This window comes from Aricia agestis, chromosome Z (assembly GCF_905147365.1).
Source record: "Aricia agestis chromosome Z, ilAriAges1.1, whole genome shotgun sequence".
In the NCBI taxonomy this organism is placed as follows: Eukaryota; Metazoa; Arthropoda; class Insecta; order Lepidoptera; family Lycaenidae; genus Aricia; species Aricia agestis.
This window is the reverse complement of record NC_056428.1, coordinates 21,450,117-21,522,205: the sequence shown is the minus strand read 5'-3', so window position 1 is coordinate 21,522,205 and position 72,089 is coordinate 21,450,117. Positions and strand designations below refer to the sequence as shown.

General features: G+C 35.3%; 4 protein-coding genes and 1 non-coding gene across 12 annotated transcripts in view; 2 read left to right on the top strand and 3 right to left on the bottom strand.

Moving 5' to 3' along the window:
* Positions 1-5,019: 5,019 nt before the first annotated feature.
* On the bottom strand, positions 5,020-8,504 carry LOC121738900 (glycine-rich cell wall structural protein-like). 4 transcript variants are annotated; one of them, XM_042131168.1, is made up of 4 exons: positions 8,318-8,504; positions 7,040-7,098; positions 5,880-6,388; positions 5,020-5,771 (listed from the first exon to the last, which is right to left on the bottom strand). In XM_042131168.1, the coding sequence occupies exons 1-4, from the start codon at positions 8,402-8,404 to the stop codon at positions 5,038-5,040; spliced, it is 1,389 nt and encodes a 462-aa protein (XP_041987102.1). In that variant the 5' UTR covers positions 8,405-8,504; the 3' UTR covers positions 5,020-5,037. The 4 variants fall into 4 exon arrangements, with proteins under 4 accessions (XP_041987102.1, XP_041987103.1, XP_041987100.1 ...); XM_042131169.1 differs by having other exon boundaries at positions 5,020-5,762; positions 5,907-6,388; XM_042131166.1 differs by having other exon boundaries at positions 5,020-6,388.
* Positions 8,505-17,411: 8,907 nt separating this feature from the next.
* LOC121739096 (protein disulfide-isomerase A5) lies at positions 17,412-54,963 on the bottom strand. The gene is made up of 13 exons (XM_042131419.1): positions 54,861-54,963; positions 54,509-54,750; positions 53,784-53,988; positions 51,599-51,727; positions 49,264-49,364; positions 46,868-47,013; positions 45,214-45,344; positions 44,684-44,845; positions 40,976-41,117; positions 38,994-39,196; positions 36,129-36,300; positions 34,199-34,505; positions 17,412-17,607 (listed from the first exon to the last, which is right to left on the bottom strand). Exons 1-12 carry the CDS (start codon positions 54,882-54,884, stop codon positions 34,249-34,251), a joined length of 1,914 nt encoding a protein of 637 aa, XP_041987353.1. The 5' UTR covers positions 54,885-54,963; the 3' UTR covers positions 17,412-17,607; positions 34,199-34,248.
* Positions 43,308-43,391, top strand: Trnal-cag. The gene has a single exon. It is a non-coding gene; the product is annotated as a tRNA-Leu (tRNA).
* Positions 54,964-64,310: 9,347 nt separating the features above from the next.
* Positions 64,311-67,463, bottom strand: LOC121738800 (geminin-like). 3 transcript variants are annotated; one of them, XM_042131048.1, is made up of 5 exons: positions 67,301-67,463; positions 67,091-67,194; positions 65,394-65,519; positions 65,107-65,233; positions 64,311-64,609 (listed from the first exon to the last, which is right to left on the bottom strand). In XM_042131048.1, the coding sequence occupies exons 2-5, from the start codon at positions 67,192-67,194 to the stop codon at positions 64,544-64,546; spliced, it is 423 nt and encodes a 140-aa protein (XP_041986982.1). In that variant the 5' UTR covers positions 67,301-67,463; the 3' UTR covers positions 64,311-64,543. The 3 variants fall into 3 exon arrangements, with proteins under 3 accessions (XP_041986982.1, XP_041986980.1, XP_041986981.1); XM_042131046.1 differs by having other exon boundaries at positions 64,312-64,609; positions 65,394-65,522; XM_042131047.1 differs by having other exon boundaries at positions 64,312-64,609; positions 65,394-65,522; positions 67,091-67,200; positions 67,306-67,463.
* Positions 67,464-70,667: 3,204 nt separating this feature from the next.
* The window catches only part of LOC121738358 (triosephosphate isomerase), a 3,925-nt gene continuing 2,503 nt past the window's right edge, over positions 70,668-72,089 (top strand). Inside the window, exons 1-4 of one of the 3 annotated variants that reach the window (XM_042130345.1) lie at positions 70,668-70,750; positions 70,900-71,025; positions 71,274-71,385; positions 71,648-71,757. In XM_042130345.1, coding sequence (XP_041986279.1) covers positions 70,915-71,025; positions 71,274-71,385; positions 71,648-71,757 — 333 coding nt within the window. In that variant the 5' untranslated portion in view covers positions 70,668-70,750; positions 70,900-70,914. Of the gene's footprint in view, positions 70,751-70,893; positions 71,026-71,273; positions 71,386-71,647; positions 71,758-72,089 lie in introns of all 3 variants that reach the window. The other 2 variants (XM_042130347.1, XM_042130346.1) reach the window with 2 other exon arrangements.

Sequence of the window (72,089 nt, the reverse complement as noted above, 5' to 3'; positions counted from 1 at the left end):
TCCTTCCCCGGGACTTAAAGAATTTCCACACCCAGCAAAATCGGTTCAGCTGTTTGGGCGTGAAGATGTAACAGACAGACAGACAGACACACTTTCGCATTTATAATATTATTAAGTATGGATGATCTTTTGCTAACACAAGAGTTCTTATCGTAGTTCTATGACAAATTTTTTCCCTGACTCCTTTTTAGGGTTCCGTACCCAAACGGTAAAAACGGGACCCTATTACTAAGACTTCGTTGTCTGTCCGTCTGTCTGTCACCAGGCTGTATCTCAAGAACCGCTGTAATATAATATCTTTTTATTTTATTTTAATATTAATTATTAATAATAATATTAAAATAAAATAAAAATTTAAGGGGTGTTTCCATATAAAAAAAAACACAATTTTTGGCTTATTTTTGCATCGATAACAGTACGGAACCCTTCGTGCGCGAGTCCAACTCGCACATGGCCGATTATTATTTTATGAAAACAGGGCATTTTGAAAGTTGTCGTATTTAAACTGTTTGTCTGTGTACATTTAGCATCACAGTTTCTAAAGAAATGATCACAATTTTTCAACCTTTCGACGATCGCTTTCGTCTAAAATGTTCGTCTCCCGCTTACTATTTCGTTCCTCGAATTAGGTACCTACTACCACTAATACACAGAATAGATAATAGTACACTACTACTACTGACTTGATTCTACCACTGCATTTTATAATATTTGTAAACGATAAACTTTCTTTCCTTTGCAAATATAACATTACGATAAAACGCAGCGGGTAATCTTATTGGAAAAGTCACCTAATCGACAAAGAAGTGGTCTTGTATCTAGCCATGAATAGAGCTATACCTACCCTGCGTCATTATGTATATTAGTAATATGTCAATTCATTGCCCTAAGTCTACTTTAAGGCTTTACAATGTAATCACAGCACTTAATTGGTTACGAACGGACCTGTTTTCCTCGTACTTTCACGATGTACCAATTACATACAGCGTTTGCATAATGCCACCGGAAAAGCTGTTAAATTGATCTATAGATTCTATGGAATTTCCGTTTTGTTTATTTGAATTTTTAAATTGAGAGTATTAGGAATACGAGTGTATTGATTCAAAATATTTGTATAAGCTCCCTGTTCATGACAATATAGTAATATTCATCACCATGATAAATAATGAAGGCATGAGTGGAAGATGCAGGTGATTAACAGTAAAGTATTGTCGTTTTTTGCAGAAGTGGAGGCTTTTGGGCCTGGAAAATGATTTGTAATTAAAAACAATTGGATTGTATGTGTAGCCAGATATATTACCCAGACGATGAAGTAGGTAAGTAAGTTACAAGGTTTGTTAAAATTATCAGGGAGAAAATGAGTTATTGTCCTTATGTTATAAAATGTTAGCTATCTGGTTCTTCCACTCACGTCTTTGATTGTGAAGCTTTAATATGTAATATACACATTCAATGATGGACAATCACAGACGAATCCTCTAGTCTCTAGTCTCTACACGTCTGAAATCGCTTATTGGTCCATCATAGGCTAACGTAGAGACTAGAGAGACTTTATACAGTGTTTAAGAAATTGATAAAATTGTTTTACGCTTAGTTCACTATAATGATGAGTAAGTTCCAAAATAAAACCCAGTATACTGGCCAGTGCTCAAGACGACTAGAATCGAGGCCATGCTATTCATTCGTTTATCGTACAGTACGTCAATGCATTTACGTATATCTTGTGCTGAATTTATATTTTTATGAGAGTAAGCCACTTTATTTCCGCCGCCCCATTTACGTAATCTGTAGGGACTAGGACCTCTATGGAAGCTGCCGCCACTCTAGGACACTGCCCCCAGAGGCAGTAGCCTATAAGGCTGCGTCCCCATCAGACACGGCGCGGCGCGGCGCCGGCACCGTGTTACTGCACGACGCCGCCACCGTGATACGGTACGGTGCCGCACCGTGTCACGGTGGCGGCGTCGTGCCGTAACACGGTGCCAGCGCCGCGCCGTGTCTGATGGGGACGCAGCCTAACGATTAACGGCCTATTTATAAATCTGGGGCTGCGTATACGACATTATTGACATATTTCTGTCATTAACACAAGTAGGACATGCAGGTATACCAATAGGAGACATTGTTCTTATCATTACAATACATGACGTCATGAACACTGGCCAGTACACTGACTATATTTTGGAACGCAATATGATTTCGCCACAATCATAATTTAAACAGGAACAGTCACATTAAACACGTATTATACAACAAAGTAACAAAAGTAAAATTAATTACAGCTCTCGTCAACGTTCATAATACCAAAATCGTAGTTACGTCACACCATTATTCACATACTCCAAAATATGTCAGTATGTCTGTTTATGTAATATAAATTATTTTTTATTGGGTAATTGTTTTTAAATTATACAATATTTTTCGGTAATTACGCTTATATAACGAGGTCAAGGCAAAGAAAATTCTTTAAAATTATGTTTTAAGAGTTTGGCTAAAAGGTTTTGGCTTCGAAAGTCGGCTTCTTATCCTCACATTACAGCACAATATGAGGATAATTCGACTCATTTGCTGAGTACCCACAATCAAATCAATATCGTATAGCAACCGTACATTATTATTAATAATAAAAGAGCACGAAATATGGTTTTACAATTATGTAGAGCCATATTTCTTGCTCTTCTACATTATTAACTCTCTATAGAGAGTGTAACAAAACTAAGTGATAATACTTTAGGGTGTGTATATCATATGTAATAATAATATAATAATAATAATACAAAATTCCCATACAAAAGTGAAAAAAAAATTTGGTCATTCAGCGCTCTTAATACTTTCATAGTGAACAACTCTACAAGGAACACATACACACCCTAAAGTATTATCACTTAGTTTTGTTACACTGTATAGGTGTTACGGGGCTTTCTACCGCGGATATGAAGGACTCGCTACGACCGAAAAGATGGTCGGAGGAAATAAAGGGTCCTACACTCATTAAAAAATATAAATTCGGCACTGCGCCAGCACCTTGCCTTTACTCTGAATAGGAGCAATAGCTTTTGACATTTGGCGCGGTCGCATGCGACCGCTTGGGGAGGAGGTCTACCACTAGTCTAGCCTAAGTATACTAGAACTATTAAAGTATTTAATTAACGGCTTTTAAATTATATAAGAAATTAGAAAGGACTGCACTGACGTGGATTAAGAGCAACCCTGGTTATTATATACTTAGTGTTACTTTTCTTGTTAAATTCTAAGAGAGAGAGACGACATTTAACCTAATTATAAACTGAACGCCTACTTAGGTGGGCCGCTTCGTTTTATGAATTGTTGTGAAAACTTAATTCAGTGCTGAGTGTGAATTTTTCTTACTTCTACAGCAAGCACGATAACATTTGTATAGTGTCGAATTGTCATTGTTTTCTGTACAAATTATAGTTTCGTTACGGTAAGAAGTTGCTATAACTCACGCAAGAGTATCTTCACACAAAGCCTCGAGGCCTCGCAAAGTATGCGTAAAAACGAGACCCTATTTCCAAGACTTCGTTGTCCGTCCATCTGTCCGCCTGTATGTCCGTTTGTAAGTCTCCAGGCTGTATTTATAAAGACCGCTGTAGCTAGACTTCTGAAATTTTCACAGATTTTTCTGATGCCGCTATAACAACAAATACTAGAAACAAAATCATATTAATATTTAAGCGCTCCTATACCTTTTTTGCACGATATCAATAATGGCAACAGGTGAGCTCTCACAAAATCCTTAGATATGTGTAGGTATCTACTTTATTAATAAAAACATAATTTTTGACCTTTTTGCTTAATTACGATAGTCGGTACCGCACTCTTTTTGCGCGAGTCCAACTCGCACTTTACCGGTTTTATTAAATTACTCATTTGAGCAATTCGAAATTCGAAGACACAGCGGCAAGCAAGTCAATTGAATGTGTATCTTTAGTGTAAATAAAGTTCACTTTAGAACGACTCATTTAAAATTCATCGCTTCGTCTCGTTGAATTGTAAAAACCTGCGTCAGTTCCCAGCCTATCCAACATTAAATCTAGCTAAGAATGCTGCCCATAGATCCTGTTTCATAAGGACTTCCTGTGTCTAGTTATGAAGAAAGTTGCAGCTTACAGTCGTCCACTGTAGTTTTCCGTGAGTTCCGACTTCCGTCAATACAAAAACAATTCCACTTGATTCTAATGCGAAGTTCAAAGTACTCAGTCATAAGGCTCGGTTTATACTTTATAAGCACGAACGAGCGGTTTGGCCGCTACACTGGGTGCTATCGCAAACAATTGAAGACGTGAGAGGAAGAACACAATAAGTAACATATTTTTGTAACATACGGAAATTTTTTCCGTTATAATTTGAACAAACCTTGTAACATAATATCTACTTCATCACCTGGCTAATATATCTGGCTACACATAAAATGCACAGTATTTTTTTTAATTTGAATCATTTTCCGGCCCTAAAGCCACCATTTATACAAAAAACCCGGCAATTTTTTATTGTCAGTAATAATTATCGTTACATACAGTAACGATTTATTTAGGCGTCAGCTTGTCAGCTTCTAGCTTGCGGTGTAGCGGCCAAACCGTTCATTCGCGGTGACACCTCTATTTAGTGGTAAACTCATAAAAGTAATTGCACTGCAAATATATTATAACAGTAGCGTAATGCTCAGACCGCACCTGTGTGTATGGTCTTATTATGGTATCGTCTCATAGCACGAAGCTTCGTACAATAGACGCATGTGCGGCCGTAGCGTAACAGAAATGGTTTTTGAATGGTGGATGGATATGATTGGATATGAATTGTTTTGCTCTTTAATCTGAAATACTATATTAAAATATGTGCGATGCATTAAGCAGTCTAATATGAAGATGTTCTGCTGTATGTTATTATATTGTATGTACCAATGTCACTCTGTGGGAAATAAAAGGAAACCGAAAATTAAATAAAACGTTTACTTTATCAACAACAACAATAACTTAAGTATATTTACAACAACTATAGCTAATACTGGACTTTAGTTTATTTTCTCTTATGGTAAGGTCCACCCCCGTGGCCCGCGCTTATGGCGTTCGTGTAGCTGTCCCCGAAACCACCATGGCCCCCATGGCCCCCATGGCCGCCGTGGCCCCCACCGTGACCGAGATCTGATAGTCCATGGCCGTGTCCACCGGTAGCACCGAAACCTACGCTATAGCTATCGTGCCCTGATCCGTGGCCCCCAAAACCACCACTGTGGCCCACCGAGTAACTGTCGTGTCCATGGCCCCCGCTGTAGCTATCGTGGCCGCCGAATCCACCTAAACCGATGGAATTATCGTGGCCCGAGTGTCCAACGCTGTAACTGTCCACGCCCGAATAGCTGCCGTGGCCATGGCTGTCATGGCCGCCGAAACCGCCGTGGCCCCCAAGATCCAATCCGTGGCCACCGTGGCCCCCGCCGATTCCATGATCTCCGTGGCCCCCACCGATTCCGTGACCCCCGTGACCCCCGAAGCTGCCAAGGCCGGTGAATCCGCCATGTCCGTGATCATGATCGCCCCCGTGCCCTCCCAGGCCGTATCCACCTCCTAATTCAATGGCGTGGTCTCCGTGACCGCCTCCGTGGCCTCCCAGGTCGTGGCCTCCGAATCCACCATGGCCTCCTAGATCACCGCCGTGGCTTCCGTAACCTCCTCCATGGCCTCCTAGATCGTGACCACTGAATCCACCTCCATGACCACCGAGATCATGGCCACCGAATCCGCCTCCGTGGCCTCCTAAGTCATGGCCGCCGAATCCGCTGCCGTGGCCTCCTAAGTCGTGGCCGCTGAATCCACCGCCGTGGCCGCCTAAGTCGTGGCCGCCGAATCCACCGCCGTGACCTCCTAAGTCGTGGCCGCCGATACCGCCTCCATGACCACCGATATCGTGGCCATCAAAACCGCCCCCGTGGCCACCGATATCGTGGCCACCGAAACCACCCCCGTGGCCACCTAGATCATGTCCGCCACCGTAGCCGCCCAAATCTCCGCCATGGCCTCCGTGGCCTCCGAGATCTCCGTGGCCAAAACCACCGCCGTAACCGCCGTCGTGTCCTCCGAAGCCGCCTCCGTGGCCACCGTCGTAACCGCCGAAACTGCCTCCGTGTCCTCCGAGATCGTGGCCCCCGTGACCCCCGCCGAAACTACCGCCGTAGCCTCCGTGGCCCCCATCTCCCTTCAGGTGGTCCGCGAATCCGCCGTGTAAGTGGTCAGCTAGGGCCCCGCCGTGGCCCCCGTGGCCCCCACCGTGGCCCCCGCCATAGCCGCCGTGGTCGTCATGGTGCTCGTGAACGTGGACTACTTCTTTTGAGCCGTGATGTTGTTCGGGTATGTGGACCCTTATGTGAACGCTGCAACAAAATACGACTATGAGTTTTTTGTACACGTCATCATGTAAAGTTATTTCGCATTGTATGGTTATGACAAAATTGTGGACAAATGTTGAAGCATGATTGTTACGTTGAATCAGAAGGCTCTGCAAGATGCGGAATCGCAAGTTTCAGATTAAAGTATGATTAATTGAAATAAAAAATATTTATATGCATTGATGATTACTGGAGACATTATATGCAAAAACCGATGAAGTCATGATAAAATTCGCCGAGCAAAAAACAAATAGCAATGAATTCATGTGAAAACAACAACAATAGTCGCCGAGCTTAGTGAAAACTAAGGGTACATACACAATGGATTTTCACAATTAACCGCTGTGAAGACGTGAGAACATAGAAATCCAAATTACGAGTTTTTGCGGTGGCGCATCTTGCCGCATCTAATCGTTAGATCCGACTTTGCCCAAAATTACCTCACATATTTGTAATTGTATAAATTCATGTTAGTGAAAGCGCTTGTTAGGATTTCGGTGAAATTAATGAAAGGGTGGTAACTTATATTAATGTTTAGTTAAAATGCAAATTACTTTGTTGTTTATAATTATAGTAGAGTAATTTCATTAATTGTTTTTTCGAGTTATTATAAAATGCAAAATTAAAAATACTAACTGTTCACTTGCAAATGTTGCGGTGCTGAGTCCAATGCCAGCTACCAGTAAGCAGCTTAACTGAAAGACAAACACACATTTTATCCGATTAATAAAATATATTATCTCTAGAAGAATATTACGCTCATTCTCCAATAGTCTCAAGTATGAGAAATAAGCGTAAAATAAATAAAGATGACAATAAGTATTACAATTATCCTGATCTACAATGAAACAAATTATAACAATATCCTGCCAATTTTTAGTAAAAGAAGGACATTTCTATAATTTTAATATTGTAACAATTTTAATCTTACAAAATATCTGAAGTATATTAATATTTTAATTCCAAGAACCAATTTCATTACACCGGATGGCATCTAAAGAGTCTCGGATATCCGTATGCATTGGAATATCGGAATATCCGGATTTAATACCGTATAATCCAGGATAATAATCTGATGCAGCCTCGGTTGCACAATTTAATCTCGGAAGAAAACGAAAGCGGTCACTTATGAATGTCTGGTTCATGACTTGATTATGTAATGGTACTTGAGGTACTCTCCGTTCATAGTTATATTACCTCCGAAATGTACGATAGTGATCTTTATGTTGTTGGATGCAAGATTTTCTCAAAGGTAAAAATAATGAGCTCCGTATAGAATTTCTCAAAGGCGTTACCTACGCCATTATTTTAAATTGAAGACTTGGGATCGTAAAAAGGCTATTTTATAGGAGGCTTCATAATATAATTTTTGTAATAACATCGATAACATTTTAAAGTTTACTTTGCTGGTCCCATTTTGATGATTCGCATAGATTTAGGAAAATGATATTTTTAGTAGGTATCGTTCGAAAGTATTTATTAGCATTTATGTGTGCTAATAAATACTTTCGAACGATAACTTTTAAAATGTATAATATACTAGATGTCACCCGCAACTCGCAGAGGAACCGTACATTTTTCCGGAATAAAAAGTAACTTATGTCCTTGCCCGGGACTGTAAGTATCAAATTTCAGCAAAATTGGTTCAGCGGTTTGGGCGTAAAGAGGTAACAGACAGACACACTTTTGCATTTATAATATTAGTAATATATAGTAGCAAAACCAGCGGTATTAAAATTTATCTGTAAATATTAAATTATATCTAGAAATATTGAATAAATTAAGTTTATTTTTTTTTCTAAAAAACAACCTCTACTGGCACAAACCAATTTTTTTTTTTTAATAACAAGTGAACTCACGGTAAAATAGTAAGCCATATTGTATGCTCCCACCGCACTGTCAAATGGCACTCACTTGTTGTCTTGTCTCGGCGGTGGCCCGCTTATATACGAGCGAACGTACCCCTTCCCTATCATATTGATAAGATTGTATTTGATACATGTAAACAAATCCAACTCTTTGATGGTTGAATCATACTTTGGGGAAAACCTTTCTTCGTTGGTTCAGTGTACCACTTTTCGTTGGCTATGTTTAAAAGAAATACACTGGTTTTTCGACTAAGTCAATTTTTGCTAAAAATTCTTTAGCGCGCCTTTGCTACCAGTTTAAGAAAAAGTTATATTGATTTGGTTGAGTTCATCTTGAGGTCAAGTCTTCAATTAATAGATTTATTATAATACGTATAAGGTCCAGTAACTTGTAGACGATAATTGTTTACGTTTAAAATAAATTACCTATGAACTGAATGAAGTCGAGATTTACTAATCTTGTAAAAAAGTTAAAAGTTTTGGTGCATCATTTACTATCGCATTCTGAGATATTTATTCATTACTTAATTTAAATTTAATAAGAGATTGGCATGAAATGTTTGGAGCAAGTATCATATGACAATCCTCATTAAATTGGAGTTAGGTTATAAGTACTAACTAATTATCTGTGAGTAATAATATACTTATTATTGATTCTTTTAACCCATCTATTCCCAAGCGGCACCCGGCTGTCGCATAACAATTGAAAATCTACTGTGTCTGCGATTCCCACGATCGAGGTATGCTAGACTGTATATTAAGCTTTTTTTGCAAGAAAACGCTCTATGCGTGTCCCAGGTCTTAGTTAAAGCTGAAGCAACCCGGGGATATGTGTGACTGACCGACGAGAAGCCAGCTGACCCACTAAAACTGACTGTGGTTTGCCATCAGCCGTTGAAAGGAGAGTGTCCCGGATGCGACTACAAGTCACCCTTCACGAGCGGTCAGCCTGCCTCTGGGATCGAACTTCCACCAAAATAAGGGTAAGCACATCGGTAGGCACTCGTATACATATAAATAAGCTAATTTAGAAAATAACCATTCCTCATGACTCATGAGTCATGAAATAGATTACGTATAATTTGCCATTAAATATCTCTTAGTTTGTTTTCAAAAGTTGGTGCGCACACAATCAATCCATAGATTTTTCAGTTCTTAAGGGTGTAGAGAAGCGGAGAAGCGCAATATTGATGATGAATATTGAGCGCGATATTGGACTATATATCGCTGGGTGATGCTTACGATATCGATGGCAAGCTAGCAAATATCCTCTTCAGAGGCAGTTCATCCGAAGTCCAAGGTCAAAGGTAAGCAGTAAGCAGTCACCACTGAAGAGTGCGCATTTTATATACATTTCTTTGGTGTATAAAATGTAAATGTAATATTCATAACTAGGACTATTTACCCGACTGCACCAGAAGGAGGATTATGTTTTCGAGTTTATCTATGTACTAGACGTTCCGGCGGCGGTGGTTTCGCCCGCATAAATTAGATATTTCATAGACAAATTAGTCCACAAAAAAAAGCCTATGATCCTTCACATGGTCTACTTCTTATCTGTGCCAAATAATAGAAAAATTGCTCCAGTAGTTCGTGAGATAAGCCGTTACAAATAATTTCCCCCATTTTTTCCACATTTTCCTCTATTTCTTCGCTCCTATTAGTCTTAGCGTAATAAAAATATAGCCTATAGCCTTCCTCGATAAATAGACTATCTAACACTGAAATAATTTTTCAAATCGGAGCAGTAGTTCCTGAGATTAGCGCGTTCAAACAAACAAATATAGATAATAATAATTAGTTGACCCTGTAGCCTAAGCTTTTTGTAGCCTGAGAGGTGTTGTTGAGACTTGTTTACTGTGACAAATGTATATCAGAATAGGGATGATGACAAGTTCAAAGATTAGCGAATTTTGTTAATAAAATAAAGAAATCACGGTGAAAAATAAGTGTTCCCAAAATTACAGCTCGATAGCATTTTTATTTTTTTTGTTATGCGCCTTCAAAATTAGATAATCAAGTCGATTTTTTTTTTATTCAATTTCTTAATATTTGTATACCAATCGACAACTTATGCAATTAAAAGCAACTTTTGTTATGAAACCACTTTCATAAACGCAATATTTGATATATCTATCGAACAAAGTTGTCACCCGATGCGTACAAACTACGAAAGAGTGACGTCAGTCTTTCGTAGCACTTTGTATGGAGCGTTTCGGGCAGGTCTATTTTATGAGATGTTTGAATTGTCATATCTTGGTGAATTTTTAAGCTATCAGTCATTCTTTCAGCGATGTTTCTATTTTTTAAGGGTCTTTCAATTGCCAATAAGAAAAAAAAATAGTCATCTAGCCTATTGATTTTATAAATTACTGTTCTCACTTGTTTTGCCTATTACATGCAATAGATATATATAATTATAGCCAGTCGTAGTATACAGTATAATGTATACAGTATACTACTATAAGATTTGAAAAAACTAAGGGACTGGCTATAATATAAATCTATTGCATGTAATAGGCAAAACAATTACTTAGAATAGTACATTTCAGTACTGCACTACTTTTAATATGCACTACTGAGCATATTAAAACTAGTGCAGTACTGAAAAGTTGTTACGCGTAAACATACTATGTAGTGGATTATAATATGTAGAGGGACATGACAATGTAGAGTGAAATATCACTTTGACATTTGCCTCTACGTTGCGTAACTTGAGATGGTCATCGCCTGGGAGTCACACAGATTCATAAAGTTATATCGTACGGTAGTTTTACTTGATGACTCAAGAGATCACATCAAAGAGTTTTCGTGGTTGGATACCGCTGTCAATCCTGATTCCTGACGATACAGGCAGCCACGCCCGCTAAAAAAAAAGTAGTGTACTGTGTAACTCGGCAGTGTCTTTGAATATATCGTCTGTCTAGATATAATAGCTCCGTGGTCAGCAATCTAAGTGGTCCATGCTGGCCCACTATAGTCTATAGATCATCGCCATTGTGTAGACGGGCCCGAAGGGGTAATTTAATGGTGTATGATGGCGGACGACGGTCATGTCAGTATCGTGTGTCTACACAATGGCTATATTATGGCTTTTAGCGGACCAGCATGGACCATTGTGAAGAGGCGCCGTTACAGGAGAGGCAAAACTTTGTATTAAATTAGGCTCCATTTATATGCGTCCGCGCGAACGAGCGATTTGGCCGCCACACCACTAAATTGTAATCGTGATGAAATAAAAAAAAAACTATTTTGAGGTGTCACAGCCAAACGCATATAAATCGAGCTGAGTAGCAATGCTTGTTACAAAATTTCCCTTAAAGTAGAATATTATAATAGAGCCAATTATGTGTTATCAGCTATCAGCAGAGATATTACTTATTATCTAGTTATTTGAACTTTGTTTAATTACATTTTGATATTTTTTCAAAGGATTTGACCGGTTTTGATACAACCATCAACATCATCAATTTAAAAATAGGACCTTGGAAATACCTCGTGAATTGTTATTATTGTAATTGATCAATACTAAGAACTAATTAAAAGAAACAAAGCCAACCCCGAAAAAGTTCGTCTTATTTTTTTGTTTGTTTTGTAAACATTAAAATTTAAATCTTGAAAAAATCTATAGAAACGCTAATTATTTTGCTCACTTTATTGTTAGAGATCGTCCATAAAAACAAGGTAACTTGAGTAACATTTACAATGTATCGTGTTCTTTAGTAGGCTTTTGTAAATATTTTTCAAGGAATAAAATTACCTGAAAAAATTAAAAGGAACTACTAAGAAACTTAATCTAAAAGGTTTTTTAACTCAGCTCACTTTTTTTACATAAGTAAGAAATCTCTCAAATAAAATACACACATCAACAGTCCATCGGCTGTACATTTTTAAGACCATAAAATAATATATCATGATTCCATTTCCATTGTGAAATACCTAAAAATTCCATATTTTTAGGTATTTCACAAAATTGAAAATACCTGATATCCCTAGACCAGGGGTCACCAAACGGCTGACCGCGATCCGCATCCAAACCGCCGATCCATTGTGTGCGGACTGCGGAGCAAGCATTTTCGAAGATTTCGTTAAAAATAAATTTCGGTCTCGACATACATCAGTACGAACTTATCCAGGATTTAAGAATTGCGCCTTGCGCCAATTTCACTCCAAACACCAGAGAGATAAGAGCTACAAAAATTTTCATTTGTCATATTGATATGTAAATAAATACCTTCGTAATTTCCGTAATTAGTACCTTTGTTTACTTAATACATATTTTTTTATAAAATGAGTGGACCGCGAAGGTCGTTTCATAATTATATTAAAGTGAACCCCGCCCCGAGCGAAACTGATTGTGATCCCTGCCCTAGACTATGTTGTGTGTGTACATATTGATTTCAAATCAAAGCTTCGTACTTGCTATAGCCAGGGTTTCCATTAATTATTTGAATTCGATATTAGGACACTGCCCACTGGTGGACAACAGTATCCAATTTACTATCAATACTGGCATATATATTTTGAAGTGGGTGAAATGGGAACAACCTCACCGCAGACAAAGCTTTGTAGGGTGAAGTGCTGAAAATCGAATCCTTTGATCAATTACGGTTTCGGATTATCTGCCGGATTAGATTTTTATATCTCCTGAATATCTAGATTAATCTTTGTTCTACAATACAATGTATGGCACTCTCGCCTCCATGTAGGCCAAAGGACTTTTCAAGATGGTTTTAAAAAAGTCGAAATTTTTTGGGAAAAACTTGAGGATAAAATATATAATATTTTAAGTAATTAAAACTGTGTCTCGTGACAAAAAACAGCCGCAGTAATAGAGCCTCTTACTTTAATTAGATTTTGAGTTAGGTTATTAAAATGATAATACAAAGAAAGTCAATATTGCGATTTTATGGCTGTTATATAGCATACAGATAATTTTGACGTCATTTAAAAACGTTTACCTTTGACAGTAATATTGTATAATATTATTATACAATATTACTGTCAAATAAACTGTGTCTCCGTTTGTCTCCTTATATTTGTCGCGATTTGGCTACTGGTTAATACATAATTTACAATTATACTTTACATGTAAAAAGTTATAGAAAGTCGAAAAAAACATAACAATATATGAATGAAGTACTTGTTTTGTATAAAAATTAAAAGTTTATCAACTAAAACTTACATAACAGTTGTAAAAAAATTGAGTTTTCCTTTGCACTTTGCGTTAATTTAATTACATATGTAATGAAATTATGTTACATATAAACTTAAAAGTATTTGGAACTATGCTGTATACATTAAAATGCTATGAAATATGCAAATAAAATCCTACTTAGGGGGTCAAGTAATAAGTACTCGTGCATCCATACTAATATTACAAATGCGAAAGTGTGTATGTCTGTCGGTTATCGCTTTACGCCCAAGCCTCTGAACCCACTGACATAAAGTATCTCCATATCTTTTGCAAAAAAGCTAATAGCTAGATACTATGAGTCCCGGAAAGGACATAATATTATGATATTTTTTATCCCGAAAAAATGTACGGTTCCTGCGTGATGAACGAAATTTGGTGCAATGGAGTTGCGGGCGTCATGTAGTAATAAATAATACACGTTACGTCGCGGCAATGCAGGAATCCAACCCACCTCCAAGTCAAGAGCCACGCTCTAAACCACTGGAGCACACGTAGGATAATACAATTATTACTAAACTAGAAGGTATGTATACTGTCTGTATAGTGTAGTTCTGAATAATTTGGTAATTAATAACTATGGTCAAAATAATTAAAGGTAGCACCAGCGGTCATTGACCTTTCTAGTCTAGGAGCTATGTGAAAATGCTGTTAACTTAAGAAAAAATTGACCTCTTATAAAGAAACAGACTATTATTATAGATTCATCGGAAAACCTCTTGGTAACTCTTAGTATAATAATCTCCAACTATTTATGAGTTCGAACTTCGAAGTGATATACTTACTTCACACTCAGTTCACATCGAGTATGCAAAATATACGATATCGCCACACAATATCGCCCTGTTAAACTTAAAACATCTCACTCCATTGTGCAAACTATGAAATATGACAAGTTTTTTGACAGGGGGTCAATAACCGCTACGATCAGAATTTGGCCATTTAAGGATATCGAAAACTGATTATTTTAATAAGTACTATTTAGAAGTATTATAAATATTTTCGAGACGAATCTCTTTGTGACTTTAATATTGTACACTTTGCGAGGCATAACTTTCACTATAAAGCTAATAATTTAACGCATAATTAAAATAACAAGTTGCATAATAATATTTTACTTTCAATAACACACTTTAGACAGCTTTAGATGTATCTTGATTTGCAAAATGATTATGAAATTGCTTTTGCACTTTCTGTAAAAGGCGAGTAAAATGTGAGTCAAATTCTTAGTATTATAAGTGTTCCTATTGACTATTAGCCCATATAATTCTTACCATATTAAAAATGTACTAATAGGATTAATAAGTATATTACTGCAATGTTTTCACACTAGAGGCAGCACTAGAACAAACAGCATGACAGGAATGATTGGGGTGTTAAGGGGTACGAAGATTTTGGCCGACCTACTTTCGCTAAATGTGTTTTTTCGCGTTCACGAATATTTAAAAAAAAATTGATATCTAACATCAATACAAACAAAAAATAATCTTAGACAAAACCACGTAAAGACTCACATTTCGAAGATATGAGCAGAGGGGTTAGTGCGAGTTTTATTCGATCATACGCATCGAGCACGTTAACGCGAATTTATATGGAATCAAAGCAGCGTCATCTACTGGCTAACGTGGATACTACGTATGATCGAATAAAACTCGCACTAACCCCTCCTGGCCCCGCACTAATCCCGCACTAACCTGGTGAAGTTTTACTAATTTAAGATATTGCAACTTTGGCAGCTCAAATCTTCGAAATGTGACACTTTACGCGGTTTTGTCCAAGATTATTTTTTGTTTGTATTGATGTTAGCTATCCATTTTTGAAAATAATATTCGTGAACGCGAAAAAACACATTTAGCGGACAGTAGGTCGGCCAGGCTCCATACAAAAATCTTCATACCCCTTTATTTATATTATGGCCTGTTTCACCACTTCCTGATAATTGCCGGATAAGCTATCCACCCCTTAACTTGACAGATGGAGTATGGAGAATCTGTCAAAAAAGTTGTGGATTGCCTATCCGGCACTTTATCAGGACGTAGGAGGTGGTGAGACAACTGACAAGCCCTTAATATAGCAACAGCTTTTATAGGTTATGTTTTTTTTCCGACGTTTGACAACGTTTCTGTCACTGTCAATAATCTGATATTATGACGTGTGATTTACTGTATATGCTAGCAGCGCCCTCTGCTGCGACTTTAGCGTAATGTTCTCTATTCTCTTTGTTTACTTCTGAGGTACTCTTTTATCCGACTATGGCGAATTCAAAAAAGAAGTTAAAGATTTTGGCAGGCTTTTATGTAAGTTTTTATGTCACACGTACGGTATGCTACTTTTTTAATTTTGTATTCTATAAATAGTAGGGTATTAATATTTTTTATAACTTTTACTATTTAATATTGTTAATATTATAATGTTAAATTACTAATAAGTACTTATTACTTATTACTAAATGCTAATACTATAAATAAGTAAGAAAAAATATGTAACATGAAAAAGATAAAAGTGATAAAAGCTTTGAAAGCTACTTTGAAAGCTTAGACGAAGCTTTCAAAGTACTGACTTCGAAAAGACAATGGTGGCGCCTTCAGTAGGTAATGTTTTGTTGTAACCGGTAACTTGATAACGTCGCGTTGCCTTGCTGACTGGGGTCAATGACCTACTATACGTCATGAAGATAGTCAATGACCTAATATAGATACTATAGATAAGGATTCTATAAATCAATACCAATAAATTCGTTACTGGCTTACTGCTTATGAGTTACTAGCTGTTGAACGCGACTTCGTCCGCGTTAGTATAGTAGATCACGTCCCAAGTATTATTTATTGTACAAAAATATTCAATGTACAGCATTGACTTTCCTACGATTTTATTAACAGCTAGCTGTTGCCCGCGACTTCGTCCGCGTTAGCGTAGTAGATCACATCTCAAGTATTATTTATTGTATAAAAATATTCAATATACAGAATTAACTTTCCTACGACTTTAGCTTTTTTTTTATATAAATATACCTAGATGTTCCGCGCGGCTTCGCTTGCGTAATTTAGGAATTTCACGCGACCGTACATTTTTCCGCAAAAAAAATAGCCTATGTCCCTTAACATGGTCTATTCTTCATGTTTGCCAAATAACATAAAAATTGCTCCAGTAGTTCTTAAGAATCTTAAGATAATAAGCAATTTCATATAATTTCCCCCGTTTTTTCCACATTTTCCTCTATTTCTTCGCTCCTATAAGTTGTAGAATAATAATATATAGACTATAACCTTTCTCGATAAATAGGCTATCTAACACTGAAAGAATTTTCCAAATCGGATCAGTAGTTCCTGAGATTAGCGAGTTCAAATAAGCCCTTTCAAATAATTTCCCCCCGTTTTTCTCACACTTTCCTCTATTTCTTTGCTTTTATTAGTCTTAGCGTAATAAAATATAGCCTATAACCTTCCTCAACAAATAGGCTATCTAACACTGAATGATTTTTTTAAATCAGACCAGTATTTCCTGAGCCCTTTCATATAATTTCCCCCCGTTTTTTCCACATTTTCCTCTATTTTTTCGTTTCTATTAGTCTTAGCGTGATAAAATATAGCCTATAGCCTTCCTCGATAAATGGGCTATCTAACACTGAAAGAATTTTTCAAATTGGACCAGTAGTTCCTGAGATTAGCGCGTTCAAACAAACAAACTAACAAACTCTGCAGAATATAATATTAGTATAGATGATAGACTAATTTAAAATCCGAGAAAATCATAATAATAATAATAATAAACATTTATTCAACAAAGTTCACAGTACACTACAATAGAACAAAGCACACAACAATAAAGACAGAGAAAGAAAAAAAAAGACATGCATACTATAAGCCTAACCACATAATAGGTATACTTACACTTAATTCGAATTTTAACACAAACAAAATTTTACAAATAATTTACACAAGTACATAATATTTTTGTGGTGCGGCACGGATTGAGTGCTTCGGTATAAGGCAGTGCAGTGCGAAAAGTTGTTGAATAGGACTCCACTCAGGTAATGACCTTGGTACAGGATAACTGTACCACGATCCCTGGTATTATGTGGATCCTTGTGACTGCCAGGCGTTTGACAGACACACAACACACAGCATAATATATAACATAAACTAGATAAAAAATTTATAGTAATAAATAATTCATATTCTTAGAATGTAAAAAAAAAAATAATAATAATAACCTATTAAATATGTGCGGTAGTGGAAGTGTAATTACATATTAATATATAAATAATATGGATAAAATAAAATAGCATACTAAAAACATGTAGCAATTGAAATGTCCAGTCTCGGGGCTACTGCAGCTTAGTATAACGTGAGAGGCCACCGTGTCGGCTAGACAAAGGCTAAATCATCAAGATAAAGTACTTTAAACAAGGTTAAATAATAAATAGGCATTTTTGTTTATAGTTTGTAATTTTTTAAATAATTGTCTGTTCATAAGTTGTTAATTTTCATCACTATCTGATAATGTGCGACCAGATATAATTGTACCATCGAGAAAATTGATTCCTAGGCAGTTGACGGACCTACGTCATTTGGTCGGCTTCTGTCAATTCAGTGATTCAATGGCTGCAGTTCGGTCTGATGGGTTTGATCATAGTGATTATATTCTCTTTGGGTTTGATAACGTGACCAAATTTCTTATTTCCTCCATCTGCCTGTGGAATCAACTTCTCTGATAATACAAAACGGGAATCCCGGGAATGAAAGTAGTTCAATGGCAAAATTAATCAAATTTGGCCTAGCTATTTAGTCGCAAAGAGATATAGACAGACATATAGACTCAAACTTTCAAATGTATAATAATAGTATAAGCATAGATATATTATTATTTTAGTTTTGTTATTAATTTGATCTCTAACAAAAAGATGTAACACAAAAACAACTTTCTACGGTCCAGAGACTAGAATATAATTAAAAGTAAGTTATTTAATGCATTGCCAAAACCCGCCAACCACATGTTATTATGTAATACGCATGTACTAATTATGTAGTCGTTATTAGTTCATTCACACCAGGCTACAAGACTTGCAAGACATTCAAGTTTAAGGGAGTTATCAGAGCAATATGTCTGATGAAAACTCTTTTAGATTGAATTCCATGTGTCCGCGCGAATGAGCCGCTAAATAGCCGCGATTTGGCCGCTAATCGCTACACCGCGAGATCACAAGCAATAATTAAATGTAACGATCTATTCGAAACTTGGTACTACTAATATATATTCTGTGTCGAAACTCAAATAGCGGCGAGGTCGCGCTGTCATTTAGGGCTCCCATACATAATTGCGAATTCCCATCGCATCGCATATACAGGCTGTAACAAAAACAAGTGATAATAATTTAGGGTGTGTACGTGTTCCTTGTAGAGAGTTCACTGTGAAAGTAGCAGCGCTGAAAGACCAAAAAATTTTTTTACTTTTGTATGGGGAAACTCGTGACGCTCGGGCCCTTACCCATACAAAAGTGAAAAAAATTTTTCGTCTTTCAGAGCTGCTATTTTCACAGTGAACTCTCTACAAGGAACACGTACGCACCCGAAAGTATTATCACTAATTTTTGTTACACACTGTATATCTGCGACAAAAGTAGAGCCGGAAGGCAGGAAGTAATTTTGACATTCGCACTCACGACTTTTACGAAAATAATCTATATTTGCATTATATTACAACCTTATTAATTACCACAGGCCACAGCTAATTCAAGAAGATTCCTTAGAAAGAAGAAAAAATTTCATCTTAAACACATCTATCAAAGATGCTTTTATGTTATTTACTAAGATTATGTGATATGTAGGTAGTACGTACATTCACTTTTATTTTTAGAGAGGTATTATATAACGCTGTGTTCTGAATGATAACTCGACTGATATAATTGTAGTGGAATGACGCTGATGACCCTAATATGAGTAGAAAAATGGCGGACACACTGAAACACATAAAAATACACATGCAACTCTTCTGGTGCTGGGAGTGTCCATGGAAGACGGTACTTGCTTTCCATTAGGTGACCCGTTTGCTCGTTTACCCCCTAAATTTATAAAAAAATAATATGTAGAAAATAATATTTTGTAACCTCATTTCCAGATTATTTTCACTGTCTGAAAAGGTTTCTAATGCATGACACGTGTAACCTCAATTATTGGTTTTCATATTTCATCTGGTTCCATAAATTGCTTACGTATACTTAAGGGGGCGTCTACAAATTACGTGAGGTGTTTAAAGGGGGGGGGGGGGGGGGGGTCCTCAGCAAATCTCAAGTAATAATTTCATCCATACTTTGACATTATACATCTACTGACTGACAAATGATCCAAAGCTTTTACGAGAAACCCACAAAAAAATCTCAACGTGAGATTGGGGGTGGGGCATAAAATCTCACAAAAACTCATCAGAGGGGGGGGGGGGGGGGGGTCAGAAAATTAAAAAAAAAACTCCTCACTAAATATAACAAACTATAATTTTTTATACGGTTCGAATGGCTGAATTAGAATAAGATTGTGTTATGGTTACCACTTTCATCTACTTAATATTATAAATTATAATTATTATCTATCATAATATTATTACCATCTCATATAAGCATACAAAATAAGAGAATAGGACACTTTTGTTTGAACATATTCTTTAAATCAGCGATCGGCAACCTTTTGTCATGCAAGATACAAGGTGGCAAAATAAACTAAAGACAGGCCCTGCAGGCTGGTACTCGTAAAGCCCATCTACGAAGAATATTAGAAAACATTTTTTTTTACTTATGGCACTTTGAAAAGACCTCATTATTCCATAGAAAAAAAAACTTTTGAAAATTGTTAAAAGATACGGAATTTAATTTGTTCACATAATACCACAGAATAGATAACAGCACAAGGTAATACTTACAATTAGTTTATATATTTGGGCTTTAAAGCTAGAAAAATTAAGAAATGAAAACTACACACCGCCTACCTTAGAAACTGATTAATTTACAATTTAAGTGCGATATCTGAAGTTAATGTTTAAAACCCATCAATCCCCAAGCGGTAGCCGGCTGCCGCATAACAATTGAAAATCTATTTCTGTCTGCGACACCCACGAATCACGATGGAGGTGCTACAGTTTAAATTATCATGATTGTCGAATCTTTCTTATATTTTCTATTTTTTACTTTGAAAAGATTTGCAACCTCTGGCACGCGTAACCTAAAATGGTTTAGAGCACCTGATTTTTCTGTATCCAGTTGATATTTCCATGAAAAATTTGTCGCTACGTCGTTACACGTGTCGGTGAAAATATTTAGGGCACCTGATTTTTGTGTCTATTATCTCGCAAATGTTTCTAACCTCTGATCTGAACTTTTACACGTGTAGCCTAAAAGGTTTAGGCACCTCAATGACTTACTTGAGGCAGACAAATTCCAAATAGAAGAGACTGTGTATTGAATAGGGGAGCTAATTATAATTATTATTATTATGGTAATTTATATGTTTTTACCATCACAATAATAATGATGTATAGCTTAGTTTAGCCTTAGTAAGCGATAAGCTAATATTGTCAAAAGACAAGAATAGAAAACCTAACCTAATATGTCACTTTTAATACATTTTCGGAGGCTTTGCACCTATCATGCTACTACGCATAGAAAGGACAATAATGTTTGGAGCAATTTCCAGTGCTGCAGTGTAGTCGCAATAGAAAGTCCAGTCCAGTCAGGAAGTTGGGACCAGTTGTCGGTCGTTAGTGTCGACAAAAACATGCGTGGTACCATAGTGATGTAAAACATCGATTTTATACCTCTATTAGTAGAGTTGTGGTAAAATATCGATAATGTAAGTGTATTAGTAGAGTTGTGGTAAAAATATCGATAATGTATGTCTGGTAGTAGAGTTGTGGTAAAAATATCAATAATGTATGTCTATTGTCTATTAGTAGAGTTGTGGCAAAAATATCGATAATGTATGTCTATTAGTAGAGTTGTGGTAAAAGTATCGATATAGTTCTCTATTAGTAGATTGGTGGTGAATATATCGATATTGCAGCTCTGTCAATTCAGACCGCAACGTGACACGTTATATTTTATTATATAATATGTGTATATCAGTATATGGAATTGACCGATTTCAATGTACCTAGCTTGCATGACGCAATTGAAATCTCTCAATACAATATCTACAGAAATGCATCCGCGGAGGCCACCTGTCACGTCCGTAACGTCTGATTTAACCCTAAATTCAACTTAATATATTGAGTTGGATACATAATCTTGAATTAATTTGTATGTATTTTGAATAATTATGTTGCTAATCAGAGATTCAACAAAATCGCTGATGGATACTAAGCCAATCGAGAGCGATAGTGAAAAGATAAACTTCTATAAAAAAACCTCACAATTCGGTCATTTAATCTGTTTGTCTTTGATAAATTCCTCATATTGGGATTTTGTTTAGTTCAATGTGACCTTTGTTTGCAAATATTATTTAGGAAAATAATTTCCTTATGTCTTTATAATAGATCATAATAATATTTAGGTAGGTACTACACAGGATTTAAATGCATTCAATTGTAATATACCTTTTTGGGTACATCCGCTATTATAAAGCCTTCCTTAATTAAAATGGGACTTTATAATTCACTTAATAAAGGTTTTGTTAAGCTCAAAAGCTCGACAGAGCTAAATCTCAAAATATAGTACATGAAAAAGCGATCAAATAAGGCATCTGAATATTCAAAAACTGATTTTTAGATAGGTATTTTGTAGAGTAGACGCCAGTAGTTTTGTAGATGTATACTTACTATTATTTCTTAATAATAGATTGTCATTCTTAAGTTTCATATTTTTTTGCACGCTGCAATCTGAAGTCAACTTTAAACAATATTGGACTTACCTATTCATTGTATGAATTCAGCAGTTAAAGTAAATATTTTGAGTCTAAAAAGTCTTGACATTCGATAGAGAAGACAAGACGTGTTAGAGACAAGGGCGTAAGGGCGGGCGGTAAGGGAGGGGGGGAGGGCTTTTTAGCTCTAGGCCAGCTCATACCTGTTTAGAGAAGATGATCAATCTGGTGTATTGTAACAAAAAAACATGAAAATCGCCTGTTATTAATTCTATTCATTAATGATATTATGACACGAAACATTTTGCGAGGTGTTAAAATGAGATATACACGTTTTTAGTTCCCACTTGCCAGGAAAATTGATGTTTATTTTATCTTCTAGGGGCAGGTGTTCCCCCCCCCCCTACCCCTACCTGGGGAGGATATCACAATAAGGCAAAAAGCATTCCAGACAGCTCGATGGATGGACGATTCGAAGAAGTTGCAGCGAACGAAGTTGGATGGTTGGCGCTCGACGGGGGCATCCTATCATCAGCAGCGGATGGCGATAGGCTGATTATGATGAGCTATTGCTAAGAACACTATCGATCGTGACAGCTTCCAAACTAAAAAAAAAAGGGTAGCACTCTGTACACCGCGGTAAAGCTATTTCAGTTAGCGGGTAGTCATACGTCTAGTCGCACACACACAAACACCGTGCCTAAGTCTGACGAACTGAAACGACGTGAGACGAGTGTTAGGTTTATTTTGGTTATTGATTCGGTCGCCGCGCTTAAAGCCCGCGATAAAAGCTATGCAATCGCTTAGAATTAATAAAGAGATCAAAATTATTGTACTCGTTTGGATGCTAATTTGCCATGAACAGGCACACAGACAGATAGACACATAAAACTTATAACAACCCCCATTTTGTCCGGGATCCGAATTATCGACAAACAACTCAAATTAATACATCACTATCGTTTTAAGTTAGCAACAATAAATTACGTAAGACTGTCTCGGTTACTTATTATTTAATAGGAGCCTTAATAAACCAATTTCACCAACGTCTGTTAGTGTTAACAGCTTGTTAAAATGTCATGTTTTCTCTTTCCTTCATACGAAAAACGAAAGATACGTATATAGAAACGTGATACTAATTCGATCATTAATTTTAACTGTCATAAGTGAAATTGTGCCTAAGTACTGTCGTTGATCGATAGCTGTCGATAGGCTACATTTGTTTAACGGCCGTTCCCAATATTTGATCTATCTCTGGTTTTGCCCTACTAGAGATAGGAATAGCTCATAATTGACATAAAATATATGTCTCTAATGTCTAATGTGAGTTATTCCTACCTCTAGTAGGGCAAAACCAGAGATAGATCAAATATTGGGAACGGCCGTAAGTCGAGAATGTCATAGGCATGGTATGCTCTTTGAAGTTTGAACTCGATAACATAATAATAATATGTTAAAGGATGTCCTATTGCAAAAAAAAAATCTTTAAATGTTGCAAAATTTAGTAAGCTGTTAATTAGTTTTCCCCGGCTACACCGGTGTGTTTCGAGTGGATGTATCATGTATATAATTGTATACTATGTTTATTTAATTTTGGTTCAATATAGAGTTTTAGAGCTTAAACGGTTACCTATCTGAATAAGCATACTTACTTAGGTACCTACCTGAGTAAGTATGCTGTTTAATAGATGGGCTATTTCGATAGTCAGTATTATCAATTTCTTTTACACAATAATTCGTAACTTGTGGTTGACGGAGAATTCGCAGGTAGGTTATAGTGTACCTATCACCTTATTAAGGGGGCGACTAACCCTAAAGTGTCGATTTTATAATTCATTTTTATACTTGAAAATAATCCCCGAATTATTTCATTTTCTAAAACTAGATACTACATTATAATTTCGAGAATTCAATCTGAGCAAAAACACGATATCTTAAGATTTTCTCGATAGAAAAAAAACACAAAGATGCATCTAATTTTCACGAATTTTTCTTTTATTGCCATAACCATATATTGAACTAAGTTAATATTTTAACACATTGTATAAAATTCTATCATTGAGAGATCGACCTAGCGGATTTTTAAAATGTTTTCTATTTATCGAGTTATTGAGAAAAAACTAATTTGGCGATGAATCCGCGTCGTCCTTTTTCACCTGGCATATGAAAGACGGGTGTGAGTGTGAAGAGAGAAGGACGATGTTTGATTTTTTTAGATTAGTCGCCCTCTTAATAAGGATATTAATTACGAAGCGCTTACGACAATTCAGTGTTTAAGAACTTATCAAGGAGATTTTTAACGTATTACATAAAGACAACGACAATTATTGAAGACATGAGTGGAAGTGGCAGTAGGTACGTAACAGTTATAATTAATGCAGTTTTTTTCCACAAATGGAGGCTTTAGGGTCTGGAAAATTATTTGATATAAAAACAAAATATGTAGTCTGGATGTTTGTATGTGTAGCCAGATATATTAGCCAAGTGATGAAGTAGGTAATAAGTTACAAGGTTTATTTAAATTATTAATAAGAGCAAAATGTGTAATTATTGCTCTTCTTTTATAAAATGTTAGTTATCTAAATCTTCCACTGACGTCTTTAATTAAGTAGCTACAATGTCCTATTTTCGGGTTCCGTACCCAAAGGGTAAAAACTCTATTATTAAGACTACGCTGCACTTTGTCCGTCCATTGAAAAGCAGGATGGAGTGTTAGTTCCAGCTTCATCCAAGATATTTCCTCGCTCTGCGTCTCATCTGTTTGTGCGGATGTGATAGAGACAGAATATTGCCATTAGCGCCAAATGTAGGAAGTGCTTTCCCATCTTCACTTTCAAGTCACGATTGTATAGCTGAATGTTTGGTCATCGCTTATATCCGTAGCCAAGAGAATTCAGTGGTACTCTACCTTTTTTACTGGCCACAAACACGTTTCGGTATAAAGTCGCCGGCCGCATCCAAAATTGTATAGGCTTAAAAAAATACGTTCGATCATTCTTATAGAAATTTTTTCACGGCTTTTACGAAGACTTTGCACTATTTTGAAGGTGGGCGTGTTTCGTGATTTTTTTTTTTATGAAATAACGGGGCAAACGAGCAAACGGGTCCCTAATGGAAAGCAACTTCCGTCGCCCATGGACACTCGCAGCATCAGAAGAGCTGCAAGTGCGTTGCCGGCATTTTAAGAGGGAATAGGGTAATAGGCGAGGGTAGGGAAGGGAAGGGAAGGGAAGGGAATAGTTGAGGGTAGGGAAGGGAATAGGGTACGGGTTAGGGGATTGGGCCTCCGGTAAACTCACTCACTCGGCGAAACACAGCGCAAGCGCTGTTTCACGTCGGTTTTCTGTGAGAACGTGGTATTTATCCGGTCGAGCCGGCCCATTCTTGCCGAAGCATGGCTCTCCCACGTTAGAAGAATTTAAAAATTGTACTTCACACAGGCCACTGATAAAGTCCCGGCGGGCCGCAGGTTGAGTATAGCTGTTCTAAATGGAGGTGTCCATATCAGTAATGACAGCTTGTGACTAAATATACGGTATGCGTGTTAAATCTATATTCTTATACTTTAAATATAAAATTCTCGTGTCACAATGTTAGTTGCCGTACTCCTCCAAAACGGCTTTGCTGATTTTCACCTACAAGCATATTCAGTAGGTCTAAGAATCGGCTACTGGCTACTTTTTATATTGTTAAGTGCATTTGTTAAATAAATAATAGTAAATTATTACAACTCGAGACTGACAGCGACTATTGTTTGTGCGACGGGATAGCGATGGACGTTGCCATGGTGACATACTTATTTAGTCACTTCAATAAAATAATATGGGCGAAAAATACTTTATATGGCAAAAAAACGTTTGCCGGGACAGCTAGTATTATTATAAATGCGAAAGTTTCTGTCTGTTACCTCTTCACGCTTAAAATGCTTGTTGAACTAGGGCTGATATACCTAATTTCTGTTCGTTCTGTGATTGGTCCAAATTTTGACAGCCAACCAATAACAGAGCCTGAACCATGTCTTGAGACCGAGATGCATCTTGAGTACTGACTATTTATACCGGCCTAAGTATTGTTCAACTTACTTATTACTGCAAGTTTTATCAAAACCGGTCCAGTAGTTTTTGAGATAGGGAATTTAATTTCTCAATTACATACAATTTTAAATTATTTGATTTATTTTTTTATAAAATATTATGTACTTACTTATTATATTAATATATAGGCCCATATAAATGTATATGTATATTTTTTAAATAAGTATCCTTTTTTATGGTTGTCTGGAAGAGACCGCTTAAAGCGGTAAGACCGCCAATTTGCGCTCTTCCTAAAAATTGTTTCTCTTTCGCATTTTGTATTTTTTATGTGCAAATAAAGAGTTCATTATTATTATTATTATTATTATTATATAACTTTGTTTTGTTCTATTTGGAAATATAGAATTTATCAATAAATAAATAGAGCTAGATTGTAGATATACGTCATATACGTAGTTATCGAAACCTAATAAATCAGTGCACGTGGATTCCAGGAATCTAGGCGACCTGTAATTAATCTGTACCTAGCCTAGGAAACCTACCCGAACCCTTTGTTGTATACTAAATCAACTCGATGTGATTGAGAAATGTGATTTACTTAGTTGCAATGTGCATTAATATGCGGCAGACTTATTGCAGCAATATGCCTAATGCCTACCTATTGAAGACGATCTCTGTGGCTGAATGGCTCAAAGCTGGCCGCCGACTGAACAAAAAGTTTTCGGTGTTCCTTAGTCATGGATGTGTATTAAATATGATGTATGATATAATAAAAATCTCAGATTACAGATATATTATGTACAGTATAAAAGTATTAAATACATTTCCGTTGTCTGGTACCTGTACACAAGTCCTTCAGGAACTTAGCATGGGGCCAGACTGTCCGTCAATCTGGCCCTGACTTTCGCCGAATAATGGACGTTTTATACCACGTCAGTCAATGACGTGGTATAAAACGTCCATTATTGGGCGAAAGTGAGCGGATTTTGAATTTTAATTATATTTAGCACCAGATGACACCCGCAGCTTCGTTTAAAAACTGTGTAATGTTCTTTAAGTACCCTTATTAGATATATCCACACCAAATTTAATCAAAATCGGTTCAGCCAGGGAGTGTGAGAGCCATGCAATAGTGGGAGAGTCATGCTTCGGCACGAATGGGCCGGCTGGACCGAAGCAATACCACGTTCTCACAGAAAACCGGCGTGAAACAGCGCTTGCGCTGTGTTTCGCCGAGTGAGTGAGTTTACCGGAGGCCTAATCCATTATATACCCTATTCCGTTCCATACCCTCCCCTATTCCCTTCCCTTCCCATCCCTACCCTCCCCTATTACCCTATTCCCTCTTTAAGGCCGGCAACACACCTGCAGCTCTTCTGATGCTGCGAGTGTCCATGGGCGACGGAAGTTGCTTTCCATCAGGTGACCCGTTTGCTCGTATGCCCCCTTATTTCATAAAAAGAGGTAACAGAAGGACAGACAGACACGCTTTCATATTTATAATATTAATAAAACTAGCAGTAGCTGATGGTTTCAGATTCATGTTATGGATGTTCAATGTTCATGCTTAATTTGATAAAATGCAGCCTATGCTCGTAGTATAACAAAAAAAGTTCTTCGCGAAGCCATAATTATGACATTCCATCCCTCTGTAAGTCCTTTCTAACCTTACCTAGGTATAAAAAAACTCATAAAAAACTTATTTTGTTGACTAACAACTGAAGTAAATGGTTGACTAACCATTTACTTCAGTTACGAGTCAACGAAACAGTATAGTTATGTTTAGAAACATAAAACAAAGGATTATTAAAACGACATACAGTTACAAAAATTAATATTTATTTCAGACATGATTCAAATACAACATCCAATACGCGACTGCTCTATAAATAGTAAAAAATTACATATGTATCTAGTAGGTATATTTTCCATTTGTGTAGGCCATAAAGTTAATATAACCAGTGGAATAGAGAAACAAAGGCCTAAGCAAGCGAAAATCAGTAACAACTAATACTGCGTGGTAAAAAGGGACGCGTGAATCGTGAAACTGCATGACAGCAACTCTTTTTTTGACGTCCAGTCGGCACTTATCGGCACGTTAATCTCATAGAAAGATGCTTGTGTAAGTGTATACGTACACACATTTTTACACACAGATGTAAACCAATTTCGGTTTCGTTTGACTGCTCTATTCCGCTAGGTATATTAATTTTATGGTGTAGGCTCACTAGGCTTGATTAAAGGCCGTTCCCAATATTTGATCTATCTCTGGTTTTGTCCTACTAGAGATATGAATAGCTCACATTAGACATTAGAGACATGTATATCTTATGTCAATTGTGAGCTATTCCTATCTCTAGTAGGGCAAAACCAGAGATAGATCAAATATTGGGAACGGCCGTTAATAAGCGTCTATTCGAACGCGCGGTTTGACGACTAAGGGCGCATTTTCATTAGTCGTTAACTCGTACGGTACCTATACAGCATACGGGGAGTCTATGACAACGAATGGCGCATGTCTATTGGTCGTGACATGATCTCCCGCACTCCGCATGCGGGCCCTATCGACCAGTGAAAATGCGCCATAACATCGCGAGATCACAAGCCATTTTATGACATATATATGAATAATTATGACAGTGCGACCGCGCCGCTATTTAAATAAATCGTTACTGTATACTATTTGTGATCTCGCGGTATAGCAGCCAAACCGCTCGTTCGCGCGGACGCATATAAATGGAGCCTTATAATGTAAAAATAACCTACATTATACCAGATCGGATAAATAGTATTGATCATCGACTTTTAGTTCCGCCATTCGACGCTAGATGGCGTTAAATATTTTTACCTTCAAAATTATTATGCTTCCACAAATGGTACAAGCACAGCTATAATATTATAATAATATGTATGTATTTTCTATAATATTATATAGTAAAAGCTACAGTAAAAGACTGCATTTATTATTAGGAATTTTGGACTTTGCGTTATTGTCTAAGCACTTTTTATGCTAGGTAAACAGATTAATAGTGAACGAAACAAGGCTTTTTGCTCATGCAAGCCATATCATATACTCCTCTACCTTGTAATATCTTCCGGAAATCTTTATTTTCCTATCCGAAGAATAAACAAGTCTGGAGGCCTGTTTCACCACTTCCCGATAAGTGACAAATAGGCTATCCACCAATTAACTTGACAGATCTAGTATGGAGAATCTGTCAAAAAAGCTGTGAATAGCCTATTCGGCACTTTATCAGAAAGTCGTGAACAGGCCCTTACTCTACAATGCATTCGTTTCATTTAGTTAAATTGCGAGTTAAAAGAGAGCACTTAAGGGTAGTTTCTGATAGAATAAAAGAATTTATTGATGCAAAATGGAGTCCTACGCTCCGTTGCAATAGAATTAAGTACCTACATTTCTTGATGTGATTTCTTTTTTCTAGAAACTGACGTAATTTCGTTGTTCTATATCTTTTTTAATACTTTTTTTATATACCGGCAACCTGTATAATTCAGGCATCATATACAATACCTAGGTCCTAGGCAATGTATGCCTGCGGCGCAGTGCCGAATTTGTATACGAGTATATTTCTGATGAGAGTAGGCCATTTTATCTTTGCCGCCCAATATAGGTACTATCAGGAGGTTGATTCATAGGCTGTTGACGAACTACGTCAAGTCGTCAATTGGTCGGATAGCGGTGGCCGGTGATCTGTCTGATAGCGCCTGGCCTGTGTTTGACATAACGCGACCAAATTACGTAGTTTATGAATCAACTTCTCTGATAGTATGAAATCTGTAGGGCTTCGCTGCGCCCCGTTAAAACTCCTATCAAATTATATAAGCCATGTATTTAAATCAATATCTGTATATTCCCTTTTCTCGATCAAAATATTTCACCAAAAATACTGACTTGCACACTAATTATGCACCCTAAATAGGTATGCGAATTCAGCATACTATTTAAAGTTATTTGCATAACTGTTTTACTGAACGAATAACGATTATTAAAATAGTATATCTAATAATTCCTTACTTAAGCAAACATACTACAACTTTTTAAAGGAAAACCATCACTTAAATTACTTTTAGCAACATCATTTATTCTAAATAAAACCCAATTTAATCTGTTGCGTTCATATAATAATTAAGAACACATAAAAATCATCAAGTGCTAACATAACATGGACTAAACTTTGGCACAGTGAATGGTAACTCAGTTTATAAACAATAATAATAAACAATCGGCAAAGAGCGAGTCGGAGTGAGTCGACGGAGCCTCGCTACGCGGGGCTCCTACTTCTGGGTGGTTCACATAAAATAACCACGATGGCTTTTGGAGGACATGTTTAGATAATCAATTGTTTTTTTTTGATCAGCATTAGTTTTTCTGGTATGCATTCAGTTTATGAGCGGATTTAAGGTAGTGTGCTGAAAAATTATTCTGATGTGCATTTAATAATATCCCATTATGTAATTGAAAGCTAGTATGAAAATATGTGGCGATTTTAAATTTTCTTGTAACTTATCTACTCCATAACCTAGCTTATAATATATCTGGCTACACATATAATCCATAGATTTTCTATTTCAAATAATTTTTCCGACCCTAAAGCTTCCATTTAAGCAAAAAAACGGGAAGTTTTTTCATGTTACTTACCTTATTCTTCCACCCACGTCTTTAATTATTATATGCATCCAATATGCATCATTGATCATCGCATTATGAGTCTGACTAGTGGTACTTCTCATTTTGCTAGTGGTACGTCTCTTACATCGAAAGGTACATAGGTAAATATTCTACCAATTTTAAAAATTCGTTATTGTGAGCTTTATAATTATTTGAGCTAAGTGTAATAGGTTATATGACAAGCAAAGTCGCAATTTTATCGTGGGATCTATAAAGCTATTTATACACTCAAACTTGAAAATGTTGAAATCGGTCCCACCCCCATACATTGAGATTCTTGACAAAGACCTCACGTTTTACTAAGCTGGTATTTACTCAAAAATAATGAATTTATATCAGATATAGTTATAACCATATCTATTTCTAGATATAAAAAAAGAAATAGTCGAGGATTTCATTGCCGACTGTGAATTCGGTATTTCCTTATAAAATTGTAAAATTGTTCCATAATTACTCAGAAATAAATAATTTTTTATTTATAGTTGTATATATATTATAATTTACAAATATTTTTCTATTCATGTTTTATAAGGTTGATAGTTAAAATCTAGGAAGCAGTAGACAAACTGGCATTTCGCCTGATGAAAAGCGATAAATACACGAAAAGTTGTAATTGCGTTTATGATAATCAAATTATTAAAACCGGTGCGCGCTGCAGCGATTTAAGTAGGAAGTCGGAACACTGTTGCATTTATACTATAATTTATAAGCATACTTACGCAAATAGTTTAATATTGTACAAAATTGAGAAAAAAATCTATAGCTACTATACGGTTTATTGCATTGTAAATGATTTAAAAATTCTTGTATAAAATGATTATGTGTATTTATGAGTAATCCTTAGTTACAGATAGGTATGCCAAGTAATTAATAGAAGTTTTCTATAATAATATAATAAATTGTACTAAGGGCCTGTTTCACCACTTCCTGATAAGTGCCGGATAGACTATCCACAACTTGACAAATAGAGTATGGAGAATCTGTTAAGTAAGTTGTGGATAGCCTATCTAGCACTTATCTGGAAGTGGTGAAACAGGCTCTTAGTATTGTAAGATTTACTAGATAATAGGTATGCTTTAACATTAAGTAAAATTCAATTTCCCATTTCGTAGCATGATAATCATTACATACATTTTAATAAGTCCGTACACAATATGCTAACGCGCGTTTTTGTGAAATGAATATAAACGCGAGTTATTAAAACGCACGTAAAATCGTCAGTAGATTTAAGTAATATATAATTAAATATTTCTGCGTGCGACTCTAATCACCCTATTATACCAAAAATTACCTTAAATATTACATGCATTAAGCAAGGGGTCCTATTGAAAAGCAGAAAAAACAAAAAGTTGTATTAACAAAATGTCTTTTATTTCATCTAAATGTTTGTGTTCATTAATAATAATTAAAACATTAATTGTCGATATTTAGCACCAGTTACATAATATTTAAGCACCCATTACAATAAGATTAAGTAAGCTAAGATTTGTGATATATTTTTATGTACAGAGTTAAAAATAATGTTACAAAGAAACAGTTAATTAGTTATATTGTTGATAACATTAAAGTAAAATATGTACTTAGTTTTTTTTTAATACTTTATTCTATACATTATACCAAATAAATGCCTATAAATGCAAAACTATTACAAAATACTAGACAACTTATTTCTATAGTTTAGAAACACGAGTATAATAATAATTTGTAACCAACTATTTGCACTTTCATTTCGATTTCGAAATATTTAAAGTGTATTTCATTTTTTTTATTATTATTCTTGGGCCAACTTGCACACATGACACACAAAGAAAGAACAACGTGGAAGGCCTACTTTTTAAAATTCATTTCTATAGGTAACTCCTTAAGTTAGGAAATATGAAAGGTAATATTATGCTAAGGTTAGAGTATTTCAGATCAATCAATCATCAATAAAACAAGAAGTTGATTGAAATAAAGACCTACGGTTTGAACACTAGACAGAAATTTGGGAACAGTGTGCAAGTGCCTTTGTAGTACTCGTAGAATTTTAATTGAAATAATAATTATTATATTAGCTAAATAATAATTGTAATAGACTACACAAAATAATATTTTTTAACATATTTGTAATACTCGTAGAATTTTAATTGAAATAATAATTATTATATTAGCTAAATAATAATTGTAATAGACTACACAAAATAATATTTTTTAACATGCAAAGCTTTAACGTAACAGATATTTAATTAAATATTGTTAGCTATAAGTATTAAGTAATATGGAGTAAATTTTCTTATGATATAACGTCCAATAAAAGCCATTTTGATTTTAATAATAAAATTTATCCTTTGATTAGACGAAACAACGTATAATTATTATCAAAATGGGTCCGGTCCACTTTAATCTTTCCACAAATTCTCAAGGTTTGTCAAATGCCACATTTTACCGCCTATAGTCAAGTAAACTTTGCTTAACAAATTATAAAATTAATGAAAAATAAACACTGGGTTAAAGGCAGATCCGAATGTTCCATTTAAGAAAAATGACCAACTTATGTAGCTAAAATATACAAAGAAAAGACATTTTTGTGAAAAAGATTTGAAGTGTTTCGGTAAAAGAAAGAAAAAATATCTACAAGTAAACAGATGATTCTGATTGAAACTTTAGGCAACCCACTTTATTATACATAGGAATTCAGATCTGGAATGCATTAATACTTAAAATATTAAAGTAATTAAGTAATTTTTCAAAGAATGAAGAATGTTAGAGGAGGACAATGAAATCAAAAGAGTAATTCCTTAAGTACTTCGTGAGTGACCAAATTTTGTAAATATTATAATTTGTTCGTTACAACTCTAAGGCCACGTTCATACATTTAACACAAAACATCTCTCAATTTTCAATGAACTAGACTATTGTCTAGTTTATATTATATTAACTATATTATATTAATATTTTAAACATAATTTTAATATAGTTCATCTATGTTTTTAGAGAGTCATCAGTACAAATTATTAAAACGAAAAAAAGCGCTTATTTTAATATTTTCTTACAAAATTAAGGCATTTGAAAATAGGTCATGAAAGCAACTACCATCGCCATGCTACGTCAAGACAGTAGCGAGTGCGTTACCGATTGCTTTGCCTTAAAATTTCATGCACAATTGTACTATCGACCCACTAACACAAATAAACGCAAAATCAAAATGGCGGACAGACCGACATGACATCCCTATCACAATTCATCCTTTATCTGTGTGTGTACTTTCTCACAAAAAGTGAACATTCCTTCAAGAGTTCTTTCTCCGTCGTAATCGGCTAGGAGTTTACCTGAAGCATACATTTTGAAGGTAGGTAGACCTTTAATTGACTCCCTGTCGGCTATTTTTTCACTCTCCGAGGCATCGACGGCTAAAGCCCTCACGGATTTGCCGGCTAATTTCGTGGCTAAGTCGTTAAAAGTCGGCTTAACCTTTGCACAGTGTCCGCACCCTAAAAAAGAACAAAGAAAAATAAAGTTTCAAAATTAAAAAAGGAACATAACAAATATTTTTAAAAGAAAAAATTAAATGTCGGGAATTGATCTAAAATATATTTATTGTCCTCGATGAATTTTCTCAAGAATTGAGCCGCAATTACTTTTCCTTGAATTTATTTTCCTTATAATGTGCTAGTTTTCCAGGATGAAAACTAGCACATGTATTGTCCCGAAAGTAAAACTTTCCCCTTACCAAATTTCATCTAAATCGGTTCAACGGTTTAAAGACTTTAAACATAGGTTTATAATATAAGTACGCGCTTTTCGAGAACCCCGGATTCTATTGAAGCGTACACACGCAAGCGCGCGTTGGAACGCGCGTTAGCAAAGCGCGCGCTTCAAAACGCCCAATGTGTACCGGGCCTTTGTTAATTTTATTGTGATAATGTGTACCGGGCCTAAGTGACTTCCTTTTAAAACATAACAGGATAAGAACCTAGGAAATATACAGAAACCCAAATATGTCTGAGGCTGGACATTTGACAAGTTAATGGAAAACTACTTGAGAGTGCCCACTCAGATAGCTGGAAATTGATTCTCGTAAACGGGGAGTAGGAGGTGGGAGAATTTCATTTACTTTGTACACCTTCAGTAGCAACTAGATGAGGCCCGCAACTCCGTTACGCCAAAACTCGTTTATCGCGCGGGAACCGTACGTTTTTCTGAGACAAAAAGTATCCTATGTCCTTGCCCGGGACTCAAAGTATATCCATGCCCGGGAAAATCGGTTCAACGGTTTGGTCGTGAAGAGGTAACAGACAGACGGACAGACAGACTTTCGCATTTATAATGTTAGTATGGATGTACTGTACTTAAATAGGCGTTAAACGTAAAAGTATTTTTTGTTGAGCACTAGTCGATGCCCGAAACTCCATTGCGCAGAAATTCGTTTAATTTCCAGTAGCGGCGTTAGGGAGGGCGACGCTAGGCGACCGCTCAGGGCGCCGGATAAAAAAGGACGTTGAAGGCAATAGAAAATGGCGCCAAATTTTTTCAACACTATCAACACCCTGGGCGGCGAAGAAATCTCGCCCAGGGCGCTGGTAGTGCTAAACCGACCCTGCATATTTCCGGAATAACATGTATCCTATGTTCCTTTCTGTCCCTCAGCTTTTACAGGCAGACACTTTCTAGACATGATTACTATCTACTGTATTTACCACTTTTGAAAATTATTATCAAAAGTGGTAAATACAGTAGAAAGTAATATTATATTTAGATACAATTGATACTATAATAGTTTCAATTGTATCTAAATATAATATAATATAACTCAAAGGTGACTGACTGACTGATAAACATTATAGTGACTGATAGACATCAACAAACAACCCAAACCACTGGACGGATCGGGCGGAAATTTGTCATGCAGGTAGATGTTATGACGTAGGCATCCGCTAAGAAAGGATTTTGATCAATTCTACCCCCAAGGGGATAAAATAGGGGATGAAAGTTTGCATGAAACTTTGTCAATTTTAAACCGATCGGGCTGAGAACTTGATACCTAATTAAAAATAACTTCTTAACGGGAGCGAAGCCGCGGGCAACAGATAGTGAGTATAAATAGGGATACTTACATGTAGCGTAGAACATGACGAACGTGGGTTTTGGAGACGCGATGATCTTGTCGAAGTCATCATCATCAGCCAACATCACGTGGTCGTTGAAGCCAGTCTCTTTGCGCTTCTTGTCGTGTGCGACAGTCGCTTTACCCATCAGTGAGTTGATGTAGGACACGAAATCAGCCTCCTGTTATAAAAAATAGCAAACTAAGCAAACAATTGAGGAACCAATAAAGGTGTGCCTGAATACCTGAGGCAATTTATTATAAAAGAAAAATTGAATGAATTTATCGCATATTTTGTGTCATGTGTGTGGGAGTGGGACTATACGAATTTTACATTCCTATTGTATATCAGAGAAGTTTCATATGATGATGACGGGACTATGTCACTTGGTCGGGTTACGTAATTTTGGTAATTATAGTTTGTGCGTTTTATGATGAAATGCGTGACACATTATAATTGACAATAGTAGGGAAGTTACCTAACAAAAATTAATCGATAATTTAGAAGTATCGAATCACTTCGTAAAGGAATTGCAATCGAAATTATCGATTTCGTACTGACATTTCAGTGGTTCAGTTAATATTTATAATTTTATATTAATAAGTTAGCATTTAGCAACTTTTCATTTTTATTCATTTATGGTTATACGAAATTTTTATTCGAGACATTTGTTTTTGTAGATGGAATATAATTTATTACATTTAGATTTATTTTGTTTTCTTGTAAAAATACCCGTAGCAAGGAACATGAAAACTGTCACCCATATCATCTTAAAACACACAAAGTATAGGGCCATACACTGATCTTCATTATCTATACTAGTACGCTGCACTTATGATACCTACCTGCTTTTTGTGCCTATTTGAAGCGGAATCAGCGCCCCCAATGCGGGGAAAGAGAACTAAATCTGACGTAACTTGCAAATGGCCGGTTAATCGCTATTGGTTGTAGAAACTAGTATTAGTTCCAAGTACTCCCACTACTGCTATCAGCGCCAATATGGCGACTGGAGGATAGTGGAGGTCAGTGGGGCCATAGCTCACCGGGATGCCACGGCGCGTGGCAAATGACGTTACCATGGGAACGTCTGGCGTGTCTACGTATCCGTCGCCAGCGTAGCCAAAGTCAACCGCTTCGCATGCGGCGACTTTTCCAGTTATTTGCACGTCTTTATATGCTCCTTGACTCAATCAGTTACTGATTTTAGTGTTATCCTCAGATAATTGAAAAATTTTCAAGTTATAAACACCGCTTTGAGGCGACGTAGAGATGCCAGATGTTGCCATGGTAACGTCACTGGCCACGTCGCCGTGGCATCCCGGTGAGGTATGGCCCTTAGTTGTGACTTGTAACATACCGCGACCAAATTACACAGGTCTGCCATCTGCCTATGAATCAACTTGACTGATAGTACTGATACATCTTAATATATATATTTCTTGTGTGCGTGTGTATGTGACTGAACTCCTCCTAAACGACTGGACCAATTTTGATGAAATTTTTTGTGTGTGTTCGTGGAGATTCGAGAATGGTTTAGATTTACAGTTTGGTCTACTGGAAAATGTTTTTTCAATTAATTTCTTATTTATAAGGAGAAATATTATAAAGGCGAAAGTTTGTTTGGATGTATGGATGTGTGGATGTATGGATGTTTGTTACTCTTTCACGCAAAAACTACTGAACGGATTTTAATGAAACTTTACAATAATATAGCTTATACATCAGAATCACACATAGGCTACAATTTTAACCGACTTTCAAAATGGGGGAGGTGTTAAGTTCGTTTTTTTATGGTCAACGATTACTCCGCCATTTGTTAACCGATTTTCAAAATTTTTCTTTTGGTATATAGGGTATCATCTCAATTTAGTATCATATTCACAAAAGTGGTGATCTGATGAAGGATCCATAAGTAATGAGGGAACTCCTCAATATTTATAGGGAAACATGTGGTAACTTCGGTTTCATGAGAAGTATTCTAAGCATATGCTACCAACAAGTAAGATTTTGCACCGAGGTATACCTGGTATACCGTGGTTCGGAGGGTGCTAAGAGAACTCCTGATTCTTTATAGATACAAGTTTGGGAGTTTTGGCGTTGTATTAAGAACGGAAAACATATGCTACTATGCAAATTACATTCATCATCATCATCACTACCATATTATACATATATTAACATACTCTTCAAGTTTATAATAATATTGGGACGATTATAAACCTGAAGAGTATGTTTGCTTGAACGCGCTAATCTCAGGAATGTAGTCCGATTTAAAAACTTATTTAAGTGTTAGATAGCTCATTTATCGAGTAAGGCTATAAGCTATATCTCTATCTTAGCGTAATAATTCACGCTAAGACTAATTCGACCGAAGAAACTCAGGAAAATGTGGGGAAAACGGGGGAAATATTACAAAGGGTTTATCTCACGAACTACTAGAGCAATTTTTATGGCAATATTTGGCACAGATATAGAGTAGACCACGTGAAGGGAGTAGGGGCATAAGCTATTTTTTATGGGAAAATGTACGGTTTCCGTAAAAATCCTAATTTACGCGGGCGACGCCGCGCGGGACATCTAGTAAGAATGTAAAATTCGTCAATAGTCCCACACACATGACACAAAATACGCGGTAAGGTATATAATTTGGTATATAATTTTTCAAACTATCCGCGTATTTTTTTTTCTTTCATAATAACTTTCCTCAGGTATTAAGTGATTGACTGATTGTGTTGTCTTATGTGAATATTAAGACTAACCTTCCGTTCGCTACTGTAAACCTGCACCACTTTGTAGTAACAGCTGAAGTATTTTATCATGGGGTATTCAATCACCCCAAATTTACATTTTATACCTGTGCTTATTAAGACTAACCTTCCGTCCTCCATTGTAATCCTGCACAACTTTGTCGTAGTAGCTGAAGTATTTGATGGTGGGGTATCCTTTCACCCCGTAGTTAGCGCACACGTCCTGATGCTGCGTGCAGTCAACCGCACCGAACGCCACCATAAGCTCGTCCGCGAAACTCTCGGCCGCTTTCACGAATTCCGGCTTTGTGGATTTGCAATGACCACACCCTGCGTAAAATAAAATAAAATGAAAATATTTTATTTCTGAATAAATTTGAATCAAATGTATTCAGAAAGTCGTTACTACTGGTGGTAAACAAAAGTAAAATATCGGCAAAGTGGACGGGTAGGACTCGCGCATGAAACGTTCCATACTATCTAAGAGCCAGTCCACACGGCGCGTTGCGTCAGCGTTGCGTCGACGCAGCGCTGCCGTTGCGTTGTTTTACATTCAAATAACCAAGGTGTCTACACACCGCGCTGCGTCGTGACAGCAGCGCGCAACGCACACATGACGGACAGGAGCCCCCGAGACGAAGCGGGAGGGGGTGTTGACTTTAAGACTGCGATGCGACGACGCAACGCGCCGTGTGGACTGGCTCTAACTTAGCGGGCCTCCAGACGAGCAATATTATTGCGTAATATTATTGACGTCTAGGGTTGACTTTTACATCGCGCGCCTTCAATCTAATTGTCAAATAAACTGTTCAATAAAATTAGAGCGTGATATTTCATATTGCACAATACAATTGATCTTCTAGGGGCCAGCTTAGATTTGATATCGGCCATATCAAATCTAAGCTGGCTAGCATGGGCAAAAAATCGCGGATATTTAATGCCAACGCGTTCGCCTATATGTAGTGCCGACATTAGATTTATTTTATTTTTTGTTTAGTATTTCTTGTTAAAGCGGCAACCGAAATATTATATGTACATAAATTGTTAAACTTCAACTGTCTAGCTAGGGCGGCTTTGGAAATACAGCCTGGTGACAGACAGACGGACTGACGACGTGATTTTAAAAAAGGTATCGTTCTTACTTAAAAGAGAACATTGCATAGATCATGAGTTTATGAATGCTCGGTAAAAATAGAAGGCGTAGTGTTCGATTTTTAAACTTTGGTAGGACGAGAACGGAGACACGCTAGATCAGTGGTCAAACAAATCGTTATTGGTAGATTCAGTTTAATCTAGCAATCTTAAAGTTTTGCTCGGACTATAAACAACGGATTACTGACAATAGATTTAAGCAGGGTTAGTGGACGATCAATTTTATTGTGCAATATCATTGAACAATATTATTGAACACTCTATTTGAAAGGCGTTCAATATCAACCCTAATATTGCACAATACGTGATATTGCACAATAACATTGATCCTCTCTAGGGTATTCCCGCTTAAGTAGCAATATCGTTGCATAAACTGTAACTACGTTTAGGACGTTTAAAACCATACACTCTGTGTTGTAGTTTAAAACTAATTTATGTTAACCCCGTACTCTCAAAAGGTATTAATGTCGCAGTCGACTGGTTAATAACCCTCCTGGCAGTCGGGTAAAAAAGCCATTCAATCAAACATAAACACGGCCGCAGTGGAAGACATTTCTGTCTCAAAATAGAGTTTTTGACAGATTACAATACAATTTTTTTACTGGTCATTAAACTGAAGTTAGGTACTTAATCATTGAATCTGAGTCAATGTACCATGTAACTACAGTGTGTAACAAAACTAAGTGATAATACTTAGTGATAATACTTTAGGGTGTCTATGGGTCCCATGTATAGAGTTCACGGTGAGTAGCAGCGCTGAAACAGTATTTTTTTTACATTTATATGGGCAAGCGCCCAGCGTCATGAATTTTCCCAAACGTTTAAATAAAGTTACACTTTCAGCGCTGCTACTTTCACAGCGAACTCTATACAGGATGTCCGTACACACCTTAAAATACCACTTAGTTTTGTTACACCCTGTATATTTTCACCAAGTAAAGCACGCTGTATACTCACATGGAGCGTAGAACATGACGATGGCATGTTTGATCTTCCTCAGGGTAGGTTTGAAGGTGGCGGAGTCGAGGTGTCGCACGGGGGACTCCTCCTCCGCCCAGGGCTTCTCCGGCGGCGGCGGGGGCGGAGGTTCCGACGGAGTCTGTGGGGAAGAATGAGCTATAGTCGAACCGTGAGACAAGCCACAAAAATAGAAAGCTAAGTGGGTCCCTAGATGATACATTTTATTGTGCAATATCACTAAACCCTAATATTGGACAATACGTGATTTTGCACAATAATATTGGTTGTCTAGGGGCCCGCTAAGACATGGTTTTAATAAAACCATAAATTGAACAGTCAAATAGTAAAAAATCTGATCGCACACGGACAGAAACTTTCGTAGTTTCAGTTGGTAGTCAAACTCGGGTCGATCAAACAATTTTCTCTGCCCTACCCACCACGTATCGATAGAAACAGGAGCCATATTTGAGATGTCAAATGTTTGAGTGTATATCTATTCTGTATTCTATTTCGATGGAAAATTATATAGCTTGTCGAAAGAGAGCAGACGCCGAACATAATTTTAAATGCCTTAAAAAGTATAAAAACTTTATTAAATCAAACTAAAATGTTTTGGAGTGGTACGTTATCAGTGGAAACACGAGGCGTAAGGCTGCCTTCACGTGGCGCTCTACCATGGCGGCCGTTCCCAATATTTGATCTATCTCTGGTTTTGCCCTACTATAGATAGGAATAGCTCACATTAGACATTAGAGACATATATTTTATGTCAATTGTGAGGTATTCCTATCTCTAGTAGGGCAAAACCAGAGATAGATCAAATATTGGGAACGGCCGTTAGCGTCTACACTTCTTTGACAGACTTATTTTTTTTAATATATTTTTCATCGGTCGAAAGTACCCAAATTTGAGGTTTTTCGAATCTTTAAAAATTCATATCTTTAAAAATATTAACTTTATCGTAAAAAGTCACAGGACCTTTTTTAATGGTATTTTAATAAAGAATATAAAAAAAATTGTTCGGTTGAAAAATAACAATTCCTTGCAATTGTTTAAACAATGTTTGTTTAAACAATATGGCACCGGGTTGCGTCCTGGCAACATGCATTTATATTATCAGGAGGGAAATTTGAAGAGGATCGCATAAAAAAATTGAGGTGGAATAGTTTTCGGTACTCATGCGCCGACTCGTCCTAGTCTAATTTGAAAATGAAAAATATTTTGTATCACGTAGGTGCTATGGCAACTTTATGCCGATAGGCGTGAGCGGCTATAGCCCGGCCGAATTTTATTTATGATTTGAATACAAAAAAAAACTTCCCAAGTCTATCGTACAACTAAGATAGAATCATTTTACTGTGGGAAAACAACCATTAAAATTTCACGCAGTACCTATTAGAGCAGGTATTTTTTAAAAACTTGATTCAACGCAGTATGTTTAGGTATTAATAATAATAATAATATAAGTTTTAAGGTGTTAGATATTTTTTAGTGTTAGATATGTTTCGGATCAGAAATTTCGGACAATGTGCGGCTGGGCTTAATCGGCATAGTCTCTTCTAACAATAAATATATCTGACTTAAATAAATATTAAATAAGTTATTATTTATGTAATTAATTATTATTATTTTGAATACTAAATATTTCCTGTTAATGCGGTGTTGCAATAATTAGTAAAATGAAAACTCGTATATCCAATACGTGACCTTATAATATTATGTTAGATATTTTTTAAATTTACAAAAGAATATTATGGTTATAACTGATTATTTTTGTGTGTGTTTTTGTGCCTACTTCACAATTTCTTGCCAGAAAATAATGAATCATAAAAGTGGGACCAATCGCCAGATGATAAAATGTTAAAAATTCATATCTGGTCATTGGGCCCACTGGGCCTAAACACCTTGGGACGAAGCACCAGAGTACTCATCTGATCGACGTCATCTGACACATAATGTCAGATGCCTGCCGGAACGCACTCTGCTCATATATTTTGTATCTGACGTCCGGTCCGGTTGAGTTGTCAGATGCCGTCTATCGGATGGCAGAAATTTTTAATTGCGTTCCGGCGGGCGTCTGACATTATGTGTCAGATGACTCAGATGACGCCGATCGGATGTCAGTTCAAATGTTTCTGACGGATCGCGCTCTTTCTTACATTTTGTACTGAGCCGAGTGAGCTCGAACTCGCCGGAAGGAAAATTCGGATAGTGTGCGATGTCACTGGTGTGGCGGTCCGGCCGACGTTCAAATGTTTCGTATCAGAAATTTCGGACAATTTGCGGCCGGGCTAAAGGGCGTATCGTTATTTTAAAGATGGAAGCTATAGTCAGGATGGCCGAGCGGTCTAAGGCGCTGCGTTCAGGTCGCAGTCCACTTCTGTGGGCGTGGGTTCGAATCCCACTTCTGACAGAACTTTTTAAGGCTCCCACTATATAATTTTTTTTTGGAAAACCGATTGGGTAACTTTGAATTGCGGTTTTACTTTGAACAATACAATAATGTATTGTTCAAAGAAAAACCGCAATTGAACGTTAACCAAAATGAGCGTATATTAAATGTAATATAATCGAACTTTATTTATGCGTCATATTTTACCCACGTCATATATTTTGCAGAACCAATTATAAGTAATTTAAAATTCGTATTTTTAAATCACCAATGATTTATGTTCAATGGCAAAGTAACAAAAACATGAGATTAAAATGTCTAACCTACTAACTATTCGTCTGCAAATTACAAAGTTTGAAAAAACTTATTACGAATATTTCTTCCGTACACTGCATCCTCAAAGCTTATTAGGTTTGAGGAAAAGTGCAAACCATCAAGTGCATTCGAATAAAAATAACATATATTTTTCCAGAGTATACTATGGAAAAATATATGTCATTGATGGCGCGGTATTATCGGTCGATAATATTGCTAGCGATATTGCGATATTATGCGCCGCGATTACTTGCACACAGCTGCGATTGTATCGTCCGATATTTCTTACGAGAGAGCACCGCCCCGCAACCAGTGTTGCCAACTCTTCAAAAAATTTCTTACTAAAGCATTTTTTAAAACCCACTAAATTTCAAAGAAAACTCCCCAAAAATAATATAAATATAATAATCATTTGGGGTACGTTCCACAAAATTATCAATGACGTCATTATTTTGCTTCTGCAACTCTCAAAATGACCCATCTTAAAAGATGGGTCAACATGGATTTTTTTTTAATTTGAATGGAAAATGGAAACGTGGGATTTGAACAATAATAATAAAACTTTATTTTCTCAAATTATTATAATTAAATAATATGATTATATAACAATAAAAATGATAATAATATTACTAAAAACGAAATAAATATAATATACCCACAATATATTATTTTCCCATTAAATTAAAAAATAAATCGTACATCTGGCAACACTGCGTTATTGCGATATACTTCCATTGCGGCGTTATTATCGCAGCAGTGTGTAACTACATGACCTTCCTAATACAAAATGTACTTACTGAAAACAGATATCGCAATATCATTAGAGTTATTATCGACCGATAATATCCGGCTTTATCCACGCCGTTTCTGAAGTATTTGAGTGTGGGGTATTCTTTCACCCCGAACCGCACCGCGATATCCTCATATTAAGCCGTTTGTTCGCTAATTTCATTTGCACATTGTGATGGACAAAATAAACGCTCCCTGTCGTATCTTACCTTAATAAAATTAACAATCTGCTCCTCCTGTCTGGCGTGTCCAGCGTCGTACTTATACTCGCCGTTACTGAAGTATTTCAGTGTGGGGTATCCTTTCACCCCAAACCGCGCCGCCAGATCTGGCTCCTTAGTAGCGTCGACTGCGGCGAGTATGCCGTTAATCTGGTGAAAAAATTAAATTAACAGAAGATAACAATGTGAGAATAAAAAGTAAATATATTATGTATGTCAGTTTTTAACTATTTTCATGCAAATAACTAGTAAAAAATAACGAGATCCGTACTGATATTATGCAAAAGTGTCTGATTTTCTGTTACATCTTCTCGCTTAAACCACTAAACTGATTTAAATGATGAAAGTTCGTATGATGGAACTTTAAGACCCAAGAAAGGATATTATAGGAAAATGTATATTTTAAGCGTGAAGAAGAATACCAGACGCTTTAGCCTACTATTAGTAAGGATTTGTTACTTTTAAATTAACTCACATTCTACAAGATATTTAACTGAAAATATGAAAAAAAAACTTACCTTCTCATTCTTAATTTTAGTGGCAGCCTTCTCAAACTCCGGCTTGATACGTTTGCAGTGGCCGCACCACGGTGCATAAAACACAACCAGAGCGTGTTCAGCTTTAGACAACACATTATCAAATGTGTCCACTGAAAAAAAAAAGTTTGTAGCGGGAACTGACAATATTGGAAATTAAACTAAATGAATGAAACTGAATGAATGAAAGGTTTCCAAGGATAAGGCTTAGCATACAGAGGTGGTGCAAGGCGTGGGCGCCACCCACTCCTCGAGGATTGTTTATAAGGATTTACGAGTTTCGATACCCACTCAAATTTTTGTTATAATATTTTTTTTATATATAAAAAAAGTTTTAGTAGGTATCAAAAAATTCTTTCTCTCAACAAAATCCGTCCTCGCGTCATCCATCAGGGGGCGTCGCAAACTATGTTGCCAGTCTTGTTTATTAGTACACACTACACAAGGCGTTTAGCACAGATTTGTAAGCGTAAATAACGAATTCGAAGGGAACCGAAAAAAGTAGCCCATGTCCTTCCCTGAGATCTACTCTATATGCCAAATAACTTAAAAATCGACCCGTTCGTTACATTCGTACGTTGAAACAAACTAACAAACTCTTCAGCTTTATACAGAAGATACAGACACAAATAAATCTTAATTATCTTGGTTACAGTGTATATGTTACGCTCAATGACCGAAAACGCTCAGTGAGCGGAAAAATAGCTCACAACGCGTTGTATCACGGTCACGTCAAATTTGAAAAGTTAAGAGGATACACCAAGGGCTAGACAAATCGAAAATAGGTATTTTAAAATGTATTGCTGTCTCACCAATCTCAAGTCTCCCGCCGCAGAGCGCGATAGAGTCAACACGACAAAAGTTCTAATAAAAGAACAGAAAATCATCGATTCGTTGTCCGCTGATTCCTTCTCCAAAACTTAACCGATTTAAGTACTTTTTTTCATTAAGAATTAAAGCAAGGATTGAGCTGTGTTCCTATGTTTTTGTTTTTTTTTTTTCTAGCCAGTATTGTTTTCTGGGTGGTTGAACACAGAAGAAAATCTGGCCATTTTTTTTTGGGTTTTTGAACGTTCATATCTTTTTTATTAACTAAATTATGGAAAAGTTCGATATTCAGGAAAAAAAATATAACTCTACCGGCATTATCTAGGGAGGAAACAGGGGACAACGTTTGTATGGAAAAACGGCGGTGTGGACTCCTCTTAATGCCGGTCGGAATAGGGTTAGGTTTCTTCATTACGGAATGCAAATTCAATAGCTTAAAATTAAAATCCCTAAAAGTGAATAATTATAAGTATTATTGACAAATTAATAACAATATATTGTTATGTTCAGTAATTTGTTACTTCATAAATAATACTGTTACCTACTGCCCGCAACTCCGTTGCGCCAGACAGGCAGACGGTAATAATATTAGTACAGATACCTAGTATGGAACTATGGATATTTTATAAATAATAATGATAAATACGATGCAGTGATTTAGTAAAAGAAAAAATATTATATTAATAGCAACGCGAATTTCGCGTCGTGGCTATTTAACTGTGACCACAACGCGTTGCTACTTGCGAGCTATTTTTCCGCTCATTGAGCGTTTTAAATCTTTGAGCGCAACAACACATATAAAATTCACCTGTCAAATGCACCACATCAGAGTCCGGTGACCAGCTCTCATCCTCCTTGGGTTTCGTCTCCGGCTGCTGCGTGGGGTCTCGCATGAACTTGACAATGGCGTCCCTTTTGTTTTCACCGTTATAGGGAAAGCGCATTTGGCCCTTCCTGTTGACAAAAACATACATTTTTGTAAAGAAAAATGTAAATGTCGCAGTCATCTGGTTCAATCTGCGATTCGATTAGCTTTGTCCACGCTGTGCCTTTTTCTGTTCGTCAAAGGCATGCCTTATAGCGCAGTCAACAGCGAACGTGAGGCATGCCCGCGACGCATGCCCTCTGACCGTAAACAAAACTTCAAAAATGACAATATTGGCGTTGCGTTCCTTGACGCATTCAATTATTGAATGCACCAATATGAAAGTTGATGACGAAAATTGAAGATGAAAGGGCACAGTGTGGACATAGCTATTGAATGTCTAGACTCGCATTCATTAAATGACACCATAAAATTGAATATCTAAAGGACAACTCGTCAAGACATTGACTGTGATCTTTAACGTCTTGAATAAAAGTCATATCAGTACAAGTTAGTCACAAGTACGAGGGCTGCTATTTATGTATCCGGAATTAAAAAAAGAAACAAACATATATCATTTAATATGGTTTTATTGCTTTTCAAAATATTCGCCGCGATGATCGACACACTTTTGCATACGCTGGAACCAATTTTCATAGCACTTTTTCCATTCTGATTGAGGTATCTCCAAAACGTGCATTTTGAACGCATCAACAGCCTCTTCGCGGCTCGAAAAACGTTGACCACGTAATTTGTTCTTCGCGTATGGAAATAAAAAGAAATCGTTAGGTGCCAAATCAGGGCTGTACGGCGGATGACCAGTCAATTCGATCTTTTGACCCTCCAAAAACTGAGTTGTTTCAGCTGAGGTGTGACAGCTAGCATTGTCGTGATGTAATATGATTCTGCGTTGTCGGTTGTCCTTTCTTATTTCTTCAAAGACTTCTGGTAAACAAATGGTCGTATACCATTCAGAATTAACCGTTTTACGATTCTCTAATGGCACTGTAGCCACATGTCCATTAATTCCAAAAAAACAGGCGACCATTTGCTTCAAAGTACTTTTTGCACGAGTAACTTTTGTTGGTTTCGGCTCATCTTGGAACACCCACACCGTTGACTGTTGTTTAGTTTCGGGGTCATATGCATAGATCCAAGATTCATCACCTGTGTAGATATTATAAACGGCTTTTGACGTACCACGGTTGTATTTTTTTATCATTTTTTTGCACCAATCGACACGAGCCCGTTTTTAATCGATTGTCAAGTTGTGCGGAATCCAACGCGAACATATTTTTTTTACAGCCAAATGTTCGTGTAATATCTTATGTATGCTCGTCATACTTATGCCTAAGGACGCCTCTATCTCGCGATATGTAACATGACGATCACGCATTATTAGTTCCCGCACAGCATCTATATTTTGTGGGACAACAGTTGTTTTTGGGCGACCTTCTTTATTTTCATCCGTGAGCATAGACCGCCCACGATTAAACTCACTGTACCAGTGATAAACAGTGGTTTTTGATGGTGCTTCATCTCCAAAAGTTGCGGTGAGTTGAATAAAGCACTGTTGTTGATTTAGCCCACGCCGAAAATCGTAGTAAATCATTGCACGAAAATGTTCACGCGTTAAATCCATGGCAAATGAAGACACGCAATTTTCAAAATGACGCCACAATGGAAAAATAATTGACAGTCACATGAAACAAAATGTATTCTTCAACCAAAGAGTTCTATTTTCAAATGTTGTAATTACTTTTTAAATATTGTTCTTGTAAGTGGCCAGTTCCGGATACATAAATAGCAGCCCTCGTACCTGAAGTCGATGGGATGTTCTAACTCTTTTTATGTAGCCGATGGCGGCATAAAAACACATAAAGCACTTTAAAGTAAATTTTTAAAATCGAAAAAATATCAACAATATGTTACAAATTTTTAACTATGATTGTTCAATAAACGTCGACCGAGTCGTTCAATTGAATGGTGTCATTCAAATGAATGCGCTAGTCATTTAATCGAATCGCAACTTAAGCCAGATGACTGCGTCATATACATGGACTTAGGTTATTTACTAGTTGACGTCCGCAACTCCGTTGCGCCAAAATTCGTTTATGTCACGAGAACGGTACATTTTTGCGGAATAAGTGTGGTGGTAATTTACTAATTGGTACTTTAAAATATTTGCAGAACAAACATCAATCAGGAAACAACTTTAGCGGAAAAAACACCTAATTGGAAAACAGACTTTTATAACTTTTGTTTACTCAAACCTTTCCTCCACCTATCCACAGGAAACCTACATTTTTAATAAGAACACAATATTAGATGATACTTACTCAAAGTATAGCAGAGTCGGGAAGCCAGTGATATTATACACTTTCCTTATGAACGAGTTGCCAGATTTGGCAACGTCGATCGCTGCCAACTGTGCCTCACCCTGTTTAAAATTATTGTATTAAATAACCTATCCATTTAATATAAGATACTTAAGTAAGTACATTAAAAATTAAGAAACCTGAAAAAAAAATCAACTTGTCAAATTCTGCAGCAGCGAAAACTATTAGTAAGAACCTACGGTAAGAACATAATATTATCAACTTTCAAACAAAAAAAACCGGCCAAGTGCGAGTTGATCACAATCACAAAAATGCATCTAATTAATGCATCTAATAATTTTCACGAATTTTTCATTTATTGCCATAACCGTGCATTGAACTAAGTTAATATTTTAACACATTGTATAAAATTCTTTCATTGAGAGAACGACCTAGCGGATTTTTTAAATGTTGTATATTTATCGAGTTATTGAGAAAAAACTAATTTGGCGGTGAATCCGCGTCGTTCTCTTTCACCTGGCATCTGAAATACGGGCGTGAGTGTGAAGAGAGAAGGGCAATGTTTGATTTTTGGGGTTAGTCACCCTCTTAACTGATCACCAGAAATAGTAACATTTCACAAACAATAATAGTAAACGATCACCAAAATACAGACCACCATTTTAATGTAAAATGATAACCAAAGATTTAACACCTCGCTATGCTATTTATGTAAAGTGACTCCAAATAAATCAATGTAAAACCAAAAATAGTAAATGATCACCAAAATTATACTAGCATTTTAATGTAAAATGTTCACCAAAGATTTTACATCTTGCTATCCTATTTATGCAAAATGAATCCAAATAAATCATTGTTAAACCAAAAGTAGTAAACAATCACCAAAATTAGTAAATGATCACCTACATCATACTAGCATTTTAATCTAAAATTATAACCAAAGTATTTTTATTTTGCTATCATATTAAAGAAAAATAAACCAAAAAAATATTGCTAACCGAAAAGTAATTTATACTATATAATATTATAAATTCGAAAGTATCTCTGTCTGTCTGTCTGTCTCGCTTTCACGCCAAAACTACCGAACCGATTGTAATGAAATTTTGTATACAGATAGTCTAAAGCCTGAGAAAGGACATAGGCTACTTTTTTACTGGAAAAAAGCGTTGTAAGGGGGTGAAAATGCGTAAATTTGTTCAAATTAAGTTAGTTCTAAAAAAATCATAATAGATGGCGCCGTGCGTCTCCTACATCGCGCTAACGCTTGGCCAAAAGTCTTTCTATAAGAGGTGGTATTATCATGTATTTGGCTTTCGAGTTTTTTCGATTTTTATTTCTATTTTACGTTATATTTTAATAACTCAGTACTTTATCTACGCAGTGACGTAACCTTAAACCTATCAATGATAAATAGTTTATGGGTAAAATTGTGTGATTGGGGGGCTAAATAAGCTTAAAAATTTGGCATAAAATATAAAGTTTTATTTAAAAAATTTGAAATATTATGTGCACACTGCACAGCTGTTTAGATTTAAGGGGTACCAGGGTTTTTTTTTTTATAAAAGCTTTTGACACCAATTTTGTTGACATCGCGCGCTATAAACTGAAGTCCACGCGGACGAAGTCGCGGGCAACAGCTAGTAAATAATGAAAACCAAATTTGAACTACATTTTAATGAGAAACAAAAGAATTATATATCGTTATTTGACTATAATCGTAAATAAATAATAATAATATAATAATGATAACGGGACTAAGTAGGGTAGGGGTAGGTGTCCGTCTGTTAACTCTTCAGGTCCAAACTGCTGAATATAATATAATATGGAGTATGCCTATATTTTTTGTCAATCGTAGTGATTTATTTGGACAGAAATATCGCATTGATTTGCTCGCTTTGATGATCATTTACTATATTTGGTGATCATATACAATATTTGGTGATCATTTACTATATTTAGTGATCATTTACTATATTTGGTGATCATTTATTTGGTGATCATATACTATTCTTGGTGATCATTTACTATATTTCGTGATCATTTACTATATTTGGCGTTCAATTACAATTTGAATTATAGCCGTGACTAAAATAGCTGGTAGTATTGCAAAGAAAAAGTATAGCCGTGACTAAAATAGCTGGTAGTATTGCAATTTTAGACTTTCTTTTTTTGGTGGTAAATATCTTTTTTTGGTAAACAAGTTTAGGGTATCAGTGCATATTTTAGAGGTATATTTGTTCTCTTTTCTTTCCATAGATAAAAAATGTTTAAAATATTGAATAAGTTGTAAACTTTTCAATGTAAGTCTGCAACTTCTATAAAAACATAAAATTACCTTCAAATCTGCTGCAGCCGCTACATAGTCAGGCTTCATAGATTTGCAGTATCCACACCATGGGGCATAGAACATAATCAATGCCTTCTTGTTTGTTGCTGCTCCCTTCTTCAAAAACTTTGTCAAAGCCTACAAAACAAAACTAAGTAATAAACTACAAAAGCTTTTACATCATAAATTAGTAGCTGACCCGGCAAAAGTTGTTTTGCCATAGATGTAAATTATTTCTAATATTAATATAAAAAGTAGATAAAACCCTATTTCCAGGCCTACAAATGTACTATCAGAGAAGTTGATTCCTAGGCAGATGGGGGACCTACATAGTTTGGTCGCATTAAGTCAAACCCATCCGAGCAATCACAGCTAACATTGAATTGACATAAGCTGACCACATGACGTAGGTCCGTCAACTGCCTAGGAATCAATTTCCAACTTTACATACAAAATTTCACTAAAATTGGTTTAGCCATTTTGGAGGAGTTCGCGCACAAACAATGTAACACGAGAGTTTAAATATTAGATGTAAAACAATAATATTCGCACAGAGCAGAATTTTAACCTATCAACACCCAAGTGGCACCCAGGTGCCGCATAACAATTGAATATCTATTGTGTCTGCGATTCCCACGATCAAGGTTTTAAATCAACAGCATTATATGAATTTCGCTTGCCTTCGTAAAATCGAAATTTGCTGTTTTGTTTGGTACTACTAATATATATTCTGTGGTTTTGTTAACAAAAAAGTATTTTTTTTGTCAAGTAATTTATGTCAAATCAGTAGTTTGATTTTTACTAGATGTTATCAAGTCATTACTAGATATTATCACAATAGACATAACTACCAGTAGTTCGACTGCAAAGAAACGGAGAGGTTTCAATATCTGTCAAATTCGTCGGGTTTCACTAGGATTATGAACGGAATATGCCTCGCGTTGGCTGATATAATTTATTTTCAATATTTAAAATAAAGATTTCAAAATTGGATTCTGACAATTTTAATTGCATGTGCCAAAACACAAACAACAATATGACCAAAGAGGAACATGTCCAGCGAATATGTCATCTATATATTAATACGTGAGTCAAAAACGTTGTATCCCTTTTGACGAAAAATGGGAAAACATAGGTGAATTAAATTTTGCACAGTTATAGTTTATATAGTGAAGGAGTGCATCGAGCTAATATTATTTTGAAATTATGCTTTTATCATAAATCTTTTAACAAATAAAACATTACATACACTACAACACACACACTAGGAAAAATGACAGATTTTAAAACCAATACATACGATTATTTATGGTTGAAGTCTGTTGACAACAAGGTGACAAATTGAAAATGGATTATAGCTTTTTTTTTATAATCTTAGATACTATTAGACAATGCTTACACGGCCAGTCTGAGATCAGCGGAGTCCCAGAGCTAAGAGTTGAAAAAAAAGGGCGATCTCTAGTAGTTTTAAATTCGTAGGTAACAAGTTAACAACCCTAGTGACGATTTTCGTCATAATACGTCAAATTTAAAAACTTCAACATCAGTTTTAAGTCGGCATACTTTATAATTCTGTCTACTCTGATATTATTATGAGTCTCTGTAGATATTATGTCACCTTAATTATTATGTTTTGACAGATAAACAAATCAACAGAGCAACAGACAGACAGATGAACAAAGTTATGCTTCGATAAAATGGAATCGCTATTTTCATGTAGGTTTTATATTGATTTGTTACAGTTCATTGTAAGAAATTTTACAGCATTTTAACATTCATTATAAACATTATTTAAAATTGATTATGAATGCCACCTTTATGATGTTTTAATCATTTATTTAGCACAGCTTTATTAAATATTATTAAAACAGTTAAAATCTTATTACCTAAGGTACATAATAAGTATTATACACAATTTTATATTTTTGTATATTCTAAATAGTTGCAGCTGCATTTTTTTTTAACTTTTTCATTACTTACTTAAAAGCAATATCTAATAGTATAGAATCTAATAATATCTAATAATATAGAAAAAAAAAATTACATTCTTTTTATATCTCAGAAGAATATCTCAGACATTACTCACATAATATAAGCATAAAGGAAAATGAAATTATAAGAAGAACCAGTAGGAAGGAACCTTTTGTATCACCTAAGCAAATTTGCAGGCAATCATAAGAATAAATTTACTCACCGGTCCATCGGCTAAGTGGAATATATCAGCAGCACTTGGATCTTCGTCCCATGGAAGATCACCAGTGGGATCTCGGAGGAAGTTAGTCATGGCACTGACTGTCAATCCCCGGTCGTAGTCCTTGTGATACTCTCCATCTTTGTAATGTTTGATGTAGAAAGGCTTGTCGGAGACTTTGAACTTTTTGCATAGTTTCTTCGCATCACTATAAAAATGTTTCTTTGAGTACTATGATAATAGTTATGAGTGTAGAAAAAGTGTTCTGTCAGTTTATATAATAATTAACATATCTGTGTATAGCAGTATGATTATTTTAAGCTATTGCATAGCTTTTATTGTGGGCTTTGACTGTGGCGACCAAAAAAAGAAATTCCGTGACAAAAATAAACCTAACACCCCCATTCCGAACGGTCCGGCGTTGGCATTCTTCGTCTTCAGTACGGTGTTAATGTGCATGCGACTAGTTGTATGTGAATTATAACTGCACAAGTTGATAAAAAATGCTATGTTATAGCTTTACAGTAGTCCCCGAGTCCCATACGTATTTTATTTTTTGGCTGTTTTGCACTTTTTATAAGCCTTTTGTTTGAATGTTCATCATTGACTACCCTCATTGAAAATTTTCCTCAATCAGTTAAAGCTTTTAGGTGGAATGATACTTGCTAAGACTAGATAAAAACGCTATAATTGGGTTTATTTTTAATATGAAAAATACAATTACACACCTTCCATTACAATCTATGATAACGAGGGTAGCGTGACCTCTAACATTATCCGCCGCCTCTCGAAAAACATCTGCAGTCGACTGAGAAGACTTTAAATTATTAACAAAAAGCACCAAAACGTTAGTTTTAGTCCGTAGAAGCTTTTTGAACTCCTTAACGTCATCGATATCGGAGATAACAGAGGTTTTCTGCTTCTTCACTTGTACGGACAATTCTATACTTAATACGAAAAGCAGGAGTATCTGAAAGCAAATAAGTCAGTTATAATCGTAAATAGGTCATAACTCATAAAATCATACTCATGGAAGCCGTGGGAAGGTACACGTATCCAAAAATGGTATCAAATTCATACTTTCCAAAACTCTTGGCGCCACATGTTTTTATCGCCTACTCGTAAAGTACGCCTATACAAAAACTTAAAAGAACTCTGCGCAGACTTAGCACTAATATATTCGAGTTTATAATGATATTTTAAACAATGGAAGACGTTTATTTCCAGATATCGGCAAGCGAGATTTCTACAAATTTATAAAAACTGAAATCGGCAAGTTTGACATTTATATTTTTTTTATTTCTCTTGCTTACAGACCACAGCCTCGTACGAGCACGAGTATATAATCATAGACATAATATATACTGTCGTAAAGACCACCTGACAACTCGAAAATGCGTGACCATTTTTGATCTGTCAATGTGTGCGTGTGCTAGTGATGTATATTTTACTATCGATAGTATAGTATTTTGCTATCGATAGTATAGTCCGTTCGAGTTATTTTACCTGAGTTTCTATAAGAAATAAATAATATGCAACTTTGATAGATTTGTATTTCAAATTAGGTATCATAAATTTTAATTGGCAAAAAAAGGTGACGATTGAAAAGTAGATACACATTTTCTTTTGGAATGATTTTTCAATCGTCGGATATGTTATGGCATGAGGTCCTTATAGGGGTAAATAATTTACACTTAACACATTATAAAGTTACTTATTTATTACTCAGGTAAAATCTATCTGGTAAATCAGTCCTTACATTGAAAGTAAACGTTGAAAGTAAACAACACACATAGTATATTATATTTTATTCTTAAATTAAATACATATTATAAAATATCATAATATTTTATTACAATTATTTTGAACCGACTTCCAAACAGGAGGAGTCTAGACGTTCGCCTGTGGATATATTTTTATGTATGTTCAACGATTACTCCACCGTTTATGAACCGATTTTCAAATTTTTTCTTTTGCTATACATTGTATTGTTCCGAGTAGGTATCATGTTCACAAAAGTGGTGGTCTGGTGATGGAAACAATGAGAAATCGAAGTGAATCCTTGATATTCAAATGGGAACATATTATGGTCCCAGAAAACGTTCAAAATCTTTCAATTAATAAATTTAAAAAAGTAGTCAAAGAACGTTTTGTGCCAAAGCCAAAATGATTTCATAATTGATGGCACATCTTGGGAGTAGAATGCTGAATGACTGCTTGCAAGGCTACTTCTACATGACTTACAATTATTATGTATCTATCTATGTTTACATTGTATAATTTTTAGTTACAACATTGTAAATTTTGTTTTAAAAGATTATTTTTTTTCTCACTTTTTTTGGTAAAAAGTGAGCGTGCGAGTTTCTTACGCCGGTTCTTCTCGTCGACTTAGTTACCGAACCGGTGGTAGGCACTATGTATTCGGAAAATATATTTTATTTTAGATTTGTTCAGAAATAAAGCAATTTTGATTTTGATTTTTTAAAACACCAACTGTAAGTATAGAAAACGTTAAGGACAGCTAAAATGAGTAAAATTATTATTTTTAAACAAAAAATTAAAACCGACTTCCAAGGCAATGACAATAGTAATATTATACTTAAATGAACTAAAAAGTATTAAATAATTCTTATTCTGTTCTCAGTATTAATTCTGTTCTCAATCTTCATTATTTTGCAATCGGTACCAGCTAACCTAATCGCCAGTTCTCTGACAGAATAGGTATAACAGCAACTTATATACTTAGGACTGGCACCGACTTCAAAATTATGAAGATTGAGTACAGATTAAGGATTATTTAATACTTTTTAGTTCATATAAGTATAATCTTAAATGAACTAAAAATAATTAACTGCTTATAATTGCTTATTTTTAATAATTGCTTCAGTAACAAGTGCAACAGTATGTCAAACTTACTGGCACAAATAAAGTTGGGATAGCTCCTTTAACCAAAATAGTATTTATTCTAATTTTTCTTTAAAAATTTTCAATGAAATGTTTGCCTACATATTGTTGAATTTTTCTTGGGATTCCAACCAACACGCCCAATTAATTTCAGCCATTTTCCTCTTATTAGAGGAATCTGTAAAACAAATGATTATGATATATAAATATAAACCTTCCTCTAGTTTTAGAGTCACTCTATATTATAGTAGTTATATTATATTAGCTATATTATACTATACTATATTATATTAGTTAAAATAAGATAATATGTCCTTTTTAGTCCGGCCGCATATTTTCCGAACTTCTGATCACAAAAATTCGAACGCCCCGCCCCGCTCATACATTTTGACACGTCAAAAATTTTTTTAGTATGATGGGTCTACAACAAAATGTATGAACAGAGTGCGTTCCGCCAGGCGTCCGAATTTTTCTGATCAGAAATTTCGGATAATGTGCGGCCGGGCTTAAGGTGATAAAATATATAAAGGTAAATGATTTTAATTTTAGATTTATGTTATTGTAAAATATCGATAAGCATATCGATAAATTTGATTCAAGCACTAGCGTATATGTAAGAAATTTTGATGAAAAATTTTTCTTCAAAATTTGTGTAATATAGGAACAATAGTACCTTTAGTTACGCAAAATATGAAAGCAAAAGGGAGGATTCACAATATTTTATTTGAAATAGAGAACTAAAGACCAGAATATAGCAAAAATAAACACATCGTAGCAATTAGGACATGAAGATTAATTACGGGTGAAATGTATATTTTTCAGGATTATTCCTATGATTTACACTGCAATCACTCACAGCACAAGTTATTATTGTTATATATAATAGTATTTGTTGAAAATAACATACGATTTAAATAATAAATTGCAAATACCGAAAGGGCATAAAAACGATTGACGACTTTTGACGACCTGTCAAATAAAAGTTGTTACAATTTTCATTAGACTGCCTCTCTCTTTTCATCTTGTTATAATTCCATAAAGGATTTTCTTCTCTCTCGCACTCTTTGTTGGTCTTTAGCATTATATTATGTCTATGTATATAATAATTTATTTTAATATTAGGTTTCATAATTTATTAGTAAGATTTTAGGTCTTTGGGATTTTCATTTTAATAAACTTGTTCAATAATATACTTAAATAAAGTTAATATTTTTTGTGCGCGAGTCCGACTCGCACTAGGCCGATTTTTAACATAATTTAAAATAGGGCCTGAGAATCTTAGGGTACACAGGTGGCACAGCAGCTGCAGTCAAAGCAAAGAAAATTTGCTCTGTCTACGGTCTGAAATGATGTGAAACCCAATGATATTCTACTAATACAGATATATTACGTCCCGTAGTTACGTCCATACTATTTTCCGGCTTAAATCTCTTCCGAACAATTTTCAAATTCAAAATTGCAAACATTGATAAATTTGACAGATAAGTGAAACAAAAGATACGAAAAACCATTTACATAAAAGAGACAGTTCTATTTTTAAACGTCGAATCGTATCGCTGTCTCTTTCTTCGCCTGAGCTATGACGAAAATTCGATTTTTTCCAGATTTTTCAAAAAAATAATTGAAAATGTAAATAATTAAGGTATTTATTGCAATCAAGATAATATTATGTGGTTAGAGATTCCATGTGTTTTGTTTACTTTCGAGTCATAATTGGTATATTTTCGAGACGCGGCACGTTCGTGACTGCGCTCGATGCAGACTAAATAACAGACGGCCCAATTGGGCCGTATTTGAATCTTCACAACGCGCGCGGTAGTAACTTAATATCTGCTTTGAGTTTTTCATCATTGCTGAAACCCATAAACTTATAAATTATAATGCATAGACCAACAAAGAGTGCGAGAGAAAAGAAAATCCTTTATGGAATTATAACAAGATGAAAAGAGAGAGGTAGTGTAATGTGAACTGTGACCACTTTTATTTGACAGGTCGTCAAAACTCGGCACCCGTTTTTATGCCCTTTCGGTATTTGCAATTTATTATTTAAATCGTTTGTTATTAATTTTCAACAAATACTAATAAATATAACAATAATAACTTGTTCTGTGAGCGATTGCAGTGTAAATCATAGGAATAATCCTGAAAAATATACATTTCACAGGTAATTAATCTTCGATGTTTATTTTTGCTAATATTCTGTCTTTAGTTCTCAATTTAAAATAAAATATTGTTAATCCTCCCTTTTCCCTCCCTTCCATATTTTGCGTAACTAAAGGTACTATTGTAATAAACAATTTTTGAAGAAAAAAATTTCATCAAAATTATGTACCTACATATACGCTAGTGCTTGAATAAAATTTATCGATATGCCTATCGGTATTTAACAATAACATAAAATGAGTCTAACAATGAAATGGGAGTGTAAAAGTATTATAATATGTATTTAATTTAAGAATAAATAATATACTACAACTATGTTGTTGTTTAGTTTCAACATTATATTTGCTCGAGCTTTTGCCCGCGGCTTCGCTTGCGTTAAGAAGTATTATTATGTACAAACTTTCATCCCCTATTTGAACCCCTTGGGGTTGGAATTTATCAAAATCCTTTCTTAGCGGATGCCTACGTTATAACATCTACCTGCATGCCAAATTTCAGCCCGATCCGTCCAGTGGTTTGGGCTGTGCGTTGATAGATCTCTATGTCAATCAGTCAGTCACCTTTGAGTTTTACATAATTATATAGAAGAATAAGATTTCTATTAATGTAAGGGCTGATTTGTCAGATAGCTCTTACCTGAGTAATAAATAAGTACCTAACTTTATAATGTTTATATTATTTACCCTTATAAGAACTTCATGTCATAACATATCCGATGATTGAAAAATCACCCCAAAGATTTTTCATTCGTCACCTTTATTCTGCCAAATAAAATATATGTTAACTAATTTGAAATACAAAATCTGTCAACGTTGCATTATTTTTTTTCTCATAGAAACTCAGGTATAGCGCTTATTCCATTAGGAATTTTACTGAAACCGTACATTTTCCCATAAAAAATAGCTTATGTCCCTACTCCCTTCACTTGGTTTACTCTTTATCTGTGCTTAATATTGCCATAAAAATTGCTTCAGTATTTGGTAATCTATACTAATATTATAAAGAGGTAAACTTTGTTTGTTTGTTTAATTGTAATGAAAAAACTACCTACTGGACCGATTTTAAAAATTCTTTTACCATTCGCAAGCTACATTATTTACGAGTAACATAGGCTACTTTTTATTTCGGAGAATATGGGGTTCCGTAAGATATTTTAGTTTTTCGGAAACAACCAGAAAATTTACTAATTTTGCGTACGCTGCCTAAACTATAAAAGATAGAACTATACAATGTTCTAAGTAAATGTAGATCTTATAAATATTTACAAAAATGTCCGCGACACAATATATCTATCTATGTCAAGTGAGACACAAAAACCGTTTTTTTATTTAAAATCTTGATTTTTTTGGACTACATTTAAACGCATTTATTTTACTCATGCTAATTATCCTTATCAAAATAAATAATTTCATCACTTAGAACAGTTTATGTAGATTATATTTGCTCTTTGAATGATTAAAATTGGACGTTTGGTTTAGAAGTTATGGCGAAATTAAAATATTGCGATTTACGTCCGTTTCGAAGAGGGCGCTACCAATGCCACAGAATAGATAATAGTACAAGTACCAATGCAGGGGTGCGCATTGTACACATTGAAAAATAAAAAGGTCTACAGAAATAGTTTTACCATTAATCCTCAATATTTTATACAATTTGCATGATAATCAAAGCTTGTCGCGTGATCTATACTATATACTATATACTATATACTATATACTATAATATTATAAATGCGAAAGTATCTCTGTCTGTCTGTCTGTCTCACTTTCACGCCAAAAATACTGAACCGATTGCAATCAAATTTTGTACACAGTTATTCTAGAGTTTGAGAAAGGACATAGGCTACATTTTGATGTGGGAAAATATCTTATTGCCATGAAAATATCGATGAAAATTAATTCGCATTGCGCGTGGCCAGCGCTCATCCCGGGGGTCCTGGGTTGGAGTCCCGCAGGCGGAACAAAAAGTTGTCAATGTTCCTGGGTCTTGGATGTGCATTAAAATAATATTTCAAAAATCTTAAATATATTTTATGTATAATATTATAAAAAATCCAGAAATATATCGATGAACATTTTAGTTCTAATACGATTCAACAGATGGCTTTTTATTTTTTACTTCATTGTAACACAGAACTAATCATACTTATTAGTTATTATGTTTTTGTTTATAGTTTTTAATACGTTAGAATATTATGTTTAATAATATTATCACTTGGTATAATAATAATCAATCTATCTTATTTTATAGAACTCCTACTGCATTTCTAAGGAGTTCGAGTGTACCGTGTTGGCCTATATTCCATCCAGAAAATATATCAATGCAATCAACATTTTAATACTAATATATGAAAACAGAGGGCGTTTTATTTTTTACTTCATTATTGTAACAGAACTAATCATACCTACTTTATTATATATTATTGTTTTTATTCATAACTAGCTGTTGCCCGCGACTTCGTCCGCGTGGACTTTAGTTTATAGCGCGCGGTGTCAACAAAATTTGTGTCAAAAGCTTTTATAAAAAAACCCTGGTACCCCTTAAATCAATACAGCTGTGCGGTGTGCACACAATAAGTACTTCATTTTTTTTTATATTAAACTTTATATTTTATGCCAAATTTTAAAGCTTATTTAGCCCCCCAATTACACAACTTTACCCATAAACTATTTATCATTGATAGGTTTAGCCCCAATTTCACCAACGTCTGTTAGTGTTAACAGCTTGTTAAAATGTCCTGTCTTCTCTTTCATTCATATGAAAAACGAAACAGCTAACGTGACACTAATTCGAGCATTAACTTTAACAGTCGTTGGTGAAATTTGGTCTTAAGGTTATGTCACTGCCTGCACAGATAAAGTACTGAGTCGCGGGCAACAGCTAGTACATAATATACGGGCAGTAATTATTAATGAATATAAATCAAAACTGCTAAATCAATTTTAATTATTTTTTCAGTGGCTATATATTTTATACTCGTGCGAAGCCGGGGCGGGTCGCTAGTAAATGAATAATTATTCTCTTTGCTGTCAATAATTGTCAACAAAATGTCAAAATGCAGTCCTGCAACCACATTCACGCTCCTGCTTTCTACACGACAGTCTGCCACGCAGGACGCGAAGCCACTTACGGCCGTTCCCAATATTTGATCTATCTCTGGTTTTGCCCTACTAGAGATAGGAATAGCTCACAATTGACATAAAATATATGTCTCTAATGTCTAATTTGAGCTATTCCTATCTCCTATCTCTAGTAGGGCAAAACCAGAGATAGATCAAATATTGGGAACGGCCGTTAGTGACTCACGGTCCTTTGCAGCGGATTGCAACTTGCAACTTGCAAGTGATGGGCGGAGCTTGCACACAGGTCGCGTCCTGCTCGGTGTTGCAGTCCGCCGTGCTGCAACACCGAGCAGGACCTGCAACACCATTCACTATCCTGCATAAGCCGGCGGACTGCACGCAATGAATAAAAGGGCCCATTCACTGCAGAACTGCCGTGCAGTCCTGCCGTGAATGGGCCTTTTAAGGAAACATGCAGCACGGCGGCCTGCCAGGCATGGACCCCACTGACCTCCATTATAGTACTTGTATAATGGAGATCAGTGATGGGCCCTTTTAGATTGATTTGAAAGGTGACACTACGATGTTGCCACTTTTAAAACAAATATCCTTGATCATTGTATAAATTTTTATCAGGTACCGTATTTTGCATGTTTCACACACAAAATAAGCCGCTAAAGCAGTGGTCCCCAACCTTTTTTTCATGCGGGCCAAAACATGTTTTGGGCCGGGCGCGCACTAGCGGCCATCGAGAATCGAGATAGATACCTTAGTATGAAACCGCCATAGACGACGCTCACCTGGCCGCAACGCGACCAGTGGCCACACCATACTTTCGATGGCCGTCGCGACCTGGCCGCTGCGGCTTGGCCGCTAGTGCACGCCCGGGGTCTTGGTGTCTCGGGCCGCAACAAAAACTCATAAAATATAATATCCGAATAGTTCATACGGCATACCCCTTTATTATTAATTATTAAAGTACAAAATATATAATTAATGATTTTGTGAGAATTTTATATTGATTACGAGCAAAAAAGGCCAAAAAAATCACGTTTCTTGTATGTGACCGTAACTACTTATTAACTTTATTTTGTTTTTAGTATATTTTGTTGTTATAGCGACAGACAAAGAAGTCTGTAATACGATCCCGTTTTTACCCTTTGGGTACGGAATCCTAAAAATACACGACAAGGTTTAAAAGCCCAGCCAAGTGCGAGTTGGACTCTCCCATGAAGAAGCAGCAATGAGGTTTATTTTTATGAAATTAAACGGGTTTTGATTTATTTTTGTTTCAGTTGATTTAATGAAAGATAATATTTTAAGGTTTACCATTTATGACGTTTAAAAAAAACTACTAGATAGATTTCGTTCAAACCAATTTTCGTTGGTAGTTTTTATAGTAATGTACCTACATCATATATTTTTTTTAGAATTATCATGCCCCTACTTTAGAAGTTAGAGGGGACACATTTTACCACTTTGGAAGAGTCTCTCTCGCAAACTATTCAGGTTGGAAAAAAATGATATTAGAAACCTCAATATGATTTTCGAAAACCTATCCATAGATACCCCACACGTATAGGTTAAATAAAAAAAAAAGTTTTTTTGTTTCAGTTGTACCATGGAGATCCCTAAAATTTTTAATAATTTTTCCATTTTTGTATCAAAATCTTAATGCGATTCACAGACTACATCTACTAACCAATTTTCAATAATATAGCTCTTATAGTTTCGGAGAAAAGTAGCTGTGACATACTGACGGACAGACACGACAGACAGACATGACGAATCTACAAGGCTTAGATGAGTGATTGGTCTCGCGCGTGCGCTACGACCGCGCGCGAGACCAATCATTTATCTAAGCTATAAGGGTTCCTTTTTTTGCCATTTGGCTACGGAACCCTAAAAAAAGGCGAATTAATGCATAATAATATTTATGTTGTGAATTATGTGTAAGTTTGAAATTCTGGAACTCGTTATTTTGATTACATAATACCTACCCGTATAATATGAAAGCTTCCTTTCTTGTAACATAGGTTTTTGAATAAAAAAATGTATATTTTTTTCAACTTTAATACTTTACATACTGATTCACAACATTTATATGATCCAGCAATATACTGCAGTCAGTATTTAAGATTACAATGAAGACAACATCAATATCATCAACACTGAGATTAACATTTCCATTAATACATTTTAATGATTACAACAAACACTGAACACTTATAGATATCATTGAAAATTAAACAATATAAATAATAATTATTGACAAATAATCATACTCACTACTTTTAGCAAAATATAATCAAGTAATACTTAAAAGTGTAAAACTAAATGCAAGTAATTAATACAAAAAATTCAGAAATAAAATTGTTAATTGTCTATAAATTATTATCAAGTAATCACTAATAGATATTGTTAATTTAATAAAAATAAAATCTATGAGTGACGACTTTCCATTCACTAACTTTCAAAATGAATTTAAACATTTATGTAAAAACAATAAGATATTGTCAATATCGCATTCTTGAACAGACAGATTGATATATTCACATTGATCGAAAGATTCATTCAATTAGGTACTTAATCTAAAACAGTAATTTAATAATGATTAGGGACTAGATAAATAAATTATTCGCTACTATCATTCTCTTCTAATTCTATTCCAGTATCATCGGCCGCATCATCTGCCACTTCCTGAAAAAGAAAAATACATTTTTGATTAAATATTTTTCTTAAACATCATTTTTTTATATCCACTTTTTTATGTTTATGTACCATCGAGGAAATTGATTACTAGGCAGTTGACGGACTTACGTCATGTGGTCGGCTTGTATCAATTCAACGTAAGAGCTGGCGCGCACTACGACTTTTTGCCGCGCGATTATTTTACCGACCGAAAAAAATTCAAATAAAATGTCACTTTATGACATAAGCTATAGCTTTCATTTTCTACCGACATTGGTCTAGCAATCCATGCCGCCGCTGCTTTTCAGTGGCGTAGAGCAAAATGAAACCTATAGCCTATGTCATAAAGTGACATTTTATTTGAATTTTTGTAGGTCGGTAAAATAATCGCGCGGCAAAAAGTCGTAGTGCACGCCAGCTCTTAGCTGCGATAGATAGGATGGGACGCAAACTAATTACTTAGGTCCGCCATCTGCCTAGGAATCAACTTCTCTGATAGTACATACCTTAAACACAGTAATAAATGTGTTAGCCTCTTCCAGCATCATTTTGTAATATTTATTCTGTTGGAGTAAAGCATCTTTTATTTTAAACAGTCTTTCATTCTCTGCCAATGCCTCTTCCAGCTCCACACTAAAAAAGAAAAATGTCAATGAACACCAAAATTAAATTTAAAAAATATATTTTTTTTATTTAAAAAATCAAAGGAGAATTATTATCCTTAATGTAACAATTGAATGTTTCCTGATTGCTTTACTTAAGTATTTTGGTTTTTTTTGTAATTGTTAGTTACCGTTTCTTTTCAGCCATTTTGCACCAGTAATCATCTGGAGGGCTTTCGGATATAATTTCATCTAATAATCTGACCACTTCATCAGTTTGTATTATCTTTTCAATCATTTCTTTCCGTAGTGGGCTACTTCTGGAACAAATAAATAGTAATATTAGAAGCTACTTTATCCAACTGCACCATACATATTGTAATATAATAGCAACATACATATAGGTACAGAACAGATAGTTTCAAAATTATTGGATATACTTTTATTAAATATATCATTAATGAATATCTGCTTAATTATATAAAAATTGCTCCATAAAGATTGAAAGGCGAAATTAGTGCTATATACTATAGAAGAAAATATTATAATGTTACTTATTATTGCCACAAAATGTACATAATATCTATCAAAATTGATTATTTATAACTCAAATTAACTTCTAAACTCCTACACACATTTCTTTTATAACTCATTCTTCAAAACAATCATATAATCTTATATTCGCTAAAACTCGAAAACGGCTGAACGGATTGGGCTGATTTTAGTCGCAAAATATTAGTAGAAGTCCAAGGAAGGTTTTAAAGTGACACGAAGTTCACCGGGACAGCTAGTGTTGGATATATTTGTTTTTCCTTGTCCTACATTGGATTGATTGAGAGATGGTGGGTGTGATTGCAAGTTTATATAACTTGAACTAAGTGAGAAAACCATTAATTTCATAAATATACAGTGTGTAACAAAAATTAGTGATAATACTTTAGGGTGTGTACATGTTCCTTGTAGAGAGTTCACTGTGAAAGTAGCAGCGCTGAAGGACGAATATTTTGTAATACTGTAAAAGTAAGACTGTTTGACTGACAGCTATATAATATAATTATTGTACTTTTGTCTTCTCACACAATGTATCACATGACAATATGAATTGAAAGGTTTAAGAACATTGTTTTTAGGGTTCTATACCCGTTTTTATGGGACCCTATTACTAAGATTTCCATGTCTGTCTGTTTGTCTCCAGGCTGTATCTCAAGAACCGCTAAAGCTAAGCCTAAAATTTTCACAGATTATGTATATCTGTTGCTGCTATAACAACAAATACTAAAAACAAAATAAATTCAATAATAAAGGGGGGCTTCAATACAACAAATGTAATTTTTTTGCTAGATATCAATAATGGCAACAGGTAGGCACTTGAAATTTTCACAAAATACTCAGTTGTATTTACACTTTAATAAATAACAATAAAATTTTAATGAAATAAATAATTACCACATTTTTCTATAATAGTACAGAACCCTTTGTGCGCGTGTCCAATTCGCAATTGGCCGATTTTTTATAACATTGCAATGCTTGCTTTAAGTGAAAAAGGATCAAATTATTTTTAAATTTAATTTGGATTTTATCATGTTTTATAAATTAACAGTATCAAAAATAATGTAGTAGCATATTAATCTAGTTTCATTATAGAATACACAAGGGAACATGTTTCATAGGAATGAACAGTTTATAGAATACAAGGCAGTCTATAGAAAATTATTAATTAAAGGTGGCAAAGATCTTAAAGTTGATTCTACAAATATTTAAGCACAGCTTCATCTTAGTATTATTTACAATAGAAATCAAGAAAAGCACAACAAATATATATATACAATAAATAGTATGTGGCTGATAATAATAATAAAAACAAAACAGGGAGCAGTGCAAAACCTACCTGGGGAAGTAATCAGTTAAGAGTTTCTTTGGTCTGTCCAGTGCATCGGAGTCCAGCTCCTTCTCAGTGTTAATGGCAGATGGTTTAGTTTCCTCTTCGGGCATCTAAAAATTTATAATTTCATTACTATTATCCAAAAGGAAAGCCAAAGAAAAGAAGGAAGATCAGAACGTTACGTTGTATTCAATGAAAAAGTATCCAGTTACGAACCTTTATATTGTATTCAGAGTAATGTAGCAAGAGCCCGATGTGTCGGCAAATCTAAACAAAAATAGTGATCGCTACGGCCTACGTGAATTATTTAATCTCAAAATAGGTTCACTTCGGATGAAATTTCGAAGTAATTTGACGGATTTGACTTGTACCTCGGAAAATGTAAACTCGATATTTGTATTCTATAGGTGGCGCTAGTGGTCTAAGCATAAACGATAGAGCAAAGGATCTATTTTCTATGGTAACTCTTTCCCACAGATGTTGGATGATAAATATATCTATGGTAATTGGCTGTATGGGCAACGCTCCCTTTGCCTGTCCCGACCGGGACGAATTAAAAAAATTAGAGTCTTGCCAACCAAAGCTGAACCAAGCATTTATTTTGACTGGCAACACTATTCTGCCAGTCGATGGTTTGCGGTTGCACGATTTCATGATCTTGATACTTGGTCATAATTATTATTTTATACTCTTAAGTCTTATGATCTTTTAATTTTTCATACTAGACATGTTATTTATTTTAATAAATGGTATTTTTATTGAAAATCTTCACGAAGATTCGGATAAGAAACAGGAAGTTTCCACCATACCATTTACCACCACACGATACCAATTATAGTAGCGTCAGTGGTGCATAGAGTTCGAGAAAGCCGGAATAGTGTCTGAAGATGATAGCGGAGAGAATCGACTCTGCAGACTGCACTCCTTCGCAGACTCACTGAGCTACATGTCAGGGTAGCAAGATAAGCTGCATTATAATTGTTAATATAATTAGATTGTAACAAATATTCCTTAATATGGACTTTTTTGTCTGATAATAAATTATTTTTATTTTATTTTTATTTTTATTGTGACCTACTTACCCATCTAATATTCTATTCTCTCGTTTATACCGATTAGACATAAAAACACAAATAAAACACAATTATTTTACGTGCACTTTTTCCACTATATTCATTTATTATTATTACAAATTTTAGCTAAAAACACGACCGGTTTCGAAACAATAGGGATGATGATAAGGTCAAAGATTAGCGAATTTTGTTAATAAAATAAAGAAACCACGATAAAAAATAAGTGTTCCCAAAATTTCAGCTTGATAGCATTTGTATTTTTTTTGTTATGCGCCTTCAAAGTTGGATATTTAAGTCGAATTTTTTTTCAATTAAATTATTACAATATATATTATATAATCGTATTTGTATACAATTCGATAACTTATGCAATTAAAAGCAACTTTTGTTATGAAACCACTTTCATAAACGCAATATTTTATATACCTGTCGAACAAAGTTGTCTCCTGATGCGTACAAACTACGAAAGACTGACGTCATACTTTCGTAGCACTTTGTATGGAGCGTTTCGGGCAGGTCCTTTCTCTTGGTGAATTTTTAAGCTATCAGAGTCATTCTTTCAACGATGTTTATATTTTTTAAGGGTCTTTCAATAAGAAAAAAAATAGTCATCATGCCTATTCTACTGGGCTTAATTTTAGGCTTAGTTAGCAATATATTTTCTAAGTCAGTATAGGCTATATAATATATGTTAGACTTTTCTTTAATAGGTGCATAATTTTTTGCACATTGGAGTAATACAATATCTAGCATCAGCAGAAAACGATCTAAATCTTTTTTTCCTACTACATTATGTGATACCATATAAATAATTTTTAAATTTGCCGCGGTTCGCTTGGTTCAGCTTTCGTTAGCCAGACTCTATATATCTATGGTAAATGTATTTCCGGTATTTTCTGACTCAAATCTCAAATCATTTTGATGTAGGATAAAATGACTAGTGATTGGACAGTACTAGTCATTGGACAAAGCACAAAAACACAATATTTAGGTTGCTTTAAAAACTGCCTTTTTTTAAAGTAACAGAACGCCTGATTTTAAAGAAAAACAGGTAACTTTTAAAGCAGCCTTAATAAATATTGTGTTTTTGTGCTCTGTCCAATAGGGTTGCTGAGGATTCCTCTTCCGCTTCCTCATAATGAGGAAGTTCCGCAATATTTTGGGTTCCTCAACCGCTACCGCATCCTCATAAATAAAAATAAAAAATCCTCTTCCGCTATCGCTTCCTCAAAATGTAAGAGGAATTTATGAGGAATTTCACTGCGCATGCGCGTCGCGTACGGCGTATCCAATCATGGCAACGCACACGCCAGAGCGCGAGAATTGTATCATTCACTCATCTTTTTAGTGTTCCGTACCCAAAGGGTAAAAACGGGACTCTATTACTGAGACTTCGATGTCTGTCCGTTTGTCTGTCTGTCTCCAGACTGTATCTCAAGAACGGCTATAGCTAGCCTTCTGAAATTTTTACAGATTGTGTATTTTTGTTGCCGCTATAACAGCAAAAACTAAAACAAAATTAAATTAATATTTAAGGGGGGTCCCCATACAACAAACTTGACTTTTTTCGCCTTTTTTGCTCGTAATCAATAATCGCAAGAGGTACGGCACTTGAAATTTTCACAAAGTCCTTAATTGTATGTGTACTTTAATGATTAATAATAATATTAAAATAAAATAAAAAATTAAGGGGGCTCCCATACAAAAAACACAATTGTTGGCCTATTTTTCTCTATAACGGTACGGAATCCTTCATGCGCGAGTCCGACTCGTACTTGGCCGATTATTTTTGTGTGCGTGTGTTGTGTATGTTACTGTGCTCCTCCTTAACTGCTGGACCGATTTTGATGATTCTTTATGGTGTGTGTTTTGAGAATAGTTTAGATTCATAGTTTGGTCCACTGGAAAATGCCCTTTTAATTATTTTTTGTGTAATGTATGTACCTAGTTATGTACAGACTGGACAAAGGCTTTTGGTTTGGGTCCGCTAGTATTTATAATTTGAAATTTCCTATCATCTCATTCCTCATCCGCTTCCTCATCCGCATCCTCTTCCTCAAAAAATATCCTCTTCCTCATCCGCATCCTCTAAATTTGCGCGTGACATTTCCTCTTCCTCCTCCTCTTCCTCATAATCACTTCCTCAACAACCCTACAGTCCAATCACTAGTCATTTACCTTACATTAAAAAAAATATGTGCATTGTGCCGTATATTTATGCAAACAATTTATTGAAATTTTATTTAATATGAATTTTGTATTTTTTCAAAAATAATATATTATTTGACATGACATTGGTTTTTTTATAGGAATCTATAGACAAAAGACTATAGAGCAATGACTTTAGCGGTGAATTCTCAATGTCAGAAAGGTCATTTCATATGAGCCAGTATTCAATTACTGATTCCAAATAATGGAAAACTTCTTGTCACCCTATTGGTTATTTGAACAAGACTGACATCTTTTGACCAATAGAAACTTTGTAATCAAATAGAAATAAAAGTCTTGTTAATAGGAAAGCGACGGTACTTGACTTTCAAAAATTATCAGTGATATTTTGCTGATTTTGAGATCTAGTTGTGCCATAAAATAGGTAAATTTTAATAAAATAAAGGAAGAACATAAATCATTCATTATTTTCGTTTAGAAGACAGCAAAAGTTTTCATTATTAGCTGTTTCAATTAATGATGTAATAGAATTACTTTTGAGCTTTTTCTACCGTACTTATTTTGTGTTTTCAGAAAGAAACTTTCATCATGGGCCGCAAATTCGTCGTTGGAGGTAACTGGAAAATGAATGGAGACAAAAAACAGATTGATGAAATAGTTGCAAATTTGAAAAATGGTCCACTGGATTCTAACGTTGAGGTAAGTAAGTCATAGGGACTGGATATGTCTTTGATAAGTGCTAAACCTCCCCAACTCTGTATGATCACTCAGAGTTAAAACGGAACTCGAGCGAAGCTAATCGGTGACCTCTGCTCTAGAGCTCATAACATTTTTTTTTATTGCTGAAGGCAGTTCAAGTAGCCCTGATGTCACTGCGACCCTTAAGGATCTATTGTGACTAAACTAGGCTTATAACATGGTGTATCAAGCATAAAATGTCATTGCAGGTGGTAGTGGGAGTTCCTGCTATATACTTGGCATATGCCAAGAGCATTTTACCCGACACAATTGGAGTTGCCGCTCAAAACTGCTGGAAAGTAGCAAAGGGTGCATTTACAGGTATACATTAGTCCCTATGCATGTTATATTTTTGTAGTAGACAGAGAGGCAACATTGGTTATTTAAGGTTCAGACTTCAGAGCAAACTAGCTGTCATTATCAAAATAAGTTGTGTTATTTCTGAATCCTTTGTAATCTGGCCTATAGCTAATTTTCTGCCCTTTGCAATCCAACATGCATACAATGTTATGTATCATATATTATATCCACTCGGTGAATGTAAAGGACTTAAGTTTATAATAGTTTTTTTTTCATGTTTCAGGTGAAATCTCACCTGCTATGATCAAGGATGTGGGAGCAGGATGGGTGATCCTGGGCCACTCTGAACGCAGAACAATCTTCGGCGAGAAAGATGAGTTGGTTGCTGAGAAGGTAATGTTCCTTATCTATAATATAAAAATGAGTCACTGAATGTGTTGCTAAGCGCAAAACTCGAGAACGGCTGAACGGATTGGGCTAATTTTAGTCTTAAAATATTCGTAGAAGTCCAGGGAAGGTTTGTGACACAAAGTTCACCGGGACAGCTAGTTGTCTAATAAAATTCAGCTCTGTTTCCACCTGCATATAATATCTAAAGATGGTTGCATTATCTATCCTCAACATACTGCACACTCTTGTCCTGTTTTGTGGTGTGTCACTGCATTCATGGCTGATGACACTACAAATGCTATGGAATGTGCTATGACATTTTGAATACATATTTT

What these genes read in the sequence shown, in the direction of transcription:
- LOC121738900 (XM_042131166.1), bottom strand. Translation starts at nt 8,404, where the DNA reads ATGTATCAAATACAATCTTATCAATATGATAGGGAAGGGGTACGTTCG. An exon ending in CCGCCGAGACAAGACAACAA is followed by an intron (nt 7,099 to 8,317) that starts GTGAGTGCCATT and finishes TTTGTCTTTCAG; the next exon opens with TTAAGCTGCTTACTGGTAGC. An exon ending in GCAACATTTGCAAGTGAACA is followed by an intron (nt 6,389 to 7,039) that starts GTTAGTATTTTT and finishes ATTTTGTTGCAG; the next exon opens with CGTTCACATAAGGGTCCACA.
- LOC121739096 (XM_042131419.1), bottom strand. Translation starts at nt 54,884, where the DNA reads ATGTGGCGCCAAGAGTTTTGGAAA. An exon ending in TCCACTTAGCCGATGGACCG is followed by an intron (nt 51,728 to 53,783) that starts GTGAGTAAATTT and finishes TTTGTTTTGTAG; the next exon opens with GCTTTGACAAAGTTTTTGAA. An exon ending in CCGACTCTGCTATACTTTGA is followed by an intron (nt 47,014 to 49,263) that starts GTAAGTATCATC and finishes TTTTGTCAACAG; the next exon opens with GAAGGGCCAAATGCGCTTTC.
- LOC121738800 (XM_042131046.1), bottom strand. Translation starts at nt 67,194, where the DNA reads ATGCCCGAAGAGGAAACTAAACCATCTGCCATTAACACTGAGAAGGAG. An exon ending in TTAACTGATTACTTCCCCAG is followed by an intron (nt 65,523 to 67,090) that starts GTAGGTTTTGCA and finishes TATTTGTTCCAG; the next exon opens with AAGTAGCCCACTACGGAAAG. An exon ending in AAAATGGCTGAAAAGAAACG is followed by an intron (nt 65,234 to 65,393) that starts GTAACTAACAAT and finishes TTTCTTTTTTAG; the next exon opens with TGTGGAGCTGGAAGAGGCAT.